Source organism: Rattus norvegicus, chromosome X (genome assembly GCF_036323735.1).
Source record: "Rattus norvegicus strain BN/NHsdMcwi chromosome X, GRCr8, whole genome shotgun sequence".
NCBI classification, from domain to species: domain Eukaryota; kingdom Metazoa; phylum Chordata; class Mammalia; order Rodentia; family Muridae; genus Rattus; species Rattus norvegicus.
This window is the reverse complement of record NC_086039.1, coordinates 10,398,558-10,470,646: the sequence shown is the minus strand read 5'-3', so window position 1 is coordinate 10,470,646 and position 72,089 is coordinate 10,398,558. Positions and strand designations below refer to the sequence as shown.

At 38.0% G+C, this 72,089-nt stretch overlaps 1 long non-coding RNA gene and 1 pseudogene across 1 annotated transcript; one reads left to right on the top strand and one right to left on the bottom strand.

Annotated features, from left to right (window-relative positions):
* Positions 1-30,514: 30,514 nt before the first annotated feature.
* On the bottom strand, positions 30,515-31,981 carry LOC102552945 (ribosomal L1 domain-containing protein 1-like; annotated as a pseudogene).
* A 2,078-nt stretch (positions 31,982-34,059) lies between these two features.
* On the top strand, positions 34,060-66,451 carry LOC120099316 (uncharacterized). Its single transcript, XR_005498385.2, has 3 exons — positions 34,060-34,143; positions 65,632-65,658; positions 65,780-66,451. It is a non-coding gene; the product is annotated as an uncharacterized LOC120099316 (long non-coding RNA).
* The last annotated feature ends 5,638 nt before the right edge of the window (positions 66,452-72,089 follow it).

Genomic DNA, 72,089 nt, shown 5'->3' with positions numbered 1-72,089 from the left:
TCAAACAATTACAACCTTTTTGTCTGCACCCACTCTGTCCTCAACTTTTGCAGGGTTCATGGCTCTGTTCCTCATCAAACCCTACATTTTTTCAAGTCTTTTTGATTTCACCTCTACTCTCTGTTACTATAAATCAGATTAAGAGCACCAAGCCTGATTGTTCTGCTAGCTTAAAGTGTTCTCCACCAAAACAACTTAAACCAGCACCGTTAAATTCACCATCACTTGGAAATTTAAGGACATAAGCAGAACATAACTAGACTTCTTATCCTGTCATGATGTACTAAGCGTAGCAGCCTTATAACCAGTCTTTACTATCCCATTTTATAAGCATTCTGCACTTCCCACCAGCATGAGACCATCACAATGTCAGGTTGATCACAGCAATGACCTCAGACTTCAGTTGCAGGTCTTGTTTTTCTTACTTTTCATATATTCCACATCCACTTCCTCCCAGACCACTACCCCATATCACCCTCCCAACCCATGTACTCTTCTGATGATTGTTTTTATAACCCACTAACTCCAATTTGTATTACATGGTATGGAAACATCCCACTAGAACATGATTAACCTACCAGTTGCCAACTCCCAAAGAACACTGATTCTCCCTCATTCAACAGCCCGCAGCTGCCAATAGTTGTTCAGAGGTGGCCTTCATGAGCTTTTTCCCTTCAATTATTTTGGAATATGGATCCAATTTTTCAAATCATCTTTCTCTTTGCTGTGGCATAGCATGTGATAGAATCTACTTAAGGTAGTGAAGATTTACTCTTGCTCACATGCAAAACAATGTAGTCCATTGTGACAGGAAAATAGCACTAGGGTTGAATGAGCTTGTATCTGTGTTGTTGAGGTTTTCATTGGTAGTATTAAATATTTTTCATACTAAAGTCAACTATCAATCCATTATGTCTTATTCCTGTAAGCTTAGCACTTGGGAGAGTGAGGCATGAGGACACACACACACACACACACACACACACACACACACACACGAGAGAGGGAGAGGGAGAGGATAAAGTTTGCAGTTTCTTTCTTTGGAAATGTGTTTATCATTTGCATTTGTTTGGGGGAGGACTGGCAACAGAATCTAGAGTCTCAACATAGGCTGAACAAACACTTTACCACTGAGTTACATCTTACTCCTTTTCAGTTAGAGTCTTCAACATATTAATCACAATACTTTCACTGTTTCTTTCACATTTTCTTCATAATTAAGACTGCATCTGACTTTTTTTGTGGCTGCTCTTTGTTGTCTTGCCTTTTGAAATGCCCCCAAATTAATTACAAATGGGATATGTTATACAATCTAATAATAGTTATGAAGGCAAAATTGTCTTTTGCTTGAGGGTGAGCTTGCCTTTTTCTCCATGTTATAGGCCTAGCATGAGAGATGATGATGATGATGAAGATGATGAAGATGATGAAGATTAGTGTATTAAGGAGATGGGCTTCTCAGACTGTTGTTTACTTTCCACTGAGTTTTGATCTTCTCTTTGCCCCACTTTCTTAATTCCCTCAGCTCTGTCATATTTTTTTCTCTTTTTTTTTTCCTTTTTTCTTTTTTCTTTTTTTCGGGGCTGGGGACCAAACCCAGGGCCTTGCGCTTGCTAGGCAAGTGCTCTACCACTGAGCTAAATCCCCAACCCCATATTTTAATTTTTATATGGCAGCTGTTAGTGTTGTGGTGATAGTAGGCAATATGAGAACAAGAAGGTTTTAGCATTTTTATTGACTCCAGCTTTAGGCAGGCATTCTGAGACTAGGGCAGAGAACTTGGCCTTTAGAAGTAATTCAGACTGTCCTCATATAATCCAGGAGCAAATTTCTCTCTCCAGCATAACTCTGCTTCTCCCATCAGGCTACACTTTTGTATACCAAAGAGAGTAAGGCTTTTGCTTGGTAAGGGAAGAACATATCCTAGTTCACTGTCTATTTTTGTGATAAGCACCATGAGCAAAAGCAACTTGGGGAAGAAAGGATTTATTTTGGCTTCCAATTCCATATCACAGTCCTTCACTCCATCACTGAGGGAAGGCAAGGCAAGAACCTAGAGGCAAGGACTGAAGCAGAGACTATAAACAAACACTGCTTACTGTCCTGCTCCCAGTATCATGTTCAAATACTTTCATTATACTTCCCAGGACCATCTGCCCACCTCTCAGTGGACTGGGCCCTCTGACATCAATCACTCGTCAAGAAAATGTCCCACAAACTTATTTCCAGACTAATCTGATGGAGGAATTTTCTTTTCAATTCAATTAATGTTTCCTCTGGCTTGCTAGCCTGCATCGAGTTCTTGACTAAAACAAAACAGCACAAAACAACACAACACAACAGGAACCTAACACATACAAGGAACGGTTTCCTGCCTGTAGTCCTATACTTCTCCTGTGAGCATATACTGGGATCCTGAAGGAAAAAATAGCAAGGCGTGAATTTTTCAATGTTCCCTTGTCCCACAGACTTTACATTCTTATACTTGCCCACATTCAGCCTTTCATGGTTTGTCTTTTCAAAGTTCCATCTAAATGCCCTCTCTTGTTTACGAGACCTGTGGCAGCTTCTGTGCCAGGTAAAGAGATGGGTTTTCTTTCTATGAGCAACTCTCTCTAAATTTCATGTTAGTCTTCTGTGCATTCGAAAGAAGTCACTAACTTGAAATTTGTTCCCCCTTTCTTTTACTGTTGGTAAGAGTATGAAAGTTATGTTTTCCCAACTCTCTATATATCCAGATTCAATTTAGTAGATGAAAAATTTAACACATTCACTCAGACCTAGGTTTCTCCCTCTTGTGTCTACCAGGGTTTCTATATAATTCTTGATGCACATATCTGTCTTTCATTTAGGATACGTTATAGTGCTTTGAATATGAATGCCCCCCCTCAACCGAGGTTCATAGATTTTGAATGCTTGGTTCATAGTTGGTGGAACTGTTTTGGGACGGGGTTTTAGGAGGTATGTCACTGGGTGTAGGCTTTGGGACAGTAAAAACTCTCTGCCTTCAACTTTCAAATCAAATATATCTCTCAGCCACTTCTCTAGCACCATGCCTACCTGGATATTTCCATGTTCCCTGACATGATGGTTATGGTCTAATTCTCTGAAACTGTAATCAAGTCCACAGATAAATGTTTTCTTTTATATGTTGCCTTGGGCATGGTGTCTCTTGAAAGCAATAGAAAAATAACTTATATGTAAGTCTTTGATAATAATTTATTAGATAACACCATGTGTTCCCTTTAGGAAACAGACTCTCATTTGGAAATTAGGATGCAAGAATTTATGTTTTGCTTGTTTCCAGAAATAGCTTCATGTATTAGTTAAAGGTTATTCTAACTCACTTTGTAGCCTTGAACCCCTCATTCTTTTGTCTCTACCTTCTGAGTGGTAGAATTATAGGTGTGTACCACCATCCCTGGTTTGTGCAGTGCTAGATTTGAGACAGAGATCCATGCATACTAGATGGGTACTCTAGCAACATCTGTGACTTGTAATTTAAAAAACCCACACCTTATCCGGCTATGCTCTGAGACTAGCAGCCATCTGCTTGCTAACCAATTCCTCTCCCAAAAACACTGGCTTTACCTCTTCAGGGTTCTCAGATCACTCTCCCACCAACATGCACTCCACTGTGGTTACCTGTTCCCTGGAACTTGGTCCTTTGCCCAACAATCCTGTTCCAAAGCCTGGCTGAATATGGCTCCGTCTGTGTTCGTTCTCTCCTGCCCACCTGAGTCGCCACGAATGGAAAACACAGACAGCCTTAATATTTAATACCAGCCACATTTTTATCAGTAAATATTCTACCCAAATATGCCCATGCAAAAAACACACAACTCAGGTATAATGTTTATAAGCGGTATGCCTAGATTGGGCAGATTTACCATTACACTGCTCTATTCCCTCAATATGAGAGCCCTTGCTACTTGCGGATCCCTAGACCCAGAATGTTTTCTTGTTAACACATTAACCAAGTCATGACTTTTATATGTGTCTTTGAATGTATATGTATTACTTGTGAGTATGCAAGTATGTATGCATGTACATGAATACATGTAGGACAGAGGTTGACAGAAGGTATCTTATTCAGTCATAATCCACATTATTTTTTGAGACATGGTCTTTTATTGAACTTGAAATTCACTGACAGTGGAAGGCTCAATAACCAGGTAGCCTCAGAGATCGTCTTATTTCCACATCTCCCATATTAGGATTACAAGAGTGGGCCACCATGCCCCCTTTCTAATATGAATGCTGGTGGTCTGAATTCAAGACAACATGCTTGTGTGGCAAGCACTGTTTCTTTTTTATTACTTCTTTTTACTGACTGAACTATGTCTCTAGGCCTACATGAATCCTTTATTTGTTTTGAAGCAGAACCTCTGGAAAGAGAAGGTAGAAAGGCATAGAGCTGAGCAAGAAAATAGGTTGCTTGTCATAGACTCCTGTGTGTGTGTGTGTGTGTTTCTATTTTATTTATTTTTATATGCTGATTTTTAAAAGTATTGTTATACAATATATTTTGATCATGTTTTATTCTCCCCTATCTCTTCCCATGATCCTCCCCACTTCTTTGTCACAGACTCTTAACAATCGATCAAGTTATGCCATGGAAAGCTGTAGACTAAAAGTGGCACTGAATAAATGTCTCTTGGGCTATAAGAGGGGCTATCTTTACATTTTTTCATTGGATATGAAATGATTTCAAGTCAAATGTTATTAAGGAAGCTAAGGTTAGTAAGAATAGTAAGAGAAAAGGACTTCTGTCTAATAGCAGCTGGTAGAAAAAAAATCCTTAAGAATTTCTGAGTTATAATCAACTTCTACTATATCATGTCAAAGAAAATGACTTCTTTGTGACTGGTGGCTGAGTCTATTCCTTTGCCTGTGCTAGATAAGCACTGAACCACTAAACAGGAACACTAGCCCTCCTTTAACTTTTATTGTGAGTCAGGGTCTTGCTATGCTGCTTAGGCTGGCCTTGAAATTACTCTGTCTTGCAGATAACTCTTGATATTGTTGTCTATATTCCTCACCTGCTGAACACCTGAGATAGCAGACCAAATGCTATGTGGATGTTAAAACTCTTAATAGATGTTTTCAAATTATTCTTCACTATTGTTGTTCCAGAAAATGTATATATAACATCTTGTACTTAGTTTTATCATCTTCAAAGCAGTAATAATTAAAATACTTAACTAATAAAGTTCTTATGAAAAATAAATGTGTATAATCCTTGTTCTGTCAAGAGTGCCTGATTACATAGAAAGCAGAAAATGTCTGTTAGCTTTTGTTTGCATCACTGTTGTTTTGGATTCAGAATAGCATCACCAATTTCTCAACACTATGGTTACCTGTAGAAAACATTTTCACTACAAATAAAGCTTTCTTGGGGGCTAGTGAAATATATTATGGAATAAGGGCACTTGCCACCAAGCCTGGAAACCAGAACCTGATCCCCACAACCTATACTATAGAAGGAGCGAACTGACCCCTGAGCCTTACCCTCTAATCTCCCTATGCATTCCCTTGCACATATATTTGCACCCACAAAATAAATAAATTCTTGTAAAATAATTAAAAATAAAACCATTTCTAATTTTATGTAAGCCATGCCCAATATTTCTTGTTTTGTGGATTATTGGCTTATATTATTTGACTATTTACTATTAATACATGAAGATTTTCTTACAGATTTATATGATTTAAAACAACGTTTAGGATATTCACCATTTATGAGCATGTGAATTATATAAGTAAGAAATGTATTTTTAGTTTGATATTTATCTTTTAGCTTACTTAAGGTAGAACATTATATTTTCTATAGTGACCCTAATTACTGGGCTAATATCAGAATTATAGTAATCATCAATACTATTATAAACCTATCTTCAGTAGTACCTAACACCTGTTGATTATTTAGCATCTTTTTTTTTTTTTGGTTCTTTTTTTCTGAGCTGGGGACTGAACCCAGGGCCTTGCGCTTCCTAGGCAAGTGCTCTACCACTGAGCTAAATCCCCAACCCCGATTATTTAGCATCTTAACTTGATAGCAAGCACTCTTTCTTTCATATATAACCTTAATCTTAATTGAGAGATCTAGTAGCATATTCCCAAATGTGTTCTCCTCCCTTTCTGGTCATTTGAATGAGATGTCCTCTACAGTCTCAGGCATTTGGATGCTTGGTCTCTATCCGGTGCCCTTGCTTGGGGAAGATTGCAATATATAGCTTTGTTGGGAGGTATATGTAAATGCGAGTGGGCTCTCCTGTTTTTCATTATCAATACAAATGAAGACACATAAACACACACTTATACACACATGCACACACAGTGTAAGGAGTTCAAATTAGGTAGCATTTGAAAGTGTGAAAGAAAAATTGTTATACTAGATAACAAAATAATAGGATATAATAATCTGGAAAAGTAGACAGATGTAAATAAAGACAAAACTCTGACAGGGGTAAATATAAAATCCCTCAATGAGGTTAAAACAGAAATCAATGATGTGAGTTCAATTTGGGAAGAAGTTTGATTTTGTAGCAGTTTTTGTGAGGAAGTCTGGGAAATCTAGTGGATTATAAACCCAATAGTAAAACAATTGAAATGCATTCAACAAACAATAGAGTTACCATTTTACACCTGTTCTAGAACACTCCAGTGCTCACACTGGCAGAAACTGAAACTCATTCTCTTAGCTGATATTCTCCTGATCAGAGAGTATCTGGGCCACTATGATATTACTAACATTCTTCAAGATAGACAATTAGTGGCAATCAGGAATCTTCCCAGATGGCAGAAAATCGAATAATAACTTCAGCAGCCAAAAGCTCTTGAGCAACAGTAGCAAGTAGCTGTGTAATCGGGTAAGACTAAGTTCAGGCTGCCAGAGGGTTACTTGTGCTGTTTTTCATTTATCCCTCATTATTCATTCTTCAGTATACTTTGTATCTCAGGATGTTTCCTGTCTTCCATATGCCAGCACGAGGTTCCAGAAGACCACTGGCAGGAAAGCAAGTCTCTTGATTGCTTCCATGCTGACTAGTTGAATAACTTCCTCCTGAACTTCAAGTTTCTTCTTTGGCCTAGAGCAATCTTTTCTTCCTCTTTAATCTGGAGACTAAGGACTCCCTTCTTGTTTTGTAGTACTCCTAGGATTCACTTAGCACTTAAGCCTTTGTCAATAGACCTTCCATCATGCTCCTCTTCAATCATCTTCTAAATGTGTGATCTGCTACCTGCTAGGATCAGTTCCAAGTTGTTCCTGGTATGATTAGTATGATTTTCTACGAGTATTTCAAGGGTCCTTGCAAGACAGAAGAACCAGTTAAAACAAGCAGGTAAGAGGAGATTAGGTCCATTGTCCTTGAATGTGAATTTACCTTGTCTTACCACACTGCTAGTGTATACTAGGCAAGCACTGTGCTAAGCATGAAGCAGGTCTCTGTGTTCTCACAGCAATAAGAATTAAAACCAGTTGAAAGTTGTTGAGGTGGGTGGTGCCAGAATGAGGCATTCTTCCCACTAATATCAATCACAGAGTAAAGAAATGGTAACCTGGACAGAAATATTTCAGGAAGAGAAATAGAGGCAAGAAAGCTAAAGCTGAATAAGGGTTATAGGAGATGAAAGGACACAATGTAGTAGTCACGTTTCTCTAGAGTCACAGAACTTATGGGTAGTCTCTATATAGTAAGGGAAGTTATTATGATGACTTACAGCCTGTAGTCCAACTCCCCAACAATGGTTAGCAACAGCTGTGAATGGAAGTCTAATTATCTAGGAGTTACTTAGTCTCACAAGGCAAGCAGGCAATGGAGAGTCTTCCTTCTTCCAATGTCCTTATTAAGGTCTCCAGCATAAAGTGTAGCTGAGATTAAAGGTGTGTACCCCTATGCCTGGATCTGGGACTTGCTTTGTCCCAGATGACCTTGAACTGAGAAATCTCCTTGCCTTAGTCTCCTGTGATACATAGCCACTATGCCTTAAGATCTGGATCACAGGTGAGCCTGCCAATTCTGAATTGTAGTTCATTCCAGATATAGTCAAGTTGACAACAAGGAATAACTGTTATATGTGGTGTTATATGTGGGCTCACTTAACACAGACTCAATCTCAAGGGCATGGGAGTCCTCGTGGAAGGTTTAAAGGAAATGAAACATCAATATGATTTCCTCTTTCCATTGTAGAATGAAGGGAGACAGTCCAAGAATCATCAAATATGAAAAAGATGCTTGCCAAGCAATGAGCAGTCTGTGCTAGAAGCATCCAAGGAAAATGTGGATGGCAGTTCCAAGATATTTTTCGGCAGCAACTGCATTGAATGGGAGACTGAACTAGGGGCATCTACAGTCCTTTCCAATTTGGAAAACAATTAACAGACGTCTAGACTTGACCTAAGCTTCCATGCTTGGCTGAAAGATGGAAAGAAATCACAGTGTTCTTTCACTGACACTCAAACTGATGGTGAATTGTTCTCAATTTTCTTTCCCCCTTCACCCTTTGGTCTATAAGCAATATGTATAACCTGTGTCTCTGGGAGGACACAGGAATTCAATATTACTACTATTTTTCTCACAGTGTGTTGACACAGAGAGGCCCAGAAAGATCTAGGGAATGGCTTAGTCAGCCTCTGGCCTGGAGGCCTGTTAACACTTGGTTCTCTAGTCAAGAATATTAGGTAAATGCATTGTTTATTCTTTTGAATTAAACCACAAAATTACCTTGAAAAATTAAACATTTTAGTTCCTGGATCAGTGCCACACTTTGCTTATAGTGATAGCGGTGGGGTTGTGGTATCTGAAGGGAGAGAGATGTCATCAAGTACTTTCAACAAGCCTTCTTGTTTGGAGACTCATTCTCCAGGACTAGGCAGATCTGAGAGTAATGGAGCAGCTGTGTGCAAATGCCAAGGCTAGGGTGATAATTATAGAAACCTTCTCATTCTGCCTGAATAGGGGCCAAGGCAAAACCTGCCAGAGTGGAAGATGTGAAGCTGCAGACCTGGCAAAATGAATTGGCTTTTGCAGCCAAGATATGTCTTCAGAGGTGTGGCAGGGTGCTACATCTCCATTTCCTGTTGGTGGGCATCCCCAGTGCCAACTTCTCATCTTTGAGCTCACATGGTCTATTTGTTGTGAAGCAGGCTACAACAAAACTGGCTCTTTTGTCAGGAAGACTCAGTTTTTATTCACTATCCCAGTTAACTCCTGCTTCTATGAGTCACAGTCCTGCCCCCTCTCATGCTCCTCATTTTCCCAGCCCCTGGATTGGGTTCATTTCTTTTTAAACACATCTGATTTAGAATATGATTAGTCAGAAACATCAAAGTTCCTGATTCAGACATATGTACTAAAAGTAACCTGGTTTTCCAGGTACTTCTTATGGCTTTAACTGAGGACAGATTTCTTTTGGCTCAAGTATCCATTATTAAATGATAATCATCTTTACTTTGAGTTCTAACATCTATAGCAAGAACCTCAGTACATTTCACCCTAGTCTTGACTGAGTGAACAAGTAGTAAGTCAGTTGGGGTCGAAGGAAGAAGGAAACAAGGGGTTGACATGGGGACTTGCAAGGGGAAGAGTGAGGGTGTGTGTGTGTGTGTGTGTGTGTGTGTGTGTGTGTGTGTGTGTGTGAAGGATTTTCATATCTTTTCTTTTTTATGATAATATAGTGTCATTCAAAAGCAGCTTCTCTACTTGCATTTTGGTTTTATCCAATAGTGAAGCAAAAGTGGAGTTTTATGCAACAGATATAACAGGGAAAGTAAGAAGTCTGTCATTACCAATAAACTACAGAGAACCAAGCCATGCTATGTAGACTATAAAGGTGAGGTTTCTGCTGCTACCCTGTCTCCATTTCCTGTCCTGACTTTTTTCTACATCATGTATTCATAAAGGCTTTTTCTAAAGTTAAAGCATTTTTAAGGCCTTTTCCCTTCAAGAACCAAATCAGATTCTTCTTCCCCAAAATAACCCCTAACTCCCATTCTGGGTATATGCTCTGTGGTAGTTACTGTTCCATTACTGTGAAGGCACACAATGACCAAGGCAAGTTGTGAAAGAAACCATTTAATTGCGGGATTGGAGGCTTGCTTACAGTTTCAGAGGGTAAGTCCATGACAATTGTGGTGGTGGGGGTATGATGTTAGGCAGGCAGGCATAGTATTGGAAAAATAGCTGAGAGGCTACACCTAACCCACAAGCAGGAGCCAGGCACACATAGAGGGATGGGTGAGTGGAAGAAGGAAGAGAAGGAGGGAAAAACAGAGACACACAGGGAGACACAGAGGGAGAGAGTCCTATATCTTCTACAAGTCACTCACAATGATCTTACTTTCTTTCTGTATGTCCCAACTCTTAAAGTTCCCAGCTTCTCCCAGTAGTGCCATACATAGCCTGATGCCCAAGCCTTTATCACATTAACCTTTGGGCACATAAATGATCCAAACCATAGAAGAGTATATACAGGAACTGCTATAAGAAATACCAGAAATAAGAGATATTTTGTTCTAGAAAGAAACATATTTCAGGAAGAGAACATCATGATAGTTTTAATGAAGATCCATTTAACATTAATTTGGTTGCTTAAAAGAGACAAGATGAGGTAGAAGGGTTAAAAGATAGATTTCACTGACTTTTTCTTCTGTCCTTGTAGAAATTCAAGATCTTTTTGTCTTCACTAGCTAAGGCCCCTGAAGTGTGATAGGATTACATGGTATCTGGGCTACTGGAAAAACACTTCCTCCTCTAAGATAAGACCCAGTGGAAGTGGCTAAATGCACTCAGCAGATAAGAATTTTCTAACTTGTAACAGCACTGTGTGAGGGAGATGTGTGCCTTCATAAAACAAAATTATCTGCAATCCACTAATGCATTGACTAGTTATGGGAAAAATTTCTGCAGTTGTTCTATGCTAAATATTTTAATGTTTTACTTTTATGTCATAAGCAGCTTTTCACACCTTCATCATTCCTATTATCACACTTTTGAAAATGTTCCACTTTCATTTATTTAATTCCATAGTTATTGATTTAGAAAATGGATAGTATGTAACATTGCAGGCTCATTATTTTTCATGAAGTTAATGCACTCATAAATCATTGAATGTCTTTGGTCCCTGACAGATTCTTGTGCCACATTATTGTAGACTATTGATCCACAATGGCTTTGTGATGAAATCTAGTTCCCTCCACTTCTGTCTTTCTATTGATGTTTTATTCAATATCATTTAAATTTATACTACTTAATTTTATATGTATATATATTTTGCAGCAAAATATTTCTTGAGTTCATACAATGCGACAGACACTATGGTAGTCCCTAGAAATTAGTGCATAATTGCAATGTTTCTGTCCCACAAAATAGATTCTAACCTTCTTGTTGATTTATGTCCTTTTTATTTCTTTTTAGTTTACTAACACATATCAATTCAATGGAGGGATTTAATATAAAATAGTTATGTTTTATATTAAAATGTATTTATGATGGAATTATTTAAATTGGAGCTTAAGCATTAAACAGCCATTCTTAATTGTCCCATTATATAGTAAAATATAACAAATACAAATGTTAACAGACTGTGATAATAGTCTTCTATCAGGACAGAAAGAGTTTAAAATGGAAAGAATGTTCAAGTTTTTTTTTTTTCCCTTAAACTCTATTCTGTACTATAGCATTGAATGGTTGGTCCCTCAGGGGAAGGGATGCCTCAGCATGGGCCCACCAAGGCACCCCTTTCCCCACACCTCATCACACCAAAACCTATCCCCTTCTCTTTATCTTTTTAGAAACACATCAGGAGTACCTGCTATCTCCTTATCGTGGCTCTGAGGGCAGACTGAGACATTGGCTGCTGCTGGTGAGCATGAACAGAATATCCATTAGCCTGAGCCTAACACGCCCCGCCCACATTCTTAGACCTGGGCTGCGGTACTATCTTTTCTTTTTCTTTTTTCTTTTTTATTTTTTTATTAACTTGAGTATTTCTTATATACATTTCGAGTGTTATTCCCTTCCCCGGTTTCCGGGCAAACATTCCCCTCCCCCCTCCCCTTCTTTATGGGTGTTCCCCTCCCCATCCTCCCCCCCATTGCCGCTCTCCCCCCAACAATCTAGTTCAAGTTTTTAATCCTAGACCTACACAAATAGCAGCCAGGGATTGAGTTTAGAGTCTTTAATAATGTACGATAAACCTTACCTAAGGTATTACAAGGAATACAGTTCTCTGATTCAGTAATGTAGGATAATTGATAAAATTCTTAACTAGTCTATTCTTTTCTCTCTTGCTGCTAATATCCCAGAAGTTCTGATCTGCTTTTCTTTAAGGAGATACAATTTAGTAGTCATAATAAGAATTACTTGTTCATGTTGTGAAAACTAGTTCAAAATTATTGGAATATTTTTAACTAAGATAAACTTACTCTAAACTTTAGACATGACTAAAGTAACTTTCATTTCTTTTCCCCACAAGAACAGAAAAATCATATCAATATTAGTAAGAAAATGGCTGAAACTTTGTCTGAGACCTTTATTTTGTTACTAGTCTCCAATATTGGATGGTGCTGGGAGAATGTTAGATCTTCCACTTTGAATCATACTGAAACATGAGTTAGATGTTAAACAGAGAACTTATTAAAATAAATAGAAAGGAAACAGAGAACTTATTAAAATAAATAGAGAAGAACAAGACATGGTTTATACTACAGATAGGTGACTTGCCATTTGGAATGTTTGACAGAGAACTTGAACTGTTCCTTAGACCATTTTAAATATTTTCACAAGGAGAACAAAGATAATGACTAAATTTTTAAATGAAAATCTGCCAGTATTATATTTCTGTGGGTATTTGGAAAAGCAAAAAAATTAATGTGATCATAATATATCAAGAACGTTTGGATATCAGGGCAATGAGTTATTTTTCAGCTCATTTGTACGGCTGATGGACATCAAAGGATGTCTACCAATAATTTTACACAACAACACATCTTCATGGATCTATAACCACAAATTAGACAAACATGAAGCAGGGTCTTTTCCTTCAAAAGTTATTTCATGCTATATTCCTGGCAGAGGATTGAAATATAATCATTATTTAGCTATTACTTTAAATAATGCTGCATAAGATTTCTTCTCCACTCCAACTCCAGTAAAATCATGGATCAGGGGTCTGTGGGTCAGCTAGGTGGGCCTTCTCTGGGTCACCTGAAAATGAACTTATTAAGGTACTCTTGTCAGTGGTCAGTGGACTGACTGGGGGCTTGCTAATCAATGATGACTACTATACATGGCTGTCCTCAATAAGGTCCCTTCCCTAATGGAAATGGAAATAATCTCTTCTAATCTCTCTTGGATTCAAGAAAGTAGGAAAGTATTCAGTTTTCTCAAGTCTAGACTTAGAATTGAAACTCACTCTTTCAATATATTTTACTGAAATGCAAGCAAATCCTATGGCTAGTACAGTTTCACTGTATGCTCATGTAAACACCTACCCCTTAATAGAGGGTGACTTTGGGTCACATGGCAAAATGTGAAAATTCAGATAGGCATTTGTTTACTAACCAGTCTACTTTGGAGTATGAAGCTTAAAAATTAAAAGAGAGCTATAAAGTCTCCAATTGTAGCATTCATTCAGGAGGCAGATTAAGAATGAGTATGAGTTTGCAGTTAGCCTGAGCTATATAGAGAGACCATGTCTTTAAGATTGAAAGACAGATATTAAAATAAGAAAGTGTTTTCAAAACTGGAAATGATAACAAAACAACAACAATAATTATCTATCTATCTATCTATCTATCTATCTATCTATCTCTATATATATATCTTTTATGTGATCATGAATTTTCATGTAAACATATAGTGTACTTTGATCATATTCCCTCAACATCTCTCTCTCCCTCTCTCCCTCTCTCCTTCTCTCCTTCTCTCCTTCTCTCTCTCTCTCCTTCTCTCCTTCTCTCTCTCTCTCTCTCTCTCTCTCTCTCTCACCTCTCTGACTCTGTCTCTGTCTCTCTTTCTCGCCTCTCATCTCTTTTCCATTAGTATCATTTGTTTTCCCAGACAGTATTGACTGTAATTTATGATATATGTACATATATGATTTTCTGTATCTATAAAGTCTAGGGACCACAAATGAGAGAAAACACGCAAAATTTGAGAGTGGCATAATTGATAAATTCAACTCTTTCCAGCTGCATCCACTTTCCTTAAAAAAAAAAAAAAACAAAAAAACCTCATTCTTCTTTATTGCCAAAAGCATTCCACTGTGTATGTTCTTAGTTTGCTTTCAACCTCTGTGATAAAACACAAATTCAAACAAATTTGGGAGTGGAAAGAATTTCTTCATATTTCCAGTCAGTGAAAAAAGTCAGGGCAGGAACCTGGAGGCAGGAACAGAAACAGATCATGGAGAGGTACTGCTTACTGGCTTGCTCCTCGTGGCTTGCTCAGTCTGCTTTTTTACAGATTCCCAAAATCACTAGCCCAAGGATCTCACTACTCACAGTGGCCTGGGTCCTCTCACATCAATCAATCAAGAATACGCCCCCAAAGGCTTGCCTATAGGCCAATCTGATGGAAGTATTGTCTCAATTGAGCTTCCTCTTCCCAGATAAATCTAGCTTTTGCTAAGTTGAAAATAAGTAACCAGGACAACCTCTAAATCACATTTTCTTCATCTATTTCTTTCTTGATGAGCACTGCTTATTGTAAATATTTGAACTTGTACTGGGCCAGTGAGATGGGACAGAAGATAAGGAAACTTTCCCCAAAGCTTAGGATGTGAGTTCAATCCCTGGGACCCACATGCTAGAAGGAGAAAAATTACTCCCACACATCAAGGCATGTATCCAAACCCAAAAGTAAACAAATAAATAAATAAAACAAAGTAAAAAACTTTTCCTGCATAAAGGCTAGACATACAAGTTAAATCATAGAAAATTATATCATAGGATTTAATTAAGTTACGCTTTTGGTGTCAAATGCTTTAAGATTTTGCATACATTTTAGCAACCAACTCCAGTTTTAAAGACTGATAATGAAACAACCAGGAACTCACCTAATGTTGTCACAGCAAAGACACTTTCTTCTCTGATTACATGACCTAAAAATACTGGAAGCATCTAAAGTGGCCCAAATGAAGGGTTAGGTTTAGTAAATTACTATTGCTGTACATACTGAAATGATAGGCAGCAGTGAGAAAGGATGAGGCATAGAATTTTTATAAATTATGCTAAATAGTTTCCATGTCAGTAAATGAAGAGATGTGACAAAATAATACTTTAAATATAATTATAATTTAAAATAAATATGAATATGAAAAGATGGGAAAATGGCTAAAATATTAGTGCTTATTTCTGTCTAGGGATAGGCATGAATTTTATTTTCTCTTCATTTGCTTAACTCTGTTTTTCTATATCTATTACTTTTATATAATAACTTCTACTTTTCCCCTTATTAAAAAAGACTCATAAAATAGAATTTACTAATGTAAAGAGTTTTATGCTTGGATCTTGAATCAGAATGCTATAAAAATGACAACTCAAATCCAAAACTTGTATCTTGAAGAGTTTTTCCAACTGACATTTGTCCTTGTCACAGACAAAACACTATGTTTATGGCATTAAAAAATACACAGTATCTTATAGTCCAGGGAGGTTTATAATAAATTCCTTCATCTCAGTGTATAAATAAACCTGAAAATCATTTAACAGACCAATATTAAGTGTAAACCTCAAAGCATCAAATGTTTCTCTGTAAGCATGGATGTCTCACATATCTATTTATCGAAGAGGGAGCATGTATTACCAGCTTAGTCTGGTATCATAGTTCTAGAAAATCAAGTTGTCAGTTTCTTTCTCTTCCTTACAGATACTGATTTTTTTCACTATATTCAATATTGAACAAGCAGAAGACATTTCCCCTGCTTTCTAATAAATTTGTTGAAAAGGAAAAAGAAAAAAAAGACTATGCATTGATTGAGTCAAAAACGCTATTTATCTTTCAATAAAGCGTATTAGCTTTATTGGTGTTGGACAGCTTACTAGACAAAGTGGAGGGGTTACATACTCGAATTTTAGACTACAGGAAGGTAAACCAGAACTGGCCATCTTAGTCAGGCAAGGCTTCCACTGGTGAGACTAGGACAACAACCCATCCACAAAACCTTCAACCTACAATCTGTGCTGCTTGCAAGGTATGTGAGGTAATGGTGGATCAGATCTTGTGGTAGTGGCCAACCAATAACTAGTCCAAATTGAGATTGAGCCATGACAGGAAGATCATGCCCTTACAGGAAAAGAGAGAGAGAGAGAGAGAGAGAGAGAGAGAGAGAGAGAGAGAGAGAGAGAGAGAGAGAGAGAGAGTTTTGTTCAGGCAGTTCAGTTCAGTCAGTACAGTTTGTGGCAGTTCCATTCAGTGAGTTGAGAGTCAGTGCTGTAGAGTTGAACTTATCTGTGAGTATAAGTCAGTAGAGACAACTGAAGTCAGAGAATAAGAAGGAACCAGAAGATTAGAATATCTTTTGAGACAGGCAAAAGTAGTTTTATACCCTACACTACCTGAATGTCCAGGAACTGGAAGCTGGATGACCAAAAACCTAGGATTAAACCAAATATGACAATATGACTGACCCAAAAAAAAGTCAAAGGTATTCTGCCATACTCATAGATAGGTGCCTAGCAGACCATCATCAGTGAAGCTTCCTTCTTTCAGTATAGGAATAGAAGCAGAAACCCACAACCATTTATTAGATGAAGCTCAGGGAACCCTGTAGATGAGGGAGGAAGAAGGGTTATAGGAGCTAGAGAGTTTGAGGGAACCAGGAGGACACAGATCACAGAATTAACTCACCAGGGATCACAGGGGCTCACAGAAACTAAAGAATCAATCATGGAGCCTGCTTAGGTCCTTTGCATACATGTTATGCTTGTTAGCTTAGTGCCTTTGTAAGACTCCTAACAGTGGGATTAGGAGTACCTCTGACTCCATTGCCTGCTTGTGAGAGACACTTTTCCTCTTCCTGGGTGACCTCACCCAGATGTGATATGAAGGTTTGTACCTAGTCTTACTGTATCTTGTTTTGCCATGTTCAGTTAATATCCCTGAGAGAAGGGAAACAGGAGGAGTGGATTTGGGAGGGGGAGTGCTGCAGGAGAAGGCACTAGTAGAGGTAGAGGGAGGGGAGGTATACTGTATGAGAGAAAAAAAAAAGATTTAAAAGATATAAAAGAAGAATATTTCCCCCAAACACAGAAGAATATATCATCTCATTATTATTTTACTCAAGAAAGACAGAGAATAAGTAAGTAGCCCTAGATATTTGGCCACACGTTGTCCTTATAGAAGAATTAAATATCAAAATGAAACAAACAACTGCAAAATACTTTATGTTGGGTATACTGGAGATTTCCCAGTTTTGTGAGAGTCGAGCGTTTGTTACTAGCTCTTAACAATTACTATGCTCCTAGTTCCTCTTAATTAGAATTTCCACTTCTGGGAAAGATAGAGTAGGTTATTCCATAATAAAATAATATACCTATACACCCAGAATCCCCCCCTTTCCTCAGTTGCTCATAGATCTTCACTGATTTTAGAACTTAAAAACATATCTTTTCACATTTCTTTTTCTCTGAATCTTTTATGGACACCTGCCAAAATCCTGTGGATGGTTTTACCTGACACTTGAATATTCTGCAACCTATTTCATCCCATAGACTTCCATAGCTGACACTTCCTTTGATGTTAGCTCAGAATGGATAAAGGCATGGCTTTCTTCCTCTTCTCCAGCTCCCCGATTCCAGCAGCTGCTAATATTTCTAATTAGTCTGCCCTGTTATTTACTCTGACATTTTAAGAAAATGGTCCTTGAGCTTCCTATTGGCTCTCTTTTCAAATTCTTTTATCAAGGAGCCTAACAGTCTGCAAAAGCAAATTGTGTTTCTCAGTAACAAGCCTAGGCTTCAGATAAAAAACAACTACAGGTAATGCTGTGCCTAAGGCCTTGTGAGAGACCTTGAGGCAGAGAGACTCAGCTAAGCTGGGTTCTGGACATGCAGAAATTAGAAAATAACAAATGTTTGTTGTTTTAGTTGCAAAACTTCAAAGTAATTTTCTGTACAACAATAGAAAATAAATATTGGTCTGCATAAAACATGTAGTGCTAACCCCCTACTTAAAGATGAAAGACTGTATGCTTTCTCAACTTAGGTTCAGCAACAACAGAAAGTCCATTCCTCTTTTATCACATCCATTTAACATTGGGTTTCATCCAGTACAACCATGCATTTATTAAAAGAAATTGAAAAGCATCATTTTGGTTAGAAAAATAAAATAAAACAGCTCTCTCTCTCTCTCTCTCTCTCTCTCTCTCTCTCTCTCTCTCTCTGTGTGTGTGTGTGTGTGTGTGTGTGTGTGTGTGTGTGTGTGTGTGTACCAATCAGTTTATGTTACTTTATTTTTATTTATTTATTCATTTTTGGTTTCACCTTTTTTTTAATTGGATACTTTTTATTTATATTTCAAATGTTATTCCCTTTCCCAGTTTCCTGGACATAACCCCCCTATCCCACCTACCCTTCTCCTATAAGGGTGCTCCCCTCCCCATCCAGCCCCCATTCCAGCCCCCTAAATTCCCCTACACTGGGGGTCCAACCCTGACAGGACCAAGGGTTTCTCCTTCCATTGGTGCCAACAAGGCCATGCTCTGCTACATATGCAGTTGGAGACATGGGTCAGTCCACATATAGTCTCTGGGGAGTGGTTTAGACCCTGGGAGCTCTGGTTGGTTGGCACTGTTGTTCTCATGGGATTGCAAGCCCATTCAGCTCTTTCAGTCCTTTCTCTAATTCCTCAAACAGGGGTCCCGTTCTCAGTTCAGTGGTTTGCTGCTAGCATTCGCCTCTGTATTTGACATACTCTGCCTGTCTCTCTCAGGGGACATCTATATCCAGTTCCTGCCAGCATGCACTTCTTAGCTTCATCCATATTACCTAGCTTTAGTGGCTGTACATATATGGGCCAAATGTGGGGCAGGTTCTGAATGGCCATTCCTTCAGGCTCTGCTCTAAGCTTTGCCTCCATATCCCCTCCTATGAATATTATTTTTGTTCCCCTTTTTAAGAAGGAGTGAAGCATTCACATTTTGGTCATCCTTCTTCTTGAGTTTCATGTGGTTTGTGGATTGTATCTTGAGTAATTTGAGCTTTTGGGCTAATATGCCCTTATCAGTGAGTGCACACTATGTGTGCTTTTCTGTGATTGGGCTACCTCACTCAGGATGATATTTTCTAGTTCAATCCATTTGCCTATGAATTTCGTGAAGTCATTGTTTTTTGATAGATGAGTAGTACTCCATTGTGTAGATGTATGACATTTTCTGTAGCCATTCCTTTTTGTAGGGCATCTGGGTTCTTTCCAGCTTCTGACTATTATAAATAAGGCTGCTATGAACATAGTGGAGCATGTGTGTCTATTTTATGTTGGAATATCTTTTAGGTGTATGCCCAGAACAGGTATAGCTGGGTCCTGAGGTAGTACAATGTCCAATTTTCTGAGGAGCTTCCAGACAGATCCAGAGTGGTTGTAACAGTTTGCAATCCCACCAGCAATAGAAAAGTGTTTCTCTTTCTCCACATCGTCACCAGCATTGTTGTCGCCGGAGTTTTTGATCTTAGCCATTCTGACTGGTATGAGATGGAATCTCAGGGTAGTTTTGATTTGCATTTCCCTGATGACTAAGGATGTTGACCATTTCTTTTGGTGCTTCTCAGACATTCTATGGTCCTCAGCTGAGAATTCTTTGTTTAGTTCTGTACACCATTTTTAATAGCGTTATTTGACTCTCTGGAGTCTAACTTATTGGGTTCTTTATATATTTTGGATATTAGCCCTCTATCAGATGTAGGACTGGTAAGGGTCTTTGCCCAATCTGTTGTTTGCCATTTTGTCCTAATGACAGTGTCCTTGTGTCCTTTGCCTTACAGACGCTTTGCAGTTTGATGAGGTGCCATTTGTCGATTCTTGATCTTAGAGCATAAGCCATTGCTTTTTTTTTTTTTTCAGGAAAATTTCCCCCGTGCCCATGTGATTGAGACTTTTCCCGACTTTTTCTTCTATTAGTTGGAGTGTATCTGGTTTGATGTGGAGACCCTTGTTCCACTTGTACTTAAGCTTTGTACAGGGTGATAAGAATGGATCAAGTTGCATTTTTCTACATGATGACCTCCATTTGAACCAGCACCATTTGTTGAAAATACTCTTTTATCCACTGGATGGTTTTAGCTCCTTTCTCAAAGATCAAGTGACCATAGGTGTGCAGGTTCATTTCTGGGTCTTGAATTCTATTCCACTTATCTACCTGCCTATCTCTGTACCAATACCATACACTTTTTATCACTATTGCTCTGTTATACTGCTTGAGGTTAGGGATGGTGATTTCCCCAGATATTCTTTTATTGTTGAGGATAGTTTTCATTATCCTGGTTTTTTTTTGTTATTCCAAATGAATTTTCAAACCACTCTTTCTAACTCTGTGAAGAATTCATTTGGAATTTTGATGGGAATTATGGGAATTGCATTGAATCGGTAGATTGCTTTTGTCAAAATGGCCATTTTTACTATATTAATCCTGCCAATCAATGAGCATGGGAGGTCTTTCCGTCTTCTGAGATCTTCTTCAATTTCTTTCTTCAGAGACTTGAAGTTCTTGTCATACAGATTTTTCACTTGTTTGGTTAAAGTCACACCAAAGTATTTTATATTATTTGGGACTATTGTGAAGGGTGTCATTTCTCTAATTTATTTCTCAGCCTGTTTATCCTTTGAGTAGAGGAAGGCTACTTATTTGTTTGAGTTAATTTTATACCCAGTCACTTTGCTGAAGTTGTTTATCAGGCTTTGTAGTTCTCTGGTGGAACTTTTGGGGTCACTTGAATATGCTATCATATCATCTGCAAATAATGATATGTTGACTTCTTCCTTTCTTCTGTTAATGGATTATAAATTCTTAGAGAGAAGTGGTCCCCATTCCATGATAGAGTCTTAACAGGCATAATATTGTAAAGATATGTGCAGATAATCACAGTTGCTCATAGTCCAAGACTGTAAGATTGCCTGGTAAACAGTGTTCTACAACATTCCACCCTTCCTTCCTGTCTAAAAATTTTCTTCCATTTGTTCCTCCATTATGTTCTCTGAGTGTTGGAGTAGAAAAACTATTCTTTACAGTATCATCTATATAGAATATCCAATTATATCTACAAAAAATACTACTTCAAGCATCACACATGCATATGGTACACAGTCATAAATGAGGAAAAACATCCATACACATAGGAATAGAATAAAATTATTTTTGAGCAACTATATCTTCTGTCATACATAAAACTTACCTTAGTGTGGCTACTAGGCCTAAATCTAAAAGCTGTAGGAAACCTTAGTGATCTTGGACTGGAACATACACACACACACACACACACACACACACACACACACACACACACACACCACGATCTGTTAAAACTAACTCACTAAAACTTTTGGTTTTTTTAAAAAATATATTTTATGTTTGTGGATGTTTTGTCTGCATGTTTTTCTGTATGTCACACAGTGTACTGCTCTGGGAAGCCAGAAGAGGGCATTAGATCCCCTTTAACTAGAAAGAAAAACATTTGACTACATGGACATTGGGTCTCAAATCCAGGTCCTCTGGAAGAGATTTGAATACTCTAGACCATTGAACCATCTCTTCAGGCCCAAAGACTTGCTTTAAAAAAATTTGTTTAGAGATTAAAAGACCAGTCCTACATGGAGCTGCACAATTGTAATCTTAGGATTCAGGAGGCTGCAACAGGAGGATTCATAGTTTAAGGTCAGACTTGACTACAGACTGAAACCTTTTCTCAACATCATAGAAAATATTTGCAATACCTAAGTCTAATAACACAAGACTGGGATTTAGAAAAATGTAAAGAACTCTCCAAACTCAATAAAAGTGGCCATTTCTTCATGGAGACTTTATTAAATGTATATAGTGTCAAAAGATGACTAGTATAAATTTTCATTAAGAAATTTTAAGTTACATTAAAATGAGCGACCATTACACATCAAATATCTTAGCATGAAATATCAGAGAGCACATAATAATAAAACCACATGGGAAGGTATACTTGTAAGCATACCATATGATCTACAATGAACTTCAACATCCATAGCAACCTTATTTGTAGTCGGTCTGAACTAGAAGCAACCCAAAAGTCCACCAATAGGTAAATGCATCAATAAAATGAGTTTATTTGTTACTTTTCTGTTGCTGTGATAAAACACCATGATCCAAAGCAACTTAAGGAAAACAGTTTATTATGATTTGCAGCTCCAGAGAAATAATAGTCCATCATGGCAGTGAAACATAGGAGTAAATGGGAGTCATGGGCAGGAAGTCATGAGCTCACATTTTAAAGTACAAGTATGAAGCAGAGAACAAAAAGTTGAGAGCAACTTTGGATACACAAAGTCTACCCCCAGGGACATGACTTCTTTACACATCCTAAGCCTCTTCAAACAATGTCACCATCTGGGGAACCAAGTGCTCAAATGTCTGAGCGTATTGGGGGCATTTTCATTCAAACCACTGCAATGATATATCCACAAATTGGAAAACTATCTAACAATAAAGAATATGGCATACACAAAGATGTGGATAAAACTCAATTATACTGAGTAAAAGAATAGGCCACCCCCCCCCAAGACTACGCAATGCACTCTGGTATATTTCAGTTTTCATAATCTATTTATCAGAATAAAGTAATCTATATTAGCTATGACAAAATTGTTTGAGGTTTGGGCATGAGAAACTTTAGTGGATGATATATCATGATTTCACAAATGCATACATGTGAAAAATTTTCAAAGTATACCCTTGCAATATGCGTAGCTTGTGATATGCCAATTATACCTCAAAAGAAACTATGGAAAATTAAGGAAAGGGGAAGCAGACCAGAATGATTATAACTTACATGAAAAGACTATTATAATAATGAAATGAGAAATTATATGCTCAAGGACATAGAGAGAAGATGGATGCGATGTGAGCTGATATTATTACCTACATATATTGCTGATCAGTTTTGTTAAGTGTTGATGAAATTCCTGAACACAAACGTCAACAAAGTTTTCTTGGAGGGTGGAGAGCATGTCCATACTGATCACACACTTAATTCTTTTAAGATTTGTGTGTCATAAATCAGAAGGGTATGACACATATTCAATCATTCTTCCTCCCTATCATCTGGCCTCTGTCTTAATCCTGATTACCTTCTGGCTGTTCTAGGAGAGTATTTGAGAGCATTATTAGATTCATTATTTATTCAGCATACATAACACAGCTATTTCAAAATTTACCACTCAGGTGCATATTCCCATTGAAGTTAAAATAAAACACATTAAGTGCAAGATCCATTTTTAAAAGGTTTATCTGATAAGTCAAACCAGAAAGAGGGGAAAGTTTTCCTTTCAGCTTGAGAATCTAGAAAAATACCACTGCCTTGTACAGTCTAACATTTGAGGTCAAGCAGACACCTTATGAAAGCTCAAGTTTTTTGAGTACCAATCTATGAATTTAGGGATGAAATGTTTAGGTCCCATATTGCTGAGCCAGAGGAATCAATATTTTCCTGTTAACAGGCAAGCTGCCACCTCAACAAATCTGAAAATCTCTATTTAGAAGCTCAGGGGGGAAAACTCTCCTCCAAAGGCAAACCCAAACCAATTTTCCCTTTGCTGCATTTTGGTCTAATTTGGATCAGCAAGCCTCTTTTGCTGTTTGGAGCACTGGGACCCTTGGTCTGCACCTGTGTAAGAGAGTTGGAAACCTTCTGTTGTTTCATTTATCATATCCTACTCCTTGTTCTGAGACTCCAAATGTGATAAACCAAAGTCCCCTGGCAAGATATAGCCCATAACTTATGAGCTTAGAGAGGAAAACAGGTCTGTGATACTAGAATAACTACTTGCCTAAGGGCTTATCATTCACAGGGAGGTTCTGGTGTCTGTTTTATCTGGGTTTTGCCCTTCTGAATCCTATAGTACAAGCAGCAGTTATAGTTATTAAGTGGAGAGAGAAGTGAATACAGTTAAGGTGAAGAGGTCTTTGGTTGCCTTGCTATATCAAGACATACTTTGAGTAGTTACTCATTAAACCATTGAGAAAACCAGTATTAGGCATCAGGCACTATGCTAAGTGGTCAACCAATCTTGAAGATGAAGTCCTTCACCTAAAGAGAAAGAACATGTGAATATAACTTATTGCATGTGTGAATCAATGGGTAAAATATGATTTGCATATGATCATTTTAGAAACACTATACAGTATTTAGCAAAAACTTGTCCTCTGTGTATGTGTTCATATGTGTGCCACATGTGTGTCCTTTAGAAGTTCTTTGTCAGATCAAAGTATAGGTAAGTAGAGTACCATGTACCAAAGTTGTCTATGTAGTAACTTCATCAGAATCACATGAAATTGCTTGGGGAAAATGCAATCATGGGGCCCATATTGGTAAAAATGAGTCAGGATCTCTGAGATATGGGGCCTGGGAATCTACACAGCAACTCAGTTCCTCTAGAGTTCAGCACACATTAAGTGTGAAAATATGCTGCTGTGTGGACAGGTTGCGAGAATTATTTCAGTGCTTACAGTGTGAAGGTGAGCTCTCAAATGACTCAGCAGTACAGACAGCTTCCCACACTTCCCCCCAAAGACATATGCTAATATATGGATATTCACCAGGGATTGGTTACAGACTTTCCAGAAACTGGAGGCTTCCCAAATCCCTTATATAAAGAGGCATAGCCAGGCTGTGTGCTGACTAGTTCTATGTCAACTTGACACAAGCTAGAGTCATCGGAGAGAAAGGAGCATCAGTTGAGGAAATGCCTCCATAAGATCTAGCTGTGAGACATTTTCTCAATTCATAATTACTCAGGAAGGGCCCAGCCCATAGTGGATGGTGTCATCCCTGGGTTGGTGGTATTGAGTTCTATAAGAAAGCAGGCTGAACAAGGCATGGGAAACAAACCAATAAGTAGCACTTCTACATGGCCTCTGAATCAGCTCATGCCTCCACATTCCTGCCCTGTATAAGTTCCTTTCCTGACTTCCTTCAGTGATAAATAACAATGTGGTAGTGTAAGCCAAATAAACCCTTTCCTCCCCAACTTGCTTTTTGAACATGATGTCTCATTGCAGAAACCCTTAGCCACGACAGGCTGGCAGGATGGCAAAAAAAGGCAAAGGTTCTTTCCATCAAAAATGAAGACTTAAGTTTGATTCCTGGGATCCACATGGTAGAAGGAGAGAACTGATTCCCGAAGTCCTTGAAAGTTGTTTTCTTGTCTCTCTACTTGCATACATGAGCCCATGTTCTTTTTCTCACTTGCTCTCCTTACCCACTCAAACACAAGTAATATAAATAAGTAAAAATAAAATGGCATAGTGGTTGTACAGAACCCACATATATCTTCATATCCTTCACTCTATATTTATAATTGGTATACTTAAAGGGTAAATGTTTTAATAAATAATTATTATTCACATTATTTCTTTTTCACAAATATTTTCAACCCATGGTTTGTTGAATCCATGGACATAGACCCCACAGTTATGGAGGGCTAACTGCAACGGTGTCATATCCCTGAATTAGTAGTGCTACATCTACACTGGTGAGAGATCAGTCTGGTCATCAGAAAGAAGCAGTAGAATGAAAAGGCCTAGAGATTTGGAAGATATCACTTGCATCTCCTTCTACTTCTGCTGCACACTGGTTTCACAATATCAAAAAGGTCATTTCTTTGATTGCTGCTCTTTCCTTAATGGAAGGTACATAAATACACATTTCTTATCTCAAATGTAAAGACAGGTCTTCTGCTTCCTATCTGATTAGGTCATTGTGACGTGCCAGAGTAGTAGTCATGGCAGTGACTGGATAAAGAACTGAGGAACTTAGCAAGGTCAAAGCAGTCGTCTTATTCCACCACTACCATTTCTTCTTCATAGAGTATCTGAAAGCAGGTAATATCCTACCTACTTGGAGGACTAAGCTGGTTTTCTCTCACTATAATTCCTCTACTGTGCATTCTCCTTTCTGAAGCAATCTTTGTGTACACACCACTATGGTGGGATTCCTGGAGATGGGGCTACATGAACTCCTGTCTCTGACTCCTTTGACATATTCTTCCTTAAATTGAGGAAATCTGTGCACTTAAACCATTGGAATTATTATGCAGTGTTTATACTGGGCATTAGGAAACAGTAACTTGTTGCCATAGAAACAAGGTTTCTTTTGAGGATTTTTTTCCTAACTGAACTTTCTTAAGTGGGAACATTTTCAGCTCTGCCACCCCTTGTTGGCACAAGGACAGAAGAGGACTGTATTTGTTATCTATGGCCACATAATAAATTACTATAAATTCTAATAGTTACAAACAACAAATCCATTACTTTCGTGGTATGGCAATCCAGGACCTACTTGACTGGATTCTACATTGAGGTTTCTCCAAAGGCAGCAATAACATGCCATACTATATGCCAGATGGCCCACAAACTCCTCTGGGGAAGGAACAGCTTGCAAGTGCACTTGCCCCACAGTTGGGAGAATTCAGTTTGCTGGGGACACAGGGGAAACCACTGAATAAGAGTATTTCAGGATGGGCCTTATTTCTTCAACTCAAGGCATATCCACAGAGAAGTTTCTAGTGTGACAGTTTACTTCTCTTAGAATCAGGAGGAAGAGAGAGAAGTGGGTACTTTTGTACCTAATATCTAAAGGAGTCTTTCAAAATCTGACATATATGACCAAATGTCTTCTGACGGACAATGGCTCAAATTAATATGGGAGGCATCGTGATCATGTCAAAATGACGTGGCTGCAACTAATAAAACTCATGTTTTGAATTTGGGTCTTCTTTCTCCTTGGCCTGCTGATATGAGCCATCCTCCCTAGTGATGATGCTGTGTGTCAGCAGTAGCTGGAGCTCCCTGTCAACCCTGAGATCATGAGGGAAAACAACTGAAACTCTACAGAATGCTCTGCTAAGATGAGATGAGGGATAAGCTATGACTTATTTCTACATATAACTTTTTAACTTATAATGAGTTGATATATCAGGATGGAAATTCATCATAAGTGGAAAAGCACCTGTAATAAAAAACAAACCATCATGTCTAGTTCCTACTCATGTGGAGATAACACAAAGTAATGAACACTAGGAGGCAGGGACCATTGGGGGCCTACTTACACCAAACTAATGAAAACATATTTTCCAAGGTCAGTTAGGAGTTTGTTAGACAAAGAACAATGTTTGTTGTGTATGCTCTCCTGGTAGAAGACCAGCACATGAACAAATAGTGCAGAATGTTGTTACGGTCCAAAGTATGTGTCCTATATCATGATGTTTTTACATGAGACCTATATTTATTTATCACATTCTTTAATGTAATAATAATTTAATAGAATGGAAAACTAATCTGAGAATATCAAATGCCTTCTTCTAGCCATATTCTGAAGTTCCTCATGAGTACAAAGCTACTGTGTAGAGCATACAGAAGTAGCAACATAGAGCTTGAGAGTGAACACTGAGGAATTAAGGAGCTTAACTCAAACCTGATTGCATTGCTACAATTGTGACTTTGGGCATAAGTTCACTTTTTTCTACCTCAATCAATGTATCTAGACATTCAGAATTTAAATGAGTGTTATCTATCATAAGGTTGCTATAGGAGTGAAAGGAGAGCACATATTTGAAAAGAGAAGCTGTAAGCTAGTCACATAGCTTGTACTCAATAAATTGCATGTTATGATACAATTCACTGGGATTTGCTTGTTTTTCAGGGTGGGATGTCACAGGCTTGCCTTGAGTTCACTATATTAGCTCAGGCTAACTTGAGTTTATGAAAATGCTCCTGCCACAAGTATTAGGATTAGAAACATGAATTTCATTGCTTAGAATTTACTGAAATCATTGAGTAGAAAGAGGGTCGCTACTGTAGGAATCTGGAATTTGGGTTTCCTTTCTCATGAGTTTGAATTCCATATACTATGATATTATAACTACCTTCATTTCCTCATTATAAGAAAAATTACTTACATTTTAACATTTTCTAAGAACACATTTCAGTTTTACCATCAGACATGTCATCTCTTGGGAGCCAACACTTAATTTTTTGACACGCTCCTTAACAAAACTCACCATTATTATTTTATGGTGACCTTTTCCAGGTAAATATGATATATTAGGCAAGGAACTCCTGACTCTAGCAAGCTTGGTTGTGATTTATGTACAATGACAGGTTAAAATGAGTTAGTTTCCCTTGCTACTCTAAAACAAGTATTGGGAATTTTGACCATCCTCGTACCTGACCCTGCTCAGTTAAAAGGTAATTTGTTCTTATTCACTTCTCTATATATTCTGAATTTGTCATTATTTTCTCATAAGCAGACATCACTCCAAGTTTTCCAAAGCCATTTGACTGGGGGGAAATCTCTAGGAGTCACTGACAAATGCTTTTTGTATTATCTTTTAATGAGAGTTTCATTATTTTCTATAGCAGTCAATACTTACATTCTTAGTTGAGTTTACCTCTGTTTCAGTCTTGGGGTCCCCCTCCCCTGTGCCTCTTACCCCCCATTCCAATATTCTTTATCTTATGTCACCTAGAGTGGGCAGGGTAGAATAAAGGGCCCCTATTGTGATGTGCCTTCTTAGGAACTTTGTAGCTTAGAAGTTCTTTTGGGCTCTTGTTAGTTTGATGCCTTTGGTTACCTAGGGCATATGAAATAGCATGTATTTTAGCTGATAGTTTGAGGGTTTAAGGAATAATACATGGTAACCTTTTCAGCTCCTGCTGGTTACCAATATCTAAACAAGATAGTTGTATACGATAAGAGCAGTACCTTATTCAAAAGGAAACTATGATTCAGCAGGCTACTATTGCTAACAAATACTTGATATGGTTTACAATGTCTTCACCATGACTCAGGCTGAATTTTACTTATAATTCTGAGGTATTGAGAGGGTGTAAATTATCAAAGGAAGAAGCCTGGAATTGGGATTTTTGAGAAATATATTAGTTCGTTTCATGTTGGTGTGATCAAATTACCTGATAGGACTGACGTAAAGGAGAAAGTTTCTTTAGGCTCACAGTTTTGGAGGAATTTCAGCTCATCTTGGTAAGGAAGACACCACTATACTACAGGGTATTGGCCTGCATTGTAGACACATCTCACTTCACGATGGATGAGGAAGCAAGAGTTATCAGGCTGGAACAGAGGCAAGTATAACCTTTGGCCTATAGCCTTCAAAATAACACTATAAGGCATTTATTTATTCATTTTTTACCCAGAACAAGATGTAATAGTTTAATTTTTTTAAAAAGAAAGCTTACAGAAGCATTAGGAAATACATTGAATGATTTAAAAATATTGTGCCTGAAACCCCTAGTTTTTACAACAAAAGTAATAATTTCAGAGGCACCCAGAGAAACTTCTCAAAGACCATTCAAGTCCAGGACTCCTGTTGAAAAAGGTTGTGATGGAATCAGCAGCAGAGTACCTTTTGTTGTGTGGGGTTTATCTTTTCTTTCTTTGGAAAGCTTTGGGTAGTGAGGCCAGGATCTTGCATTTGCTGTAAAAGTGTTATACCACCAAGCCCAGGACTTAAATCTGCCCTTTAAATAATGAATCTTGGTGTCCCGTTTGTAGACAACTAGGTTGGCCTCATACTCATTTTTTTGTTTTTGTTTTTGTTTTTTTTTTATTACCTTGAGTATTTTTTATTTACATTTCGAATGTTATTCCCTTTCCCGGTTTACGGGCCAATATCGCCCTAGCCCCCTCCCCTTCCTTATGGGTGTTCCCCTCCCCATCCTCCCCCCATTACCACCCTCCCCCCAACAATCACGCTCACTGGGGGTTCAGTCTTGGCAGGACCCAGGGCTTCCCCTTCCACTGGTGCTCTTACTAGGATATTCATTGCTATCTATGAGGTCAGAGTCCAGGTTCAGTCCATGTATAGTCTTTAGGTAGTGGCTTAGTCCCTGGAAGCTCTGGTTGCTTGGCATTGTTGTACATATGAGGTCTCGAGCCCCTTCAAGCTCTTCCAGTTCTTTCTCTGAGTCCTTCAACGGGGGTCCTATTCTCAGTTCAGTGGTTTGCTGCTGGCATTCGCCTCTGTATTTGCTGTATTCTGGCTGTGTCTCTCAGGAGAGATCTACATCTGGCTCCTGTCGGCCTGCACTTCTTTGCTTCATCCATCTTGCCTAGTTGGGTGGCTGTATATGTAGGTTGGCCTCATACTCATACACATCTGCCTGTCTATCTCTGCATTCCACAGTGTGTGTGTGTGTGTGTGTGTGTGTGTGTGTGTGTGGGTGGGTGGGTGTGGGTGTGGGTGTGTGCGCGTGCGCAAGGGCACACGCATACCACCACACCCTGTCTAAATATTCTTGAAAAGCTCTTAGGTTAACTCCAATGTCCTTTATGTCAGATGCACTAATTCTAGTTTGAGTGGGCTACCTGGTTGGTTTTTTTTTTGTTTTGTTTTGTTTTGTTTTGTTTTGTTTTTTGTTTTGTTTTTTTTTGTTTTTGTTTTTGTTTTTGTCTCTGGATGTGTTGGCAGCTTTCTTTCCAGATTTCATGGGAGTACAGAAGGACTTGGCCTATGCCTTTCTGAATTTCTGCACATCCTTTTTTTGTTTCTTCCCTGAGGTCCCAGGATCTAAGGCTTCTTGAGTCTCTGTAGCTGGTAAGGCCTTACTTGTCTTACCCTGAGGGGTACTTCCTAATTTCGATTTTGGAGACTTTTCCCCTGTGATATTTTCTTGCATCTTCACATTTTCTTTATTTGGAGTTTCTCCTGTTGGTACCAATTGTGGAATTGTTTCTTCAGACTCCTCTGTAACTTTCGGCTATGTGCTTGCCTTGTTGGTCCTTTTCTTCTGGGCTTCCAGGCCCTTCACTGGAGGACTGCTAACTAGGACATCTTGAGTTAAAAGAGGTGTAGCCTTCTTGGATTTCTTCCTTAACATTTTGTTTTCCTTCTTCAACCTTTCCTTTTCATGCTTCCTTCTTTTCTTTAGTTCTTGTTTCTTCACACTATGGAAGGAAGCAATGTTTTTGTCCTGAGATGCGACAAATGAGGAAAATATGGGAAGGGAAGCCAACTTCTCAGATTTCAGGAACAAGAGTTTCACACTCTGCCATTTCTCTGGCAATTTTTCTGAAAGCATTTCTGAGACAGTCAGGATGTTTTCAATGATGTGCTGAATCTCCATTCCAGTGTGACCAATATGGACAATACTGCAAGAAACACGCTTAGAGATGTTTAAGACAGTCCCTGTGATACATCGGATAATCTCTTTGGACAGATTCTTTGCCAGAAGGTTTACAGATACTAGAACTTTCTTCCTTTGACAGAAATGCCTTCCTACCTGCCTGGGCAAATGCCGCCGAATTCTTTCTTCGGTAATAAAAACATCAAAGTTACTCAGGAGGCAGAGGTTGGTTTCATAGGCTTTATATTCAGTTTTTAACATTTTAAAGGGGATAATTTGATAGTGTTTACTCCATGTTTTTTCAAAAGCTTTTTTATAGAAACCTTCTGCCTGTTCAGGTGAATTATATTCATCTTTGGTAAACAGACAGACTTCTGAGAATTCTGAGAGAATCCTATGAGGTAAAGACACTCTGACCCGACATTCTTTCTCTGGAATTTTCCATAGTATCACCATTAAAAATAAATTTTCACTCCCATTCAACAGCAATTCATTATTATTTTTTTTTGGACTTGGAGTGATCAAACCGAACTTCCACTGCCTTTCACATCTGCTATCTGTCCAGCTGTTCAAGAGCAGTCGGTGCCGCTTGCACCTAGGTAGTGGTCCCCATAACGGCTGAGGCACAGGGAGAGTCGGATGCTAATTGCTTCATGTTTCCACATGTGGAATTAACTATAAGGCATTTAAATCATGAAACCATAATGGATATTTCAAACCATAGCAGATAGCAATTAGAGTTGAATAGTACCATAAGGGTGGTCGCTTACTCCAATTACGCCATGACTTCATACATAGAGCCAGAACATTGCTATGATGTCCTGCCTTAATGCATGGTGTTCTGCATCATCCTGAGACTCTAGACTATCCCCATCACGAAGAAAGACTTGAGCAGTTGTGGCATACAACTTTGAACTTCCCAGGCTTCACAAATGCTAGCTGAATAGACCATTATTCTTTGTAAATTACTCATAGAATTATGTTAATTTATAACAACATAAAAAGATTAAGACAGTATTTATCCAGAAAATTCATAAGGCAACTGAACTGGACCTTTACCCTAATACTTTAGAATACTTAGTATTTAAATTTTCTGAGGAGATTAAATTCATCCTCTTACTTATTCTGTATATAATTGTGTATAATTAAGTCAAGTTGTTGGATGCTTAAGGACTCAAAAATTATTGAATGCCCACGACTTGCCAGGCTGAATCCAATACTTTCCTGGTAACTCATGTAATACCTAAAAGAATTTTGTAAATTAGACATTGGTATCTCATATTCTAGATGTGAATGATCCAGAAAGACTCAAGAATTCTACATACATGGTTGGTATGAGATTTAATCTCATATCTGTGTAATCCTAAAAACTTACTCCAATTATGCTGATCTGAAGGATCTGAAGACCAACTTGATAAATAACCTGAGATAAACAACTTTGAAGGAGGAATTATTTGTTTAGACTAACTGTTGCTTGCTTTGGGCTTTTGGTAGCATCATAAAAATGGGACCTTCTAATAGAGGATGCTAATGATTTAATTGCCATCAGGAAGGGAAAAGTGAGAGGGATGGCAGGGGGTGAGAGAATGGGAGAGAGAGAGAAAGGAGGAAGGGGAGGGAAAGGGAAAAGAAAGGGAGAGAGGGGGGAGAGACAGAGAGCAGGAACAGAAGCCCCAATATTGTCAGCCAGGGCACACTTTCTGGTGGTCCCACAACATCCTAATAACACCACAGACTGACAAGCCTTAAGCATGTAGACCTTTAAAGGATATTTACATATATTTGATTAATTAATCAAGTTATTAACAAATCGTTATGCTTCAGTTATCTATTAATAACAGCAAGCTATCCCGAAGAACTTACTGGATGGAATTACTTTATTTTGTTCAATTTGATGACTCAGGAATTCAGTAAGGGTTCATTTGGATATCAGTTAGGGTGAATAGCGCTGGAGGATATGCTTTCTATACCTGCTTTGATTGTTGGTACTCCTTTATGTAGCATTTCAACTATTATGGAATTTGTCCTTATTTCCCTAAAGGGCCAAAAACTCTTCAATGGATAAGAACAAGGACTAGACATAATTATCTGGGGGAGAATAAAACAAGCCATAGTCCCTATTTTTTTGCAGCTTTTCTGCAAAAAAACTGTATATGTTTGTTTTCAACTTTTTTATGTTTACATATTTTATCATTCTATTATTTATTTTTTGAAAATAAATTCTTTTCTCACATAATATACCCTGATAATAGTTTCCCCTTCCTATATTCCTCCCAGTGACTTTCTACCTCCCTTCCCTCTGGATCCACTCCCTTTCTGTTTTTCATTAAGAAGAAACCAAACCAAACCAAACAAAATAAAATATAATAAGATGAAACAAAAACATTCATGTTGAACTTGGATATAGCAAACTAACAGCAGGCTATGAGGCCCAAGAGCAGAAAAAAAGTCAGAGACCTATGTTATCTCACACTCAAGAGTCCCATAAAGATGTTAAGCTTATAGTTTATAGCTAAAATAGATATGTAGAGGACCATGTTGGCTCTGTGTTTGCTGCTTCAGTGTCTGTAAGCTATATGTGTCTTGTTTAGTTCATTCAGAGGGCCATGTTCTCCTGGTGTCCTCCATCCCCTCTTCCTCTTACAATTTTTCTGCCACTTAAAAAGGATTCACTAAACTCTGATAGAAGGGATTTGATGGAGACATTTAATTTAGATTTTTTTTCTCTTCATAAGGTCTGCCAGGTGGTCTCTACATCTCTTCCCATTTACTGTTGGAGGAAAATTCTCTGATGATGAATAAATAAGGCACTGATCTGTAAGTATAGTAGAGTATCATTAGGAATCATTTTATAAACTTTTTTTTTAACAGTAGTGTTTGGTTTTCTCCTAGGTCTCCCGTTCTTGATCACCCAAGCATGTGACAGGTATGGGTTCCATCACATGGATGGGGCCTTAAGTCAAAAGTGACATCTGTAGGTTACTCCCATAAGTTCTGTGCCTCTATTGCCCAAGCCTATTTTGTAGGTGGGACAGATAAGAAGTCAAATATTTTCTGGCTGGGTTTGTGTCTATATTCATTTTTGGTAACCTTCAGAGAACATTCACACACCTGAGAGACTAAAAAATAGAGGGAATGTTCCATTTAAGAACCAGGTTGACTACTCCACATTCAATGAATGTAGATGTCTTCCCCAATGATCCTCACTGTGAGTTTGTGGAGAACTACGTTTTGTCATACTGTCCGTCTATGTTGTTTGGGAATTTCCATGAGAACCCCTAGGCCAATAACTCAACTGGAAGCAAGCCAGTCCTCCCACTGGAAGTCTTGCCTGGCTTTAAGAGATGGCCAGATGAGACTTCATATCCTCCATTACTAGAATAGCTCATTAGGATCACTTTCATAGATTCCAGAAAATTTCCACTGCACACCAGCCTCCAAATGCCCACTGGAGCTGTCCTTTGCTACTTTGTGGGTTCTTATTTCTTCCAGCCTTCTCGACCATTTTGTATCCTTTCAATCCACTAACACTACATGAGAAAGGGGGAAATGGGGCAATGTTGTCATTAGATTGCTTCCTACTGGTTCAAGGCACTGAATTCCTTGGGGCAAGTTAGATCTTTGCCATCAAGATAGTTAATTCTAATATTCTTCTTCCTCTTCCTCTTCCTCTTCCTCTTCCTCTTCCTCTTCCTCTTCCTCTTCTTCTTCTTCTTCTTGTCTTCTTCTTCTTCTTCATTGTCTTCTTCATTGTCTTCTCCCCCTCCTCCTCCCCCTCCTCCTCCTCCTCCTCCTCCTCCTCATGACTACTTAACAAATCACAACCAACAACAAAGTAGTCTTCTATACTTACTTTTTTTTCCTATCAGATTCAGTGTATCTCATTTCATATTAAGATCTTTGATTCTTTTGGGTATAAGTTTTGTGCAGAGTGTTAAGTATTTGTCTGTTTGTATTCTTTTTCATGCAGACATCCAGGTTAACCAGCACCATTTGTTGAAGAGTCTGTCTTTTGTTGAGTATGCATTTCTGTTTTTTTTTATTTATTTATCAAAAATCGGGTGTCCACGGGTGTTTTAATTTATGTATGGGTCTTCAATTTGATTCCATTAATCAAAGTGTTTTTTATGCCAATACCAAGTGTTTTTTATTACTACAGCTTTGTAGTACAACTTGAAATCAGGGATGCCAATACTTCCTGTTGTTCTTTTCTGGTTCAGGACAATTTTAGCCATCCTGAGATTTTTATTTTTACAGAAAAAAATGAGAACTGTTCTATCATGGTCTGGAATGAATTATGTTAGGATTTAGATGGGATTGGGATTGAATCTGTAGATTGCTTTTGGTATTATGACCATCTACTATGTGAATTCTACAAATCCATGCACATGGGAGGTTTTTCCATCTTCTGATATATTCTCTAATTTTTCTTCAAAGACTTGAAATTTTTAACATACAGGTCTTTCACTTATTTGGTTAGAGTTACCTCAAGATTATTTTGTATTATTTGTAGCTATTGTGAAGAGCATTGCTTCCCTGATTTGTCATTTATCATTTCTATACAGAAGAGTTATTGATTTTTCTTGAGTTAATTTTGTATCCAATCACTTCAATGAAGGTATTTATCAACTGTAGGAGTTTCCAGGAATAATTTTTGGAGTCATTATTTACAATATATCATCTGCAAATAATGATACTTCAACTTCTTGTCCAATTTGTATATCCTTCTGTTGTCTTATTTCTCTAGTTAAAACTTCAAATACTATATTAAATAGGTATGGAGAGTATGAAAAGCAGTGCTTTGTTTCAAATTTTTGTAGAATTGTTCTGAGTTTTTCTCCATTTAATTTGGTATTAGCTAAAGGTTTGCTTTAAACTGCTTTTATTTGTTTGGGTATGTCCCCTGTATCCATGATCTCTGAGACTATTATCATGAAGTATTGTTGGATTTTGTCAAAAGGCTTCTGCATCTAATGATATGATCATGTGTTATTTGGCTTTCAGTTTTTTTTTTTAATTTGAAAGATTACATTGACTGATTTTTATGTTTTGAACCATCTAGAGATCTAGATCTCTGGGATCTGTCTCTGGGATGAAGCCTTCTTAATCAGAATAGATGATATTTTGATGTTTTGTTGTGTTTGACTTGTATGCATTTTATTTTATTTCTGCATCTATGGTCATAAGAAAAATTGCTCTGTAATTCTCTTTGTTAATTCTTTTTATTTCTTCCATCTTTATTAAATTGGGTATTTCTTATTTGCATTTCAATTGTTATTCCCTTTCCCAGTTTCAAGGCAAACATCCCCCTAACCCCTCCTCCTCCCCTTCTATATGGGTGTTCCCCTCCCTATCCTCCCCCCATTACCACCCTCCCCCCAACAATCACGTTAATTGGGGGTTCAGTCTTGGCAGGACCTAGAGCTTCCCCTTCCACTGGTGCTCTTACAAGGCTATTCATTGCTACCTATGCGGTTGGAGCCCAGGATCAGTCCATTTATAGTCTTTGCATAGTGGCTTCATCCCTGGAAGCTCTGGTTGGTTGGCATTGTTGTTCATATGGGGTCTCGAGCCCCTTCAAACTCTTTCAGTCCTTTCTCTGAATCCATAAATGGGGGTCTCATTTTCAGTTCAGTGGTTTGCTGCTGGCATTCGCTTGTGTATTTGCAATATTCTAGCTGTGTCTCTCAGGAGAGACCTACATCCGGTTCCTGTCAGCCTGCACTTCTTTGATTCATCCATCTTATCTAGTTTGGTGACTGTATGTGTATGGGACACATGTGGGGCAGGCTCTGAATGGGCGTTCCTTCAGTCTCTGTTCTAAACTTTGCCTCCCTATTCCCTCTCAAGGGTATACATGTTCCCCTTTTGAAGAAGGAATGAAGCATTAGCATTTTGGTCATCCTTCTTGAGTTTCATGTGTTCTGTGCATCTAGGGTAATTCAAGCATTTGTGCTAATATCAACTTATCAATGAGTACATACCATGTGAGTTTTTCTGTGATTGGGTTACCTCACTCAGGATGATATTTTCCAGTTCCATCCATTTGCCTATGAATTTCATAAAGTCATTGTTCTTCATAGCTGAGTAATATTCCATTGTGTAGATGTACCACACTTTCTGTATCCATTCCTCTGTTGAAGGGCATCTGGATTCTTTCCAGCTTCTGGCTATTATATATAAGGCTGCTATGAACATAGTAGAGCATGTATCTTTGTTATAGGTTCAGACATCTTTTGGGTATATGCCCAAGAGAGGTATAGCTGGGTCCTCAGTTACTTCAATGTCCAATTTTCTGAGGAACCTCCAGACTGATTTCCAGCATGGTTGAACCAGTCTACAATCCCACCAACAATGGAGGAGTGTTTCTCTTTCTCCACATCCTCGCCAGCATCTGCTGTTGCCGGACTTTTTGATCTTAGCCATTCTGTCTGGTGTGAGGTGAAATCTCAGGGTTGTTTTGATTTGCATTTCCTTTATGACTGAAGATGCTGAACATTTTTTAGGTGCTTCTCAGCCACTCGGCATTCCTCAGCTGTGAATTCTTTGTTTAGCTCTGAACCCCATTTTTAATAGGGTTACTTGTTTCCCTGTAGTCTTACTTCTTGAGTTCTTTGTATATTTAGGATATAAGCCCTCTATCAGTTGTAGGATTGGTAAAGGTCTTTTCCCAATCTGTTTGTTGCTGTTTTATCCTAACACCAGTGTCCTTTGCCTTACAGAAGCTTTGCAGATTTATGTGATCCCATTTGTTGATTCTTGATCTTAGAGCATAAGCCATTGGTGTTTTGTTCAGGAATTTTTTCGAGTGCCCATGTGTTCAAGATGCTTCCCCACTTTTTCTTCTATTAGTTTGAGTGTGTCTGGTTTGATGTGGAGGTTCTTGATCCACTTGGACTTAAGCTTTGTACAGGGTGATAAGCATGGATCGATCTGCATTCTTCTACATGTTGACCTCCAGTTGAACCAGCACCATTTGCTGAAAATGCTACCTTTTTTCCATTGGATGTTTTTGGCACCTTTGTCAAAAATCAAGTAACCATAGGTTTGTGGGTTCAATTCTGGGTCTTCAATTCTATTCCACTGGTCTATCTGTCTGTCTCTGTACCAATACCATACACTTCCTATCATTATTGCCCTCAGGGATAGTGATTCCCCTGGAAGTCCTTTTATTTTTGAGGATAGTTTTAGCTATCCTGGATTTTTTGTTATTCCAGATGGATTTGCACATTGTTCTGTCTAACTCTATGAAGAATTGGGTTGGAGTTTTTGTGGGGATTGCATTGAATCTGTAGATTGCTTTTTGTAAAATTGTCATCTTTACTATATTAATCCTGCCAATCCATGAGCATGGGAGATCTTTCCATCTTCTGACATCTTCAATTTCTTTCTTCGAAGGCTTGAAGTTCTTATCATAGAGATCTTTCACTTGCTTGGTTAACGTCACACCGAGGTATTTTATACTATTTGGGACTATTATGAAGGGTGTCATTTCCCTAATTTCTTACTTGGCTTGTTTCTTTTTTGTGTAGAGGAAGGTTACTGATTTATTTGAGTTAATTTTATACCCAGCCACTTTGCTGAATGTGTTTATCTGGTTTTTGTAGTTCTCTGGTGGAACTTTTGGGATCACTTAAATATACAACCATATCGTCTGCACATAGTGATATTTTGACTTCTTTCTTTCCAATCTGTATCCCTTTGATCTCATTTTGTTGTCTGATTGCTCTGGCTAGGACTTTGAGAACTATATTGAATAAGTAGGGAGCCTTGTCTAGTTCCTGATTTTAGTGGGATTGCTTTAAATTTCTTTCCATTTAGTTTAATTTTGACTAGTGGTTTGCTGTATATGGCTTTTACTATGTTTAGGTATGGGCCTTGAATTCCTGTTCTTTGCAGGACTTTTATCATGATGGGGTGTTGAATATTGTCAAATGCTTTCTCAGCACCTAATGAAATGATCATGTGGTTTTGTTCTTTAAGTTTGTTTATATGATGGATCCCGTTGATGGTTTTCCATATATTAAACCCTCCCTGCATCCCTGGAATGAAGCCTACTTGATCATGATGGATAATTGTTTTGGTGTGCTCTTGGACTCGGTTTGCAAGAATTTTATTGAGTATCTTTGCATCGATATTCATAAGGGAAATTGGGCTGGAGTTCTCTTTCTCTTTTGGGTCTTTATGTGGTTTAGGTATAACAGTAATTATGGATTCATAGAAGGAATTTGGTAGTGCTCCATCTGTTTCAATTTTGGAGGAATAATTTGGATAGTATTGGTATGAGTTCTTCTATGAAAATCTGATAGAATTCTGCACTGGACTCACCTGGACCTGGGCTCGTTTTGGTTGGGAAACTTTAAATGACTGCTTCTATTTCTTTGGGAGCTATTGGGTTGTTTAAATGGTTTATCTGTTCCTGATTTAACTGTGGTACGTGGTATCTGTCTAGGAAGTTGTCCATTTCCTCCAGATTTTCAAGTTTTGTTGAATATAGGCTTTTGTAGTAGGATCTGATGACTTTTTGAATTTCCTCTGACTCTGTTGTTATGTCTCACTTTTCCTTTCAGATTTTGTTAATTTGGACACACTCTCTGTGTCCTCTGGTTAGCCTGGCTAAGGATTTACCTATCTTGTTTATTTTCTCAAAAAACCAGGTTTTGGTTCTGTTGATTCTCTGTATAGTCCCTTTTGTTTCTACTTGGTTAATTCCAGCTCTGCATTTGATTACTTCCTGCCTTCTCCTCCTCCTGGGTGCGTTTGCTTCTTTTTGCTCTAGAGCTTTTAGGTGTGCTGTCAAGTTGCTGATACATGCTCTCTCCTGTTTCTTTCTAGGGTACTCAGAGTTATGAGTTTTCCTCTTAGCACAGCTTTCATTGTGTCCCATAAGTTTGGGTATGTTGTATCTTCATTTTCATTAAATTCTAAGAAGTCTTTCATTTCTTTCCTTATTTCTACTTGACCAGGTTATCATTGAGTAGAGCATTGTTCAACTTCCATGTATATGTGGGCATTCTTCCCTTATTGTTATTGAAGACCAGCTTTAGCCCGTGATGGTCTGATAGGACACATGGGATTATTTCTATCTTCCTGTATCTGTTGAGGCCTGTTTTATGACCAATTTTGTTTATATTCTCAATTTTGGAGAAAGTACCATGAGTTGGTGAGAAAAAGGTATATCATTTTGTTTTAGGATAGAGTGTTCTATAAATACCAGCTAAATCCATTTGGTTCATGACTTCTCTTAGTCTGTCTATGTCTCTGTTTAATTTCTGCTCCGATAATCTGTCCATTGGTGAGAGTGGGGTGTTGAAATCTCCTACTATTATTGTGTGAGGTGCAATGTGTACTTTGAGCTTTAGTAAGGTTTCTTTTATGTATGTAGGTGCCCTTGTATTTGGAGCATAGATATTTAGGATTGAGAGTGCATCTTGGTGGATTTTTCCTTTGATGAATATGAAGTGTCCTTCCTTATCCTTTTTGATGACTTTTGGTTGAAAATCGATTTTATTAAATAATAGAATGGCTACTCCAGCTTCTTTCTTCTCAGTACAATTGTGTGGAAAGTTGTTTTCCAGCCTTTTACTCTTTGGTAGTGTCTGTCTTTGTTTCTGAGGTGGGTTTCCTGTAGGCAGTAAAATGTTGCGTCCTCATTGTGTACCCAGTTTGTCAATCTGTGTCTTTTTATGGGGGAATTAAGTCCATTTACGTTGAGAGATATTAAGGAATAGTGATTGTTGCTTTCTGTTATATTCGTGTATGGACGTGAGATTATGTTTTTGTGCTTGTCTTCTCTTTGTTTTATTGCAAAATGATTAATTTCTTGCTTTTTCTAGGGAGTAGCTTGCCTCTTGTGTAGGACTTTACCATTTATTATCTTTTGTAGGGCTGGATGTGTATAAAAATATTGTGTAAATTTGGTTTTTTCATGGAATATCTTGGTTTCTCTATCTATGTTAATTGAGAGTTTGCTGTATACAGTAACCTGGGCTGGAATTTGTGTTCTCTTAGGGTCTGTTTGATATCTGTCCAGGATCTTCTGACTTTCACAGTCTCTGTTGAGAAGTCTGGTGCAATTCTGATAGGTCTGCATTTATATGTTACTTGACCTTTTCCCTTACTGCTTTTAATATTCTTTCTTTGTTTTGTGCATTTTGTGTTTTGACTATTATGTGACAGGAGGTGTTTCTTTTCTGGTCCAATCGATTTGGAGTTCTGTAGGCTTCTTTTATGTTTATGGGCATCTCTTTCTTTAGGTTAGGGAAGTTTTCTTCTATAATTTTGTTGAAGATATTTACTGGTCCTTTGAGCTGGGAGTCTTCACTCTCTTCTATACCTATTATCCTTAGGTTTGATCTTCTCGTTGAGTCTGGATTTCCCGTATGTTTTGGATCAGTAGATGTTTCTGCTTTTCATTATCTTTTACAGTTGTGTGGATGATTTCTATGGAATCTTCTGCTCCTGAGAGTCTCTCTTCTATCTCTTGTATTCTGTTGGTGATGCTTGTATCTACGGCTCTGTGTCTCTTCCTTTGGTTTTCTGTATCTAGGTTTGTCTCGCTTTGTGCTTTCTTTATTTCTTCTATTTCAATTTTTAAATTCTTCTCCTGTTTGATTGTGTTTTCTTGTAATTCTCTGAGGGATTTTTGCATTTCTTCTCTATAATCTTCTACTTGTTTATTTGTGTTTTCCTGCATTTCTCTAAGGGAGTTCTTTATGGCTTTCTTGAAGTCCTCCATCATCATGATCAAATGTGATTTTAAATGTGGATCTTTCTTTTCTGGTGTGTTTGGCTATTCAGTGTTTGCTTTGGTGGGAGATTTGGGTTCTGATGATGCCATGTAGTCTTGGTTTCTGTTTCTTGGGTTCCTGTGCTTGCCTATTGCCATCATGTTGTCCCTGGTGTTACCTTGTTCAGTTATTTCTGAAAGTGGTTAGACCGTCCTGTATGCCTGTGTGTCAGGAGTGCTGTAGACCTGTTTTCCTGTTTCCTTTCAGCCAGCTATGGGCACAGTGTGTTCTGCTTTCAGGCATGTAGTCGTTCTTCTCTACTGGTCTTCCAGTGTTCCTGTGGGCATGTGTCCTGAATCCACCAGGCAGGTTACTTGGAGAAGAAACGTTGGTCTTACTGCTGGTCTTGGGCCTGAAGTCACTCCTCAGAGCCAGGTTTCAGCTCTCTGTGAAGGCAGCAACCAGAAGGGCCTGCCCTGCCTTCTCTCGGGACCCTGTGCACATGGGGCCTAGGACTAGGCGTTTTCCTCTACAGTCAAAAATGTGGGCAGAGAGTAGTCTCCTCTGGCTTCCCAGGCATGTCTGCCCCTCTGAAGTTCTAGCTCTCCCTCCCATGGTATTTGGGTTTAAGCAGCTCTTTGATTGGGTCCCTTTGGATCCAGGTGTTATCTTGACCGCAGCATTCATTTCCCCTATCTTCCTGTTCCCAGAGGCCCTATACAGTTTCCTCTTGGGCCAGGGATGTGGGCAATGGTGGGCAGTACTGGCAGTCTCTCCTGCCCTGCAGTCTGAGGAGTGCCCACCTGTCTGGGCGATGGACTCTCTCTCCCACAGGGTTTGGGAGCAGGGAGCTGTGGGCTGGCGTCAGTGAGGTTCAGGCCCCATCTTTCTTGATTCTTTATTGTGACTTGTGTATCAGGGTACCTCTGGCCTCATAAAATAAACTGAGTAATGTAGGCACACATTCTTTGCAACCTAATTTTCATGAGTTCAACTTCTCTCTAGCCCACTACCCAGCAAAGGTAGCAGAAGAGAAAAGTTATTAAGATATAGGGAAGTGGACCTCTGCAGCAATAGTACTTTGGGGGTGAACTCAGTCTTCTTGGGCAGCAGTTCAGTCCTGAAAAAAACACCAGACATGATTGGAAGCTGCAGACCACTCTTCTAGGCTGACAAATAACAGACAGAAACCAGGAGCTATATAGCTCAGTGCCCATTTCCCACAGTCTATGGGGTCATATTTATACTTCTTCATTAAGAGTTGTTTCAGTTCCTTGCTATATAGAAACGTCCTTTCATTTATGTCTAACTCAGGAGAACAGTCTTTCACATATTTGCTTTAGCAAGACATCCTTTCACCTGTGGCCCCAGCCAAACACCATTGGCCATAACTAACTTTTCAAAAGAACTAGAAGTTTCCACTTCAGAACAATGCTCATTCTGCTTTTGGTTTTGTGGTGTAATTTGAGAACTATTAGATTAAGAGTAACTATTATTCCTCCTCTTCCTCCTCTTCCTCCTCTTCCTCCTCCTCCATCTTCTTCTTCCTCTTCTCTCTCCTCCTCCTTCCCTTCCCCCTCCACTTCCCCCTCCCCACCCCCCTCCTCTTCTTGCTTTTGGCTGAGCATTTTTAATGATTGCTTCTGTTTCACTATGTACTGTAGGTCTATTTAAATTTTTTAATTAATCATTTAACTTTGGTAAGTGGTATCTATCAAGAAAATTATCCATTTCTCTTAAATTTTCCAATTTGGTACAGTAAATATTTTTAAAGTATGTGCTTATGATTCTCTGGATTTCTTCAGTATTTGTTGTTAGGTCCTTCTTCATTTCTGATTTTGTTAATTTGGATATTCTCTCCCTTCCCTTAGTTATTTTGCATAAGGATATGTCTATCTTGTTGGTTTTCTCAAAAAAAAATAGCTCTTTATTTCACTGATTCTTTGTAATTTTCTCTTTTCTTCCTATTTTAATGATTTTGGTCCTAAGTTTATTTCTTGCCATCTACTCCTCTTGGTTGTGCCTGCTTCTTTCTGTGCTAGAGATTTCAGGTGTGCTGTTAAGTTGCTATTATAAGATCTCTTCAGTATTTTATTTGTTTTTTGAAGGCATTTATTGCTATGAGCTTTCTTCTCAGCACTTTTTCATAAGTTGAGTAAGCAATGTATTCATTTTCATTGAAATCTAGAAAGTATTTAATTTCTTTTTTTATTTCAGTTTTATCCATTTTTCATTCAGTAAATAGTTACTCAGTTTCCAGGAGTTTGAATGCTTCCTCTTGTTCCTCAAGTTTAGACTTGTTAAGGTCTAGCCTTAATCCATGAAGTTCTGAGAGGATGTAGGTGGTAGTTTAATATTTTTTAATCTGTTGAGACTTGCTTTGTGTCTAAGTATATGGTCAGTTCGGAGAGAGTTATAGGAGGTACAGAGAAGAACATATAGTCTTTTGTGTTTGGGTGAAATATTCTGTAAATATCTGTTAGGTCTATTTGGTTTATTAAGTCTGCTGTTATGTCTACTATTTCTCTAGTGTTTGTCTGGATGACCTGCCCATTGGGGAGAGTGAGGTATTTAAATCTCCCAATAAAATGTAAATGGGCCAATATATGGCAGTCTTAAAGTATTTAGACTTTCTAACCTAATGACTACATTCTAAATACAAAAATAAATTGATAGGCGCACTGATTTGATTCTATAGAAGGCACACTGATTCGAATCTATTTTATTTCAGAATATCATAGTGGCTGAATTTCATTTCCTTGGCAATGCGCAATACAAAGAGTTTGTGTTAGAGTGAATTTCCAGTTCAGTTGCCGTTGAGGAGTACCTGGAAGTATATATGTGTCAGTTCTTCCATAGTTTAATGGTTGAAAGTATCCAGAGTTTATCTCATTTTACAAGGCCAAGAAACACTACATATTGAGAATTTATCTCATTTTACAAGGATAAGAAAGACTTCATCTTCTGTTGAGGGGGTGGTAAGGTCACTTTGCAGAACACATGGTGTAGGCCATGTTAAAGTAATGTGGTCTGCTCCACTCTCTTTCAGCCCAGCATAATCAGTCATGATTTAGAGACTTAAATGTCACAAACAGAATCAAGCTGGTAAAGGAATGGCTATTTATCTCACAGTGCTGTGTCATCTGTTTTCACACTGTAATTTAAGAGAGCGTCCTTACATAATATATGAAGGCATGCTTTGTATATTAAGTCTACAACAAAGCAATCCACTATTGTTTCTTGATTTAATGAATCTTCCTGATTGTCAATGCCCAAGAAAATTATTGAACAAATGAGACTTGCACTTAACCAAGATTTGAAATGATTTTTCACATAATGTAGATGACATTGAGGTCCAGGGACATAGAAGAGACAAACCTGTTTTGGGGTGTAGGTACTATACATAAGCCACAAACATAAATCTTTTGTCATCTTGATTTGTTTTGAAAGATTATAAAAATCTACATCTGTGAAGATGATCCTCATGAGTTGTGCATACAGGTCTGGCTTCAGCGCCAAAATGACTCTATGCTTCATGGAAGTTTCAGTTGTGTGAATTTCTGCCCTTTGGTTCGATATGGCTGTGTCTCTATCCAGAATTCATGATTCATGGGGTTATTTTGCATTGGATTTTTTATTTACATTTCAAATGTTATCCCCTTTCCTCCACCCAACCACCCACAACTTCCTGCCTCCCCACTCTGACATTCCCCTACACTGGGGGGACCAGACTTGGCAGGACCAAGGGCTTCTCCTCCCTTTGGTGCCCAACAAAGCCATCCTCTGCTTCATATGTAGCTGGAGCCATGGAACTGTTCATGTGTAGTCTTTGGACAGTAGTTTAGTCCCTGCGAGCTCTGGTTGGTTGGTATTGTTGTTCATATGGGGTTGCAAACCTCTTCAGATCCTTCAGTCCTTTCTCTAACTCCTCCAATAGAACCCCATTCTCAGTTCAATGATTGGCTGTGAGCATTTGCCTCTGTATATGTCATGATCTAGCAGAGCCTCTAAGGAGACAGCTATATCAGGTTCCTGCTTGGCATCAGCAATATTGTCTGGATTTAGTGGCTGTATGTATATGGGCTGGATCCCCAGGTAGGGCAGGTTCTGAATGCCCATCCCTTCAGTCTCTGCTCCAAACTTTGCCTCCATATTGCCTCTTATGAATATTTTTGTTCCCCCTTCTAAGAAGGATTGAAGCATCCACACTGTGTTCATCCTTCTTCTTGAGCTTCGTGTGGTCTGGGGGGTTGTATCTTGGGAAATTCAAGCTTTTGGGCTAATATCCACTTATCACTGAGTACATACCATGTGTGTTTTTCTGCGATTGGGTTACCTCACTCAGGATAATATTTTCTAGTTCCATCCATTTGCCTATGAATTTCATAAAGTCATTGTTTTTGATAGCTGAGTACTATTCCACTGTGTAGATGTACCACATTTTCTGTATCCATTCCTCTGTCAGAAGACATCTAGGTTCTTTCTAGCTTCTAGCTATTATAAATAAGGCTGATATTAACATAGTGGAGCATGTGTCCTTGTTGTATGTTGAAGCATCTTTTGGGTATTCCCAGGAGTGTTATAGTTGGGTCCTCAGGTAGTACAATATTCACTTTTCTGGGGAACCTCCACACTGATTTCCAGAGTGATTTTACTAGCTTGCATTGTCACCAAAAATGAAGGAGTATTCCTCTTTTTCCACATCCTTGCCAGTATCTATTGTTACCTGAGTTTTTGATGTTAGCCATTCTGACTGGTGTGAGGTAAAATATCAGGGTTGTTTTGATTTGTATTTCCTTGATAAATAAGGAAGTTGAACATTTTTTTAGGTGCTTCTCAGCCATTCAATATTCCTTAGCTGAAAAATCTTTGTTTAGTTCTGTACCCCATTTTAATAGGGTTACTTGATTCTCTGGAGTCTAATTCTTGAATTCTTTGTATATATATTAGATATTAGCCCTCTATAGAATGGAGGATTTGTAAAAATCTTTCCTAATCTGTTGGTTGCTGTTTTGTCCTAATGGCAGTATCCTTTGCCTTACAATAGCTTTACAGTTTTGTGAAGTCCCATTTGTCGATTCTAGAATCCATGACTCTTTTTTTGTTTGTTTGTTTGTTTGGCTTGTTTTTTTATTATCTTGAGTATTTCTTATATACATTTCGAGTGTTATTTCCTTTCCCCGTTTCCGGGCAAACATCCCCGTCTCCCCTCCCCTTCCTTATGGGTGTTCCCCTCCCAATCCTCCCCCCATTGCCGCCCTCCTCCCAAAAATCTAGTTCACTGGGGGTTCAGTCTTAGCAGGACCCAGGGCTTCCCCTTCCACTGGTGCGCTTACTAGGATATTCATTGCTACCTATGAGGTCAGAGTCCAGGGTCAGTCCATGTATAGTCTTTAGATAGTGACTTAGTCCTTGGAAGCTCTGGTTGCTTGGCATTGTTGTACATATGGGGTCTCGAGCCCCCTCAAGCTCTTCCAGTTCTTTCTCTGATTCCTTCAACGGGGGTCCTATTCTCAGTTCAGTGGTTTGCTGATGGCATTTGCCTCTGTGTTTGCTATATTCTGGCTGTGTCTCTCAGGAGTGATCTACATTCGGCTCCTGTCGGCCTGCACTTCTTTGGTTCATCCATCTTGTCTAATCGGATGGCTGTATATGTATGGGCCACATGTGGGGCAGGCTCTGAATGGGTGTTCCTTCTGTGTCTGTTTTAATCTTTGCCTCTCTATTTCCTGCCAAGGGTATTCTTGTTCCCCTTTGAAGGAAGGAGTGAAGCATTCACATTGTGATCATCCGTCTTGAGTTTCATTTGTTCTATGCATCTAGGGTAATTGAAGCATTTGGGCTAATAGCCACTTATCAATGAGTGCATACCATGTGTGTTTTTCTGTGATTGGGTTACCTCACTCAGGATGATATTTTCCAGTTCCAACCATTTGCCTACGAATTTCATAAAGTCATTGTTTTGATAGCTGAGTAATATTCCATTGTGTAGATGTACCACATTTTCTGTATCCATTCCTCTGTTGAAGAGCATCTGGGTTCTTTCCAGCTTCTGGCTATTATAAATAAGGCTGCGATGAACATAGTTGAGCACATGTCTTTTTTATATGTTGGGGCATCTTTTGGGTATATGCCCAAGAGAGGTATAGCTGGATCCTCAGGCAGTTCAATGTCCAAATTTCTGAGGAACCTCCAGACTGATTTCCAGAATGGTTGTACCAGTCTGCAATTCCACCAACAATGGAGGAGTGTTCCTCTTTCTCCGCATCCTCGCCAGCATCTGCTGTCACCTCAGTTTTTGATCTTAGCCATTCTCAGTGCTGTGAGGTGAAATCTCAGGGTTGTTTTGATTTGCATTTCCCTTATGACTAAAGATGTTGAACATTTCTTTAGGTGTTTCTCAGCCATTCGGCATTCCTCAGCTGTGAATTTTTGTTTAGCTCTGAACCCCATTTTTTAATAGGGTTATTTGTCTCCCTGCGGTCTAACTTCTTGAGTTCTTTGTATATTTTGGATATAAGGCCTCTATCTGTTGTAGGATTGATAAAGATCTTTTCCCAATCTGTTGGTTGCCGTTTTGTCCTAACCACAGTGTCCTTTGCCTTACAGAAGCTTTGCAGTTTTATGAGATCCCATTTGTCGATTCTTGATCTTAGAGCATAAGCCAATGGCGTTTTGTTCAGGAAATGTTTTCCAGTGCCCATGTGTTCCAGAGGCTTCCCTAGTTTTTCTTCTATTAGGTTGAGTGTATCTGGTTTGATGTGAAGGTCCTTGATCCACTTGGACTTGAGTTTTGTACAGGGTGATAAGCATGGATCGATCTGCATTCTCCTACATGCTGACCTCCAGTTGAACCAGCACCATTTGCTGAAAATGCTATCTTCTTTCCATTTGATGGTTTTGGCTCCTTTGTCAAAAATCAAGTGCCCATAGTTGTGTGGGTTCATTTCTGGGTCTTCAATTCTGTTCCATTGGTCTATCTGTCTGTCTCTGTACCAATACCATGCAGTTTTTATCACTATTGCTCTGTAATACTGCTTGGGTTCAGGGATAGTGATTCCCCCTGAAGTCCTTTTATTGTTGAGGATAGATTTAGCTATCCTGGGTTTTTTGTTATTCCAGATGAATTTGAAAATTGTTCTGTCTTACTCTTTGAAGAATTGGATTGGTATTTTGATGGGGATTGCATTGAATCTGTAGATCACTTTTGGTAAAATGGCCATTTTTACTATATTAATCCTGCCAATCCATGAGCATGGAGATCTTTCCATCTTCTGAGTTCTTCTTCAATTTCTTTCTTCAGAGTCTTGAAGTTCTTCTTGTACAAATCTTTTACTTGCTTAGTTAAAGTCACACCGAGGTACTTTATATTATTTGGGTCTATTATGAAGGGTGTCGTTTCCCTAATTTCTTTCTTGGCATGTTTTTCTTTTGTGTAGAGGAAGGCTACTGATTTAGTTGAGTTAATTTTATACCCAGCCACTTTGTTGAAGTTGTTTATCAGCTTTAGTAGTTCTCTGGTGGAACTTTTGGGATCACTTAAATATACTATCATATCATCTGCAAATAGTGATATTTTGACCTCTTCTTTTCTGATCTGTATCCCCTTGAGCTCCTTTTGTTGTCTGATTGCTCTGGCTAGAACTTCAAGAACTATATTGAATAAGTAGGGAGAGAGTGGGCAGCCTTGTCTAGTCCCGGATTTTAGTGGGATTGCTTCAAGTTTCTCTCCATTTAGTTTATTGTTAGCAACTGGTTTGCTGTATATGGCTTTTACTATGTTTAGGTATGGGCCTTGAATTCCTATTTTTTCCAGGACTTTTATCATGAAAGTGTGTTGAATTTTGTCAAATGCTTTCTCAGCATCTAATGAAATGATCATGTGGTTTTGTTCTTTCAGTTTGTTTATATAATGGATCACGTTGATGGTTTTCCGTATATTAAACCATCCCTGCATGCTTGGGATGAAGTCTACTCGATCATGGTGGATGATTGTTTTGATGTGCTCTTGGATTTGGTTTGCCAGAATTTTATTGAGTATTTTTGCATCGATACTCATAAAGGAAATTGGTCTGAAGTTCTCTTTCTTTGTTGGGGCTTTGTGTGGTTTAGGTATAAGAGTAATTGTGGCTTCGTAGAAGGAATTCGGTAGTGCTCAATTTGTTTCAATTTTGTGGAATAGTTTGGATAATATTGGTATGAGGTCTTCTATGAAGGTTTGATAGAATTCTGCACTAAACCCGTCTGGACCTGGGCTCTTTTTGGTTGGGAGACCTTTAATGACTGCTTCTATTTCCTTAGGAGTTATGGGGTTGATTAACTGGTTTATCTGTTCCTGACTTAACTTCGGTACCTGGTATCTGTCTAGGAAATTGTCCATTTCCTGCAGATTTTCAAGTTTTGTTGAATATAGGCTTTTATAGGAAGATCTGATGATTTTTTGAATTTCCTCTGAATCTGTAGTTATGTCTCCCTTTTCATTTCTGATTTTGTTAATTTGGACACACTCTCTGTGTCCTCTCATTAGTCTGGCTAAGGGTTTATCTACTTTTTGATTTTCTCAAAGTACCAACTGTTGGTTCTTTTGATTCTTTCTATGGTCCTTTTTGTTTCTACTTGGTTGATTTCAGCTCTGAGTTTGATTATTTCCTGCTTTCTACTCCTCCTGGGTGTATTTGCTTCTTTTTGTTCTAGTGCTTTTAGGTGTGCTGTCAATCTGGTGACATATGTTCTTTCCTGTTTCTTTCTGCAGGCACTCAGCGCTATGAGTTTTCCTCTTAGCACAGCTTTCATTGTGTCCCATAAGTTTGGGTATGTTGTACCTTCATTTTCATTAAATTTTAAAAAGTCTTTAGTTTCTTTCTTTATTTCTTCCTTGACCAGGTTATCATTGAGTAGAGCACTGTTCAATTTCCACGTATATGTGGGCATTCTTCCCTTATTTTTATTGAAGAACAGTTTTAGGCTGTGGTGGTCCGATAGCACGCATGGGATTATTTATAACTTTCTGTACCTGTTGAAGCCCATTTTTTGAAGAATTATATGGTCAATTTTGGAGAAAGTACCATGAGGAGCTGAGAAGAAGGTATATCCTTTTGCTTTAGGATAGAATGTTCTATCAATATCTGTTAAGTCCATTTGGCTCATGACTTCTCTTAGTCTGTCTACATCTCTGTTTAATTTCTGTTTCCATGATCTGTCCATTGATGAGAGTGGGGTGTTGAAATCTACTACTATTATTGTGTGAGGTGCAATGTGTGTTATGAGCTTTAGTAAGGTTTCTTTTACGTATGTAGGTGCCCTTGTATTTGGGGCATCGATATTTAGGATTGAGAGTTCATCTTGGTGGATTTTTACTTTTATGAATATGAAGTATCCTTCCTCATCTTTTTTGATGAATTTTATTTCAAAATCGATTTTATTTGATATTAGAATGGCTACTCCAGCTTCCTTCTTCAGACCATTTGCTTGGAAAGTTGTTTTCCAGCCTTTCACTCTGAGGTAGTGTCTGTCTTTGTCTCTTAGGTGTGTTTCCTGTAGGCAGCAGAATGCAGGGTCCTCTTTGCTTATCCAGTTTGTTAATCTATGTCTTTTTATTGGGGAGTTGAGGCCATTGATGTTGAGAGATATTAAGAAATAGTGATCATTGCTTCCTGTTATATCCATATTTGGATATGAGGTTATGTTTGTGTGCTTTTCTTCTCTTTGTTTTGTTGCCAAGACGATCAGTTTCTTGCTTCTTCTAGGGTATACCTTGCCTCCTTATGTTGGGCTTTACCATTTATTATCCTTTGTAGTGCTGGATTTGTAGAAAGATATTGTGTAAATTTGGTTTTGTCATGGAATACCTTGGTTTTTCCATTTATGTTAATTGAGAGTTTTGCAGGATACAGTAACCTGTGCTGGCATTTGTGTTCTCTTAGGGTCTGTATGACATCTGTCCAGGATCTTCTGGCTTTCATACTTTCTGGCGAAAAGTCTTGTGTGATTCTGATAGGTCTGCCTTTATATGTTACTTGACCTTTTTCCCTTACTGCTTTTAATATTCTTTCTTTATTTTGTGCATTTGGTGTTTTGACTATTATGTGACGGGAGGTGTTTCTTTTCTGGTCCAATATATTTGGAGTTCTGTAGGCTTCTTGTATGCCTATGGGTATCTCTTTTTTAACTTAGGGAAATTTTCTTCTATGATTTTGTTGAAGATATTTACTGGACTTCACTCTCTTCTATACCTATTATCCTTAGGTTTGATCTTCTCATTGAGTCCTGGATTTCCTGTATGTTTTGGATCAGTAGCTTTTTCTGCTTTACATTAACTTTGACAGTTGAGTCAATGATTTCTATGGAATATTCTGCTCCTGAGATTCTCTCTTCCATCTCTTGTATTCTGTTGGTAAAGCTCGTATCTACATCTCCTTGTCTCTTCTTTTGGTTTTTTATATCCAGGGTTGTTTCCATGTGTTCTTTCTTGATTGCTTCTATTTTCATTTTTAATTTCTTCAACTGTTTGATTGTGTTTTCCTAGAATTCTTTCAGGGATTTTTGTGACTCCTCTCTATGGGCTTCTACTTGTTTATTTATATTTTCCTGGAATTCTTTCAGGGATTTTTGCGATTCCTCTCTGTAGGCTTCTACTTGTTTATTAATGTTTTCCTGGGTTTCTCTAAGGGAGTTCTTCATGTCTTTTTGGAAGTCCTCCAGCATCATGATCAAATATGATTTTGAAACTAGATCTTGCTTTTCTGGTGTTTGGATATTCCGTGTTTGTTTTGGTGGGAGAATTGGGCTCCGATGATGCCATGTAGTCTTGGTTTCTGTTGCTTGGGTTCCTGCACTTGCCTCTCACCATCAGATTATCTCTAGTGTTACTTTGTTCTGCTCTTTCTGACAGTGGCTAGACTGTCCTATAAGCCTGTGTGTCAGGAGTGCTGTAGACCTGTTTTCCTGTTTTCTTTCAGCCAGTCATGGGAACAGAGTGTTCTGCTTTCTGGCGTATAGTTTTTCCTTCTACAGGTCTTCAGCTGTTCCTGTGGGCCGGGTCTGGAGTTCACCAGGCAGGTCACTTGCAGCAGAAAAGTTGGTCTTACCTGTGGTCCTGAGGCTCAAGTTTGCTCGTGGGGTGCTGTCTACGAGCTCTCCATGGCGGCATCAACCAGGAAGGCTCCATCACTCTTAATACTGCTTCCAATCTTTATTTTTTCAAAATTGTTTATGTTTTTCAGAACCACCAAATGTTTAACAAAATGCCTAACATAAGCTTTCTATATTGTGTACTGCTGTGATTTACATTTTGTTTAATCCTCTAATATCCTTATGTTATCTCCTAATATCCTTATCTTTTACGTTTCATTTTCAACATTCTCATACTATTTGCTTCTATCACAATCCCAAGAAAACTGGGCACTTGGATTGTTTATTATACTAGGTATCAGTATTCAAGCCATTACTACTATTGGAATTATGTTTCTTCAAAAAGTTTGTGACAATGTTACCAAGACTTTTCATGGGAACACAGAATTTCCTACAAAGGAACAGCCTAAGTTCATCTATGTTCCAACCTTAAACTATCTTACACGAAGAATCAAAACATTACTCTTCCCCTAAGCCTAAGATAAAAACTTAAAATCTTTACTGTGCATTTACATATCTTTGAACAAAACATGATTTTTACAATTTTTCTCAGTACTCGGATTATTTCTTTCTGTACACACAATTGTAAAAATGAATTTGAGGTATTGGGAAAAACAGCACATCTAAAGAGAGAGGGGAAGAGAGAGAGAGAGAGAGAGAGAGAGAGAGAGAGAGAGAGAGAGAGAGAGAGAGTTTCTGAAATGTGATAAGCTTCCTGGTGTTCTGAGAGGAGGCTGCTAATGATGTGCTATTATTGAATATTAACTCAACTGCTCTTTAGCAATCATAATCAGGACCAATTCCTCCTACTTATCAAAGATTTATTTATATATAATATGCTTGGCTCTATCCTGAACTTAGGTATTGCTTATATTGTTTGATTCTGAGTATTGTAGGGGGCTTTTATTGGTTCTAATGTAGGGACCAACAGAAGGTGACATTATTGAGGAAGTTAAGAGATACTTAAAGATGGTTTCAGCAAACACACGAAAATCATTGTGAATAAGATATGTTGAAAATCATGTCTAAAATTTAAATGCTAGCATGACAGTTGGTGTATACTCTACTGAATTATTACATGTTTCAGGCCAAATCCCAAAAATTAGACCTTGAGACAGATTTAAATACAGGTCTGATTTGGGAATTAACAGATATGAGGGAATGAAAGAAGCAAAACCAGACAGCAAAATTTATTGAATTGAGAATTATGTATAAGAAATGATTCCACTAAGCTTATAGGGCTCTTATGACCTGAAATGAACCAAAAGATTTTTCGTAAACTGAAAGTAGTATGTAGAATCATTGTACTTCCAGATAGATGTATCACTGAAGGTCACTTCCCCACAGGAAGAGATTATAGCATGGTGTGCAGCATAGTTCTTCACCCAAAGGCAATTTTTAGAATGGGTTGACAGAAAGCTGCTAAGTTTCAATGTTCTCCCAAACTGAGGGATCAGTACTTGATCCTGGAGGCAATACACTAGCAGAACAGCTGGATCTACACTCATGCTTCCAATATGCAAAGCAAGAACCCCTAAAACAATGAAGGACATTTGGTAAATTTTATTATGTAGACAGTTCCTCTTCTGAGCTACTTTGTAATATACTGAGAAAGACACTGCAAGAATGTCAACCAGTTACTGATTTCTCAGACTATCGGTGCATTTTCATGAATATATATTACTTTTCATACAAACCCACGCTTCATCTTAGGGGAAAAATAATACCACATAGTTCTGAGGCACTGATTGCCTCAGAAACAACAATAACAACCAACCCTCACTTTAAAATCCCCAAAACTGAAAGCCAAAAACAGTGTGATATTCACAGTCAAAATATCCCACAAAATGGAATAGAAAACTGTTACTATTTCATTCATCAGCCATTTTGTGGGTATCTCTATTGTTGTATCTTATTAATTTTTAATCAGTACTAATTTTTCTAAGATAAGGATCATTCTTTCTTTTATTTGTAAGGGTTCTAAGGGTTTACTATGTGGGAGACACTATACTAAGTGATCTACAAATAATAATTCATTTAAACTTTACAACCACGTCATTTATGTAAAACAATTTAATTCATTTTACTAACAAGCCAGTCAAGGCATGCAGAAATTTAAGGGCTTCATATAGCTGGCAAGTGGTGGATAGGGCTGGGATTTCAAAATACGTAGTCTGCTTCTGGAATCTGCTCTTTCCTCTCATGCTATGTAACCTCTAGAAGATCATAGCCTGGTACAGTGTGTCTTCTGTTACTATATGAAAATGTGAATATGAATTCCTAGAAGTGAGTGTTCTCTTTGTGATCCCTTGATAATAAAGAACAATCTGTTAACTGTAGGAGGATACAGATGGTAGGATCTTTCAGATTTGTGTTTGTAAACCAGCACTGGAAGTCAGGGGAAATAGTGGTGGCAATAAGAGAGCAAGGAGGCATCACATAGGCAATATGTATTTACTGTGTATGATTTTGTCTGCTTATGTGGAAATTAGAAGATGACTTGTGGGAGTGTCTTCTCTCCTTCCACATCATGGGTTTTCAGGATAGATATCTGGCTATCTGGCTTGGCAGTAAGCACTTAATTTTTTTTAAACGTACTGAGACACCTGCCCAGACAAGAGTTTTATTCATATGAAATTTATACTACTTTGACATGGAATAATAATATAAACTTCCTATGCTTAAAATATATTGTATTATATTATAGTATTGCAAGAAGCATTTTATCATTATGGCATCACAGAATATCATGAAGTCCATGCTTAAATCAAAGAATTTATATGTAGTGTAGATTTACTCTGTATGAGGAAAGATACCTTAAAGCATTTCTGTACAGTTCATGTTAACCAGGAGAATCTATCAACATAATGTACTTTCCCAGGTGAAGTTTTTAAGAAATGGTTAAAATCACAGTCCATTCATACAGAGCATAACCTGGTAAAATTTGTGTATTTCATTATGGTCAATGTCTTTTCAAAATATCGTAGAGATCTTTCCAAGTTTCATTTTTTTTAAATGTTTTTGAGACAGGGTATCATACTAGAGCCTAGGCTGGCCTGAACTCACTGAATAGTCTAGGTTGGCCTCAAACTCAAAGAAATCCTTATGCCTCAGTCTCCCATCTTGTGGGATTTTAGGCATTAGCCAACACTCAATTACATCTTAATTTTTTTGAGACATGGTCTCATCCTTGGCTGACCTTAACCTCACAAAGACCTTCCTGCCTCTGACTCCCAAGTGCTGGGACTAAAGGCCTAAACCACCATGCCTAGATTTTCCAGTTTCATCTTAAATACATAGACTACCCCAAGTAGTTCTGGAAATACTGCAATCATATCAATGGGGATACCTGATTTATTTCTCTTATGTGATATTTTTGGAAAGTACCTGTTCTTAAAACCACACTCCACGAATGCAAGTCTTCTAAGACACAGTCAGAAGGAATTGTCATTACTTTTACACCACTGTAGAGTACAAGTTGTTTTCCTTCAGGACAACAGGTCTGCCTGGGAGCTGGGGTTCACTTCCAGTACCTACCTACCAGTATCTCACAAGAGAGGACAGTGTATTGTTAGTCTGGAACAAAAGGTCCAAATTCAAATGAAAATGCCAAGCGTGTTTCCAATTGTATTCAGGAGGTTTTTGCACCATTGCAAAGTCAGAGATCCAAAGGTCAAACCATTCTCCATCCAGGACGATCTTAGTTTAAAGGAGAAAAGTGAGAGAACATAGCATCCAGTTTGAAAAGTTTGCTGAGTTCAATCTACTAAAGGTCTGAACTGCACAGATATAAGACCATTCACCTATGCAGTGTGGGAATGTGGCCAAGTATTCATTCTACCTTGGTTAAGGATTTTTGTTTGGTTATTTTTTGAGGTAAGGTTTCACTCTGTAGCCCACACAGAACTTCAACTTGCAATCCTCCTTACTGCTTCATTGTCCTGAGTGCTGGGGTTACAGGTGAGCACCACTACACCTTGTACACCTTCTCCAAATATCATGCTCATGTCACTGTCTATAATGAAGCCTTTTCCATATTACAAACTGCTACTCTCTTTCTCCCTTTATTTTCCTCTTCACATCTCATCATCTCATACACTACGGATTAGGCCTGCCTATCTGATTGATTGTTGTTGCTCCTCCCCTAATATAATTTGAGCTCCACGAAGGTAGGGCATTTTGTTTAGCTCATGGATGCATCTACACCTCCTAGGAAAGTGCCTTTAGGAACAACAAGTGCTAGCTAGTGTGCAATGATGAATGCATGTTTCCACTGTGTGCACCAGGAGACTAATATTCCTACCACTTGACTTGTACTCTCCATATTATGAATTACTACTGTATCAGTTTGTGGTTTTGCTCATTTTTCATTTGTAAATCTATTTTGGATTTATGCATGCTTAAAAGAAATATATTTTAGCAGCTTTTCATATCTACTGTTCAGTGTTCAATCCTCACATTTATTCGGTAGGTTGCTCTGATAAAACACCAGGACCCAAACTATATTAGAGGAAGAAAGGAATTATTTCATGTTATGATTTCTAGGTAACAACCCATCATGGAGTGAAGTCAGAGAAGAAACTCAAAGCAACAAGCTGGAGTCATGCTGCTCACTGGCTTGCTCCCCTTTGCTTGTTCAGTCTACTTCCTTATAGAACCCAGGACCACTTGCTAAGGGTGAGAACTGTCCATTCTGGGCTTCACCCTCCTAAATCAATCATTAATCTGAAAAATTTCCCATGGATTTGCCCACAGGCTAATCAGATTGAGGTATTTTGTCAGTTGAAGTTCCTTCTTCCCAGATAACTTTTCATTATTTCAAGTTGACAACAACTACAGCAATAGTAACTAACCAGCACATTATATATTTAAATAACACAATAAAAATAGTAAAGTAAAAGCTATTTCTTCCATTTTAAAAGACATTGCCCATGGTTCAGATTTAAAAAAAAATTGGATGAAAAGATTGTTGGCTATCTGCGAAGGATCAGACACCATTACGAAATCGAGGGTGGAAGAATATAAGGGCCTGGAAGGAGTGCCTTGAAATCTATCTCCTGGATAGTGCACACTATGCTCATGGACTAACAGCAGTTATGACTATCTGCACAAGTTGGGCCCTGCTAATTTTCATCGTTGGGTAAGGGCTCATGAGGCCCTACCCCTACCTCCCATAGGTGTTATTGGCACTTAAAGGTTACTGGAAGAGGGAAGTTATTTCTTTCAATGATGTAGTTACTGGTAACTTTACCTAGGCTTCAATAAATACCTTCCCATGCTTATATAAATGACCCGAATTAAACTCAGCATGTAAGATACACAGTCAAAACAAAACAAACAAAATATAAAACAATGACAACAACCAAAATAAAAAACATAACAAAAGATGTTAAAGCCAAGGCAGGCTTGTTGGAGAGTAGAGGTTCAGGAAAAGTGGGGTTACAATGAGAGTATAATAAGGGATGAAAATGACTAAAATACCTTATACACACGTAGGAAGCTGTCAACATATTAAAAATGCAGGCTGGAGAGGTTGCTCAGCAGTTAAGAGCACTGACTACTGTTTCAAAGGATCTGAGTCTAATGTTGAGCATCCATGGCAGCTCACAACCATCAGTAAGTTCAGTTCCAGTGCATCTGATGGCCTCAAACTGGCTTTGGCTTACCCTTTATACAGGTGGCGCTCAAACACAGGCTCAGGCACAACATCCATGCACAGAAAGTTGAAAGAAAATTTTAATATAGATAATTGACAAGTGAGATTGTCAGGAGGGTTCCTGTTGGTTGGAGCTCTCCTATTTCGTTGCTATATTTGATATTTCAATCTCCTTTTCTTTCCCTGCACCCCATCTTGGGCATAAAGAATTACATAGAAGAAATAGCATGTGGGCTATTGAGTAGCATTTTCACAGAAGCATAAAGCACTATTACTAAAACAGCCTGCTCTTCCCCTGCCTATTAGTATGACTCAAAAACAGCCATGGATTTAAAAATCCATCTTTAAAATAAGGTCTCATTTCTACAAAATTGGGGCTATTGTAAAGTACATTCAGAGGTTTCTATGGTAGTATATATTTTCCTTTTAAGTTAATGGGTATAACTAGTAGGCAGTTGTTGAATGCACAGAAAAATAATCTATTGTTCTGGGGGTGATTTTCCTACCAATTGTTCTATCCCAAATTGTTTCAGTGGTGATATTTCTGTGTTTCGAATGCTTGCTAAGTTCTTTTTATTTTGTTTTTATAACTATTTATTTGATTATTTGAAAAGCCCAGGACAATACTTTCAAATATAGAAAAATACTACCATTTTAATAGCACTTTTTATAGGCTTTTTCAACCTTAGTTTTAGAGACAGGAGTTGGGTAGTTTATAATGCTCACCTTCTATCTACTAAGTATTCTTGCATGGACCATAGATAACACATATAACAATCCTCAATTCTTTCATATAGCCACACAAGAACTATTCTGGACCTTAAACATCAGAAATGTGAGGAAGAAATCTATCTGCCACTAAGAGGACAGATGAAAATAAAATGTGCTTTAATTCTTATCAGAAGAGTGGATTACTGATGGTGTACCTTTTCTCTCTCTCCTCTTTTGTAAGGACAAATATGTGTTGCCAGATTTTGTGATTAAAGAATGAAAAACATCAGCTATAAAACACTATATTTTAGTCTTTACAGTCTTAACCATGACGTAGCTTCTTTCTGACGCTAGGATTGACCCACTAGTATCTGTGTAATTTATCATTGTATTCCTGTACTTTGGGTCTGGAATATGTTCCAAAGATTCACATGTGGCCTGGATCCCATCTCACCATACTCACTATTGTTAAACAGAGTTATCAGTGGATTTTAGGCAATTGCAACCATGCCTTCAAAGGGGGTTATAGGACCATGATGTCTTCCCCTTTCTCTCTTTCTTTCCCAGTGTCCATGATATCAGTGACTTTTTCTATAATGGACCAAAGGACTATTTACTGTGATGTATTATCTTGGTGCAGGCACAAAGACAACCTTTGGACCTCTGGAACTATAAGCCAAAAGCAAACCTTTCTTCCTTATAAATTTTCTTGTGTATTTGTTAAAGTAAGATAGACCTAATTAGCACATGCATAAAATACAAAGAAAATCACTCCATCACATTTTAGGTTTGTGAGGTTGGTTCACTTGTATTTAGTGGTAGTCTTCTCTATTCAGTCCCTTCAAGGGCACCTTTGAGATAGGCGGCAAGTATAGAATTTACTTATATTGCTACACTTCCTCTTTCTCAGTGTGTCTCAGAAAGGATGTGGGCTTTTAATTAACTGGCTATGTGAGTTTTCTTTGGTGGTTTAATTTCATTAAAATCAGGAAAGGAGACAATCTGCTAGGATGACAGAAGTCACAATTATATTTGCCCTAATTATGGAAGTAACTGCTATTGTGACTTAGATATTAAAGTGTATTTCTGAAATGCTCATATGTGGAGGGCTTGATTTTCAGGCTGTGGCACTATAGACAGGTGGTTCATTAGGTCATGAATCAAAAGGCCTACTAGGAGTTAGTACCTAGGGAGAGGAATTAGGTATCTCAAGACACCACAACTGTTAGGAAGCGAGATATATCTAAGAATGACACAAACTTCGGAAGGCTTAAAGCCACCCACAGTGACATGCCACCTCCAACAAGGCCACAGCTCCTTCTCTTTTTCAAAATGTCTCAAAGCTCTAAAGCTTGGCACCAACATTTTCAAATATGTGAGTCTATGGCAGCCATTCTCATTAAAACCACCATAGTCAAACTAACAGTACCAGATGACGTTCTTCCTGTGGAACATTTTATAAATACAATTAGAAAATTGTTGGTTATCTCTTCAACATTTTTAAACCAGTCAGCATATCCTGCCAGGCAGTTTATTACTGTAGCCCAAACTAGGGAAGGCTTCTGTGCTAGTTAGATTGACTCTTAACTTGATACAGCCTAGAGTTACCTCATATTGGCTTGGAAATATGTCTATCTATGGTTTTTTTGTTTGTTTGTTTTGTTTTTTGTTTTTTTATTTAATATTTTTTGAAGCTGAGAACCAAACCCAGGGCCTTGCGCTTGCTAGACAAGTGGTCTACCACTGAGCTAAATCCCCAACCCCATGTCTATGGGGGGTTATGTTGACTATTATTTGATGTAGAAAGGGAGAGACCACGCCACGTTAGAAGGCGCTATTTCTTGAAAAGATTATCCTGAGTTGTATATACTAGCTAAACATTCATGAATAAGTCAGCAGCAATATTCCACCACAATAACTACTTCAAACTCCTACCTTGAGATCTTTCCATGACTTCTCTCAACGTTGAACCTAGAGTGTAAGCCAAATAAATCCTTACTTCTTTAAGTTGCGTTTGGTCAAAGTATGTTATTACAGCAACAGAAAAGAGAATGAGAAAAAACTCTTGACTTTTCTCTCCCTTGTGGAGATATGCAAGCTGGCCAGCAGGATTATAATTATAGACAAATTCCAGCTTGATTTCTTCATGTCCTGTGATCAAAGAGTGTGGTGTGGCCAGCAATAGGTTCTTATGAATAAATCTTTTGAAAACCTGAATGTAATGGAAAGAGATAACCATGGCCTAAAGCCTCTGAAACTATGAAGAAAATAAATCATTCAATAAGTTGCTTATTTCATGTCTCTTATCACAGCAGCGAAAGTCTAACACAACTCCCAACTTGCAACATCTATATTTCTGTTTGACTTGATACCTTATTTCTTGATGGAGGCTGCTCTGCCCATGCCAGCCATAGGCTTAAAGTAAATTTTGAAATAATATCCCTTATGATTATCTTTCTATAAATGACTCATGAAAACTGGTATCAGTAAAGAGGCTCTATTGATCATTTTAAAAAGAATAAGTGAGGTGTGTCCCTCATTGTCCCCAGAGCTTCTGAGAAAGGTTGTTCTCACAGTAATAACTAGATGAGTAACAATTCTTTTCCTTCAATACTCTCCTGGAGTTTCTTGGGATCATCTTTGAAATATACACTATTTGCACTCAGATTCTTGTGTCTAAGCCTGATTCTAGGGAATATAACCTAAGATATTGGTATCTCCTCACAAGTCTCAAGGCTCTTGTGATAAGATACGGCCTTAAAGACAAGGCACTTACTGGCAACATAATTTCCCTAATTTTTGTGATGAAAAATAGTAGTTAGTTTCATACAAAAATATTTCTCTGCCTCTGATCATACTCTTCCAACTTAGTTTCCTACTTCTTGTTAAAAAGGAGCTCTTGGAGCTGTTTCTGACAGCTAGAACTAATGGGACCCTTATCTAATAACCTGGGCATTGAAAGCCAACTCTGCCAGAGCAGTTCAGGCCAATAAGTCGGTTTGGCAGCACTTTTATGCTTTGATCTCTGGTAATTCTCCCAGCATTTAATGCAAACAAGTTCAGTGTGCTGGTTCCTAGTGCTTAGCAGCTGTGGCTTGATGATTCAAGGGATCAACCTAACCTCAGTGAAAATCCCTCACACTTGCTGATATTTTTTCTGTTTTCAGAAATTTGTAAGAACAGTCAATCACTAGGTTCTGTGGGTGTTAGTGTAGGTTCTATAAGACATGAAGGCTAAAAAAGAGATTTTCATATAGGAGATCTACAAGATAACTTGATGAAACCAATGATTATAATGGAGAGAGAAATGCCTGACTGTCAAATTGGGTACAGGGCAAACATCATCTTCCAACATATTCAGAACAAAGAATTCAGCCATAAGAGGTTAGGGTCTTTCAGAAACACTTTGAATTAAGGGAGCAAAGTAAACCTTTTCTTTACTCATTGCCCATCAATTAGATCATGATTAGAAGTCCTTAGAAGGAGCCTATTCTTCTTCAAAGCAGCTTTCTTTAGCTTAGGATAGTAGTTGGCAAATGCTAGTCTATAGACCATATGCTGCCATTTATCTCTTTGTGTAAATAAAACTTTATTGGAACACAAACACATCAATTTAATTTTATTTTATCTCTAGTTGCTTTCTGGACACATTGGTAGATGTCAGTACCTGTAGCATCAATGGAATTACTTTCAAAACATAATGTCCTGACGACCTGGCAGCCTGTACTCCAGATGCACCCACAAAAAGGGAGTATACTGACTCTAGGCACAGGACAATTTCCTGAGAAGAATGAGAACAGTGGCTTGAACAGTGCACAGCATCCTTGCCAAATGCAGCAGCTCCTGTCTTAGTACTGAGAATTAGTTCATCCACTACAGAAAATCAACACCACATGATGCCAGGCAAAAGATTTTCCCTCTCTGTTGTGAGGTATAATGGTTGATATATTCTTCCTGAAAATGTCTCAAAAGAGCAGGCACTTACCTCCATTCATTACAAGATACTATAGTGGCTATCTTAGAAGCTAGTCTTGAGTTATTTTTCTCCTGCTTTCTCTAAGCCAGTGTCCTTCCCCTCCTGCACTTTTTTTTCTACACTTGCTATTGGCAACAAAGAGCTTTGTTACCTCTGGCAACAGAGAAGCTAGGCTAAGATCTATAAACACAAAGGTTTCAAATTGGGTGTGAAACTTGAATAAGGTTCCAGTAGTGAAGTGTCCAGAAGACTAAGGACATCCACTGCCTCTCACTTCATTCCCCAAATGGCCATTTTCAGAGCTCCCTTCTGGCCACCTGGTGAGCCTTTCCCTGATTTCATCATGAAGTATTTGCATGTCATTCCCTGTTGTTCCTATTTGCACACAACTCACACAGAAAGATGGCCTGCCTTCCTGAGGCTCCTCTTCCAGAGCAGCAAGAATGTTTATTATATATGATACTTGTTTTAACTACCCTGGGGGCATTCTTGCTGATTTTCCAAGACATTGTAGATCTTCTCATGAGTTATGAAACCACCCAGGGGAAAAGAGTGGCTCTAGCCAAGATACAATTTTAAGAAAACACACAATATAAAATAGAGAAAAAAGACCCTTGGGCTGTTCTGCACTTCTGAAGCAAAGCCCTCAAATAGTGAAATAAGCAGGCCACATACATATAAGGAAGCAGGCAACTTGGTTTTGCTGAGCGGACACTTTTCCTTGGGTTAATTCCAAAAGGGAAAGGTGCTGAGTGAGTCACAGAATAAGTAGGTCAGAATTTATCTTTCAGGCAATGCAATATTGTATGGATATGCCCATGGTCCCTGGAAAACACTCAGCAGGCCCACCTTCTCAATATCTATGCTAGGCTTGTCTATGTGAACTTGTTTTAGGCCTGTTTATATGTATATTCATTACTTTTCTCTTTACTGTGAACAAATATCTGATAAGAAAGAAATTAAAGGAGCAAGGATTTATCTTGGCTCATGGTCTGACAGAGATTTCTGTCCATCATGGTGGGGAAGAAATATCCATTGGAATAACTTAACAGCTTTGGTGGCAGGATCATCATGATCAACAACCAGGAAGCAGAGAGGGCCATGTGGTCAAGGGCAGAGCCAGAGTATAAAACCTAAGATTCCCTCCCATTGAATCCACTTCCTTTGTCTAGTCCTAAAGGTTTTAAAGTCTCTCCAAAGAGTATTACATGTTGGAAACCAAGTGTTGAAACACTGGAGTCTATAGAGCTATAGAGGGCACTTCACTTTGAAACTGTAACAATGTACCTCCTGCATTATTGATTTTAAAAATGGAGTTCAGCTTTGCATTTGAGATAGAGTTTCTGGCTGGGTTTCTAGCTGACAATGGTCCTCCAAATCTGAAATATGCCCAAGATGTGGAGTGGACATGATACGAATTTAGATATTATGAGTTTAGTGCTATATAATGGGACGTTGTTGGCAGTGGCCACAAAGTGAGTGCTGAGATTTGTTCATGAAGTCATGGTAGGATGTGCTAGAGAAAGAATTCAAAGAAAAGAAGATCCTTTGGCAAAAGTAGTCCAGGTTAGGTACCACAGATTGCTATCCATGGCTGGCTAATATGCAACAGGATTATTTCAAAACCATGTTTTCATATGTCAAAGAATATTGACTCTTCTAAAAACAATACATGAGACACACATGTATCTTGGTATATATGACGGACTGGTTTTAGGACATCCTAATGATACAAAAATCTGTGAGTGACTTAAACATGATAAAGAGTTCAGTATTGATATAAATATTACAAATGCTGTCTATAACCTTACTTCATCTCTAATTTATATCTAATACAATGTAGAGCCTATGACAAAGTGGGTTATATATACTGTTGAGGAAATAATAATGCAGAGAAAGTCCTGACATTTCTCAGCACAGATGCATCTGAATTAATTCAGTCATTCATTTTAAATTAGCATTTTAGGTCCTTGATTAGTTGAATCTGCTGACATGGAAAACTGTAGATATAGAGGGATGCATGGTGCTATTCCATGGCAGTTACTTGAAGCAGCAACTAACTGGTCTTTTTTTTCTTTCTTTCTTTTTTAATGTACTAACAGATCATCTAATAGGGGAGACTATAGCAGGTAAGAAAGAAATAAAAATTATATGGATGGGTTAGACCCATGCGTACCCCACTTTCCTGTAAGATCTGGAACCCTGAGGCTATCTAGGTCATCTCTGGTGCTCTGTATCTTATCCTTTCAGACAAAAATACTTTGTTACCTGAGAGTGGACAAAGACTACGATTGAGGTAAAGCACCATGGGAGCAGATTGGGTGAGTTGAACCATATTTCTCAGTTTTCTTGTTACTAATAAGTTGATCAGTTGAAAGTTATGGAGTGCAATTTCTACTTCTAAGTGTTCTTAATCAATATTTGTAAGTCTTCAGAGTCCTAATATTCTTTTTCTTTTTTTCTTTTTTTTTTTTCCTTTTCTTTTTTTCGGAGCTGGGGACCGAACCCAGGGCCTTGTGCTTGCTAGGCAAGCGCTCTACCACTGAGCTAAATACCCAACCCCTATAATTTTTTTTAAAATGAGTGAGATATATAGGTTAAAGCAAAGCTAAAATAAACACTTCTTTTTGCATTGTATTAGTCACACAATATTATTTAATATGCCCAACTTTGTTTGGACAAGGTATTTATAGTTATAGCCTCCAGTCAGTGTATGCTCTTTTATTATTGTTTTCATTAAGAAAATAATACTCTGTTATACAGCATATACAACAATAATAATGATGTAGTGTCCTCTCTACTCCAAATACATCTTTCTGATACTCTTGCTTCATTTTCTGATCCCTCCACCTCAGCAAACACTCAGATTATATATGGTTGTGTCATCATGCCTAGTTTAATCCATGATCTTAGGCACTTCTCTTACCCTCAAGGATTAACTTCTACTCAACTTGGCTTTAATGTTAAATGCATAGTGTTGTTTTCTATTTCTTTGAGAAAAAATTTTGCATCCATGTCTTTTTGACATTAGTACCCAATATATTATGTAAGAGAATATTTGAGGATTTGCTAAAACAGTTTTATAGCTTTTATATGTCCCCCAAAAGCCCTCAAATTTTCTATCCTGGTGGCCCTTTCTTAATGAAAAGTATATCATATATTTATTTGAACACATTCTTTTTTTTAATTTTTATACTCTTGAGATTTTTAACTTCTCATCACATTTCAAACTATTAGAAAATGCAGTATATGTTCTTACCTAATCACTAGAGTTATCCATTTCAAAATCATATACTTTGTCAAAATGAATCTACATAATTAAGGAAGTTCACCATAGAGCTTCCAAAATGAATCTACATAATTAAGGAAGTTCACCATAGATCTTCCAAATATCTATGTTTAATATTGACCTATGGCTTTAGAGACTAGTTATAGAATTGTCACTGTAGAATTTTTTTTCATTGGGGGGCTTAACTGAATCTCAGGTGGTCCTTATTTTTCTCATACTTGAATTCCTTATATTTTTTGTTTGGATAAATTACATTTTCAAATAACCTTTACATTTTTTCAGAAGTATCTGTTGTTTTCAGGTTTCCTCAATCCTTGCCTGTTTTAAAAAGCCTTCATTAGTGTTCCAATTCTGATATATGAATACTTTTCCTGAATATAAAATACTACATTGATTAAAAGTTTGCTTAAAACTTTGAGATATTGTCTTCTAGTAATTAGCATTTTTATGTTATATATAATTCATTTTTTTATTTCCGTTACTCACTAACCTAACCTACTATCCTCTAAAAGTTGTTACAACTATGAATTTCTTGTCATCATTCTGAAATTTTAATTGTTTCTCCCTAGTTTGGATTTTCTTTGCATATCTCACTTTACATTTGGGAGAAATTTTTGACAATGAAAATATAACTTTATTAAACTCTGTAAAATATTTTTCTACTTTTTATTGTTTCCTTCCCTTAATTTTCTTGCTCCATTTTTCATGATATTCTGACTGAAGATATATTCAACGTATTGGGTAAACTAATCCAAGCCTTTTTATTTTCTCTTCTATTTTCCATTCCTTTTCTCAAATTAAGTGAATTTTTCTTCTAATTTTCAAGACTATATCTTCACCTTCATAGGGGTAGACATGCCTGGGAAGCCAGAGGAGACTACTCTCTGCCCACATTTCTGAATCTAGAGGAAAACGTCTAGCGCCATCTGGACCCCCTGTCAACAGGGACCTGAGAGAAAGCAGGGCAGGCCCTTCTGGTTGTTGCCCTCACAGAGAGCTGAAACCCAGCACCGAGGAGCAACTTCAGGCCCAAGACCAGAGGTAAGACCAAGATTTCTGCTCCAGGTGACCTGCCTGGTGGACTCAGGACACATGCCCACAGGGACAGCTGAAGATCAGTGGAGAGGAACGAGTACATGCCAGAAAGCAGAACAATCTGTTCCCATAACTGGCTGAAAGAAAACAGGAAAACAGGTCTACAGCACTCCTGAGACACAGGCCTTTAGGACAGTCTAGCCACTGTCAGAAATAGAAGAACAAGTTAACACCAGAGACAACCTGATGGCGCGAGGCAAGAGTAGGAATCAAAGCAACAGAAACCAAGACTACATTGCATCATCAGAGCCCAATTCTCCCACAAAGGCAAACACTGGATATCAAAACACAACAGACAAGAAAGATTTATATTTAAAATCACATTTAATCATGATGATGGAGGATTTTAAGAAAGACATAAAGAACTCCATTAGAGAAATGCAGGAAAACACAAGTAAACAAGTAGAAGCCCTTAGAGAGGAAACACAAAAATCCATGAAAACACAATCAGGTGAAAGAAATAAAAGTGGAAATAGAGGCAGTAGAAAACACGAACGGAGACAACCCTGGATATAGAACACTAAAGGAAGAGGCAAGGAGCCGTAGATACAAGTATCACCATCAAAATACAAGAGATAGAAGAGAGAATCTCGGAGCAGAAGATTCCATAGAAAACACTGACACAACTGTCAAAGATAATGTAAAATAGAAAAGGATACTGGCCCAAAACATACAGGAAATCCAGGACACAATGAGAAGATCAAACCTAAGGATGATAGGTATAGAAGAGAGTGAAGATCCCCAACTCAAAGGACCAGTAAATATCTTCAACAAAATGATAGAAGAAGACTTCCCTAACCTAAATAAAGAGATGCCCATAAACATACAAGAAGCCTACAGTACTCCAAATATATTGGACCAGAAAAGAAACTCCTCCTGTCACATAATAACACCAAATGCACAAAACAAAGAAAACATATTAAAAGCAGTAAGGGAAAAGGGTCAAGTAACATATAAAGGCAAACCTATCATAATTACACCAGACTTCTCACCAGAGACTATGAAAGGCAAAAGATCCTGGACAGATGTCATACAAACCCTAAGAGAACACAAACGCCAGCCCAGGTTACTGTATCCAGCAAAACTCTCAATTAACATAGATGGAGAAACCAAGATATTCCGTGATAAAACCAAATTTACACAATATCTTTCTACAAATCCAGCCCTACAAAGGATAATAAATGGTAAAGTCGTACACAAGGAGGCAAGTTACAGCCTAGAAAAAGAAAGAAACTAATGTTTTGCAACAAAACAAAGACAAGCACACAAGCATAATCTCACATCCAAATATGAATATAACAAGAAGAAACAATCACTATTCGTTAATGTCTCTCAACATCAATGGACTCAATTCTCCAATAAAAAGACACAGATTAGCAAGCTGGATTTGCATCGAGGACGCAGCATTCTGCTGCCTAAATGAAACACACCTCAGAGACAAAGACAGAAACTACCTCAGAGTAAAAGGCTGGAAAACAACGTTCCAGGAAAATGGTCTGAAGAAGCAAGCTGGAGTAGCCATTCTAATATTAAATAAAATCAATTTTCAACCAAAAGCCATCAAAAAAGATAATGAAGGACACTTCATATTCATCAAAGGAAAAATCCACCGAGATGAACTCTCAATCCTAAATATATATGCTCCAAATACAAGGGCATGTACATACATAAAAGAAACCTTACTAAAGGTGAAAGCATATAATTGCCCTCAAACTAAAATAGTAGGAGATTTCAACTCCTCACTCTCATCTATGGACAGATCATGGAAACAGGAGTTAAATTGAGACATAGACAAATTAAGAGAAGTCATGAACCAAATGGACTTAAAAGATATTTAGAACATTCTATCCTAAAACAAAAGGATATACCTTCTTACAACCTCGTGGACTTTCTCGAAAAATTGACCATGTAATCAGGCACAAAACAGGCCTCAACAGATAAAGAAAGATAAAAATAATGCCATGTGTCCTATCAAACCAACAAGGGCTAAAGCTGGTCTTCAATAAAAATAAGGAAAGAATGCCCACATATACATGGAAGTTGAGCAATCCTCTACTCAGTGATAACCTGGTCAAAGAAGAAATAAAGAATGAAATTGAAGACTTAGTATTTTAGGAAAAGGAAGGTAAAACATACCCAAACTTATGGGACACAATGAAAGCTGTGCTAAGAGGAAAACTCATAGCTCTGAGTGCCTGCAGAAAGAAATAGGAGAGAGCATATATCAGCAACTTGAAAGCACACCTAAAAGCTCTAGAACAAAATGAAGCAAATTCACCCAGGAGGAGTAGAAGACAGGAAATAATCAAACTCAGAGCTGAAATCAACCAAGTAAAAACAAAAAGGACTATTGAAAAATCCACAGCTACAAATGTTGGTTCTTTGAGAAAATCAACAAGATAGATAAACCCTTAGCCAGACTAACCATAAGACACAGAGAGTGTGTCCAAAACAAAATGAAAAGAGAGACATAACTACAGAATCAGAGGAAATTCAAAAAATCATCAGATCCTACTAAAAAGCCTATATACAAAAAAACTTGAAAATCTACAGGAAATGGACAATTTCCTAGACAGATACCAGGTACCAAAGTTAAATCAGGAACAGATAAACCATTTAAACAACCCCATAACTCCTAAAGAAATAAAAGCAGTCATTAAAAGTCTCCCAACCAAAAAGAGCCCCGGTCCAGATGGGTTCAGTGCAAAATTCTATCAGACCTTCATGAAAGACCTCATACAAATACTATCCAAAATATTTCACAAAATTGAAACAGATGAAGGGCTAAAGAATTCCTTCTATGAAGTCACAATTACTCTTATACGTAAACCTCACAAAGACCCAACAAAGAAAAAGAACTTCAGACCAATTTCCCTTATGAACATGGACGCAAAAATACTCAATAAAATTCTGGCATACCGAATCTAAGAGTACATCAAAACAGTCATCTATCATGATCAAGTAGGCTTCATACCAGTTATGCAAGGTTGGTTTAATATGTGGAAAATCATCAATGTAATCCATTATATAAACAAACTGAAACATAAACACCACATGATCATTTCATTAGATGCTTAGAAAGCATTTGACAAAATTCAACACTCCTTCATAATAAAAGTCCTGGAAAGAACAGGAATTCAAGGCCCATACCTAAACATTGTAAAAGCCATATACAGCAAACCAGTAGCTAATATTAAACGAAATGGAGAGAAACTGAAGCAATCCCACTAAAAGCAGGGACTGGAGAAGGCTGCCCACTCTCTCCCTACTTATTCAATATAGTTCTCGAAGTCCGAGCCAGAGCAATGTGACAACAAAAGGAGGTCAAAAGGATATAGATTGGAAGGGAAAATTTCAAAATATCACTATTTGCAGATAATATGATAGTATATTTAAGTGATCCCAAAAGTTCCAACAGAGAACTACTAAACCTGAATAACACCTTAAGGAAACTGTCTGGGTATAAAATTAACTCAAATAAATCAGTAGCCTTCCTCTACACAAAACAAAAACAAGCCTAGAAAGAAATTAGGGAAATGATACCTTTCATAATAGTCCCAAATAATATAAAATACCTCGGTGTGACTTTAACCAAGCAAGTGAAAGATTTATATGATAAAAACTTCAAGCCCTTGAAGAAAGAAATTGAAGAAGATCTCAGAAGATAGAAAGATCCCCCATGCTCATGGATTGGTAGGATTAATATACGAAAAATCGCCATTTTACCAAAAGTAATCTACAGATTCAATACAATCCCCATCAATATTCCAATCCAATTCTTCAAAGAGTTAGACAGAACAGTTTGCAAATTCATCTGGAAAAACAAAAAACCCAGGATAAATAAAACTATCCTCAAAAATAAAAGGACTTCCGGGGGAATCACTATCCCTGAACTCAAGCAGTATTATAGAGCAATAGTGATAAAAACTGCATGGTATTGGTACAGAGACATGCAGATAGATCAGTGGAATAGAATTGAAGACCCAGAAATGAACCCACACAACTATGGTCACTTGATTTTTGACAAAGGAGCCAAAATCATCCAATGGAAAAAAAATAGCATTTTCAGCAAATGGTGCTGGTTCTACTGGAGGTCAGCATATACAACAATACAGATCGATCCATTCTTACCACCCTGTACAAAGCTTAAGTCCAAGTGTACCAAGGACCTGCACA